This window comes from Labeo rohita, chromosome 20 (genome assembly GCF_022985175.1).
Source record: "Labeo rohita strain BAU-BD-2019 chromosome 20, IGBB_LRoh.1.0, whole genome shotgun sequence".
NCBI classification, from domain to species: domain Eukaryota; kingdom Metazoa; phylum Chordata; class Actinopteri; order Cypriniformes; family Cyprinidae; genus Labeo; species Labeo rohita.
This window is the reverse complement of record NC_066888.1, coordinates 31941839-32002786: the sequence shown is the minus strand read 5'-3', so window position 1 is coordinate 32002786 and position 60948 is coordinate 31941839. Positions and strand designations below refer to the sequence as shown.

General features: G+C 34.9%; 4 protein-coding genes and 1 pseudogene across 8 annotated transcripts in view; all 5 read right to left on the bottom strand.

Annotated features, from left to right (window-relative positions):
• Nucleotides 1–1164: 1164 nt before the first annotated feature.
• eef1db (eukaryotic translation elongation factor 1 delta b (guanine nucleotide exchange protein)) lies at nt 1165–19685 on the bottom strand. Of its 5 annotated transcripts, XM_051138554.1 has the most exons (10): nt 15280–15363; nt 12429–12478; nt 9416–10254; nt 7597–7711; nt 7250–7321; nt 5928–5999; nt 4596–4680; nt 3155–3480; nt 1354–1548; nt 1165–1274 (listed from the first exon to the last, which is right to left on the bottom strand). In XM_051138554.1, the coding sequence occupies exons 3-10, from the start codon at nt 10249–10251 to the stop codon at nt 1236–1238; spliced, it is 1740 nt and encodes a 579-aa protein (XP_050994511.1). In that variant the 5' UTR covers nt 10252–10254; nt 12429–12478; nt 15280–15363; the 3' UTR covers nt 1165–1235. The 5 variants fall into 5 exon arrangements, with proteins under 5 accessions (XP_050994511.1, XP_050994512.1, XP_050994515.1 ...); XM_051138555.1 differs by lacking the exon at nt 5928–5999 and having other exon boundaries at nt 15280–15359; XM_051138558.1 differs by lacking the exon at nt 9416–10254 and having other exon boundaries at nt 15280–15351.
• pycr3 (pyrroline-5-carboxylate reductase 3) lies at nt 15875–23247 on the bottom strand. Its single transcript, XM_051138567.1, has 7 exons — nt 23116–23247; nt 22933–23011; nt 21435–21499; nt 21026–21205; nt 18445–18657; nt 18189–18281; nt 15875–17888 (listed from the first exon to the last, which is right to left on the bottom strand). The coding sequence occupies exons 1-7, from the start codon at nt 23167–23169 to the stop codon at nt 17706–17708; spliced, it is 867 nt and encodes a 288-aa protein (XP_050994524.1). The 5' UTR covers nt 23170–23247; the 3' UTR covers nt 15875–17705.
• Nucleotides 23248–24113: 866 nt separating this feature from the next.
• LOC127182883 (GDP-L-fucose synthase-like) lies at nt 24114–29863 on the bottom strand (annotated as a pseudogene).
• Nucleotides 29864–36920: 7057 nt separating this feature from the next.
• On the bottom strand, nt 36921–43223 carry LOC127182878 (GDP-L-fucose synthase-like). The gene is made up of 10 exons (XM_051138561.1): nt 42811–43223; nt 41775–41923; nt 39469–39583; nt 39234–39362; nt 38944–39017; nt 38605–38738; nt 38384–38515; nt 38094–38173; nt 37866–37965; nt 36921–37788 (listed from the first exon to the last, which is right to left on the bottom strand). The coding sequence occupies exons 2-10, from the start codon at nt 41921–41923 to the stop codon at nt 37733–37735; spliced, it is 969 nt and encodes a 322-aa protein (XP_050994518.1). The 5' UTR covers nt 42811–43223; the 3' UTR covers nt 36921–37732.
• Nucleotides 43224–46827: 3604 nt separating this feature from the next.
• arhgap39 (Rho GTPase activating protein 39) overlaps nt 46828–60948 on the bottom strand; it is a 65026-nt gene continuing 50905 nt past the window's right edge. The window contains exons 5-10 of the mRNA XM_051138544.1: nt 60191–60590; nt 58817–58890; nt 56495–56694; nt 52076–52167; nt 48872–49041; nt 46828–47373 (exon numbers count right to left, since the gene is read on the bottom strand). Of these exons, the coding sequence (XP_050994501.1) occupies nt 47179–47373; nt 48872–49041; nt 52076–52167; nt 56495–56694; nt 58817–58890; nt 60191–60590 (1131 nt within the window). The 3' untranslated portion in view covers nt 46828–47178. The remainder of the gene's footprint in view (nt 47374–48871; nt 49042–52075; nt 52168–56494; nt 56695–58816; nt 58891–60190; nt 60591–60948) is intronic.

Below are 60948 nucleotides of genomic sequence, written 5' to 3'. Positions count from 1 at the left end.
CCAGAGGCTGCAGTTCTAGGACCACATTTATAGGACCCTATTTTTTGGGACAGTGCCATCTAGCAATTATATTCCAACAAAGAAATATCAAACAGACGCAAAGACTAGATCCATTGAAACTACTTATTTTTTTTATCTTGCCATCTTATTTTTAATGTAAAAGCTCACATAAACTTGAGTGTTCAAAGGGGTGTCAGAAATCTCCATTTAGCCCATTTAACTGTAAAAAACAGTTCATTGTGCTGCTGGATGTTGTAAATTAGTATTTGTATTCAGATTATTTTAAATTTATTGAAATACTAATTTTACTAATTTTATTGAAATACTAATAAACACACTAATGAACAGAAATTAGAATATACTGAAATAAATTAGACAAAATATTTGTTTTACCCAGGGGTAAGTTTAGGATTAGGAGCTGGTTAGGACAATAATTTGTATATAATTAAACAACTGCATTGGTATTTTCTTAAAAATAATATACAGATACATGAGTAAATAGTATGAGCTGTTAATGCATACATACGACAAATAAATAAAATAAAATAAATAAATAATTTAAAAAAAAAATTACAGCGTCCTAGAAATGCGGTCCTGAAACTACAGCCTCCTGTATTGTAAGAATACTCTACTCAAAACAACAGGTTTATTAAAAATGCACATTCAATCTCTGCCAGCAGATGGCGCGTTCGGAACTGGAGACATGTGATTCCCCGGTAATGGCAGTACACGAAGCAGCTCAGCACCGGACTTTGAACGTGCAGCGCTCATGTTTATGTAACGAAATCATAGCCTTTTGAAGTTTAATCATGACACTAAGCTGTATCGCAATTCTGGTCTTCCTGTGCCTAAAATTTAAGACCTCTTAATCATAATTAAGACTTTCTTGTACAATTTAAGACTTTTTATGACCTTAAATTTGATAAACTAAATTTAAGACTTTTTAAGGACCCGCGGCAACCCTGATAGATACATTGTCTTTCAATAATTTAAGCACTTTCAAGTACCTCTTCAGAAATATTGCTGTTTTTAAGGGTTTTCCAGGCCTTACATTTCAAAAAGTCAAATTCAAGTACTTCAGGCACCTTGTATGAACTCTGTATCCATCAAAAATCTGAATGAGAGATGTGGTGAGTATAAAAGACAGAAACCAAGACAAAAAAATACATTTGAGCTCTTTTATTAACCGACTTCATCCAGCAGCAGAAACATGTGAGTGTTGACGTATGTTTGTGTTAGATCTTGTTGAACGCTGCGACATCCACACTCTGAACCTGCAACACAAAACAAACACGTCAAGCTTCACATGACATTTGGAGGCTAAAGCGTGCGGTTTATGGGAGCGTTACTCACGTATTCCTCAAACTTGGTGATCTCCTCCTCCAGGAAGTCTGTTCCCACCTTGTCGTCCTCCACCACGCAGTTGATCTGCAGTTTCTTGATGCCGTAACCCACAGGAACCAGTTTGGAGGCGCCCCAGAGCAGCCCGTCCACCTGCACCGACCGCACGCACTCCTCCAGCTTCGCCATGTCCGTCTCGTCGTCCCACTGCGAACGCCAGGAAAAAACAGATTAAAAACCAGGACTTGAGAGGCCTGGCCAGAAGGTGTTCTGTGTTGCTGTTGATTAAGGTGTCCTGGGTGGTTGTTAGGGTGTTGCTAGGGTGTCCTTGGTGGTTGCTAGGGGGTTGTGGAAGGCTGTTAGGGTATTCTAAGTATTTGCGAGGCAATTGCTAAGGTGTTCTGGGTGGTTATTTGGGCATTTCTAGGGTTTTGTGTGGTTGCTAGCATATTCTGGGTGTTACTAGGCATTTACTGGGGGTTGCAGATGGTTGCTGGGGGTTTCAGGTGGTTGCTAGTGTATTCGGTATGTTGCTAGGCAATTACTAAGGAGTTGTAGATGGTTGCTAGGGTATTCTAAATATTTGCGAGGCAGTTGCTAAGGTGTTCTGAGTGGTTGTTAGGGGTTTTGGGTAGTTGCTAACGTATTTGGGATGTTGCTAGGCAATTACTAGAAAGTCATAGATGGTTGCTAGGGTATTCTAAATATTTGCGAGGCAGATGCTAATGTGTTCTGAGTAGTTGTTAGGGGTTTTGGGTGGTTGCTAACATATTTGGAATGTTGCAAGGCAATAACTAAGGAGTTGTAGATGGTTGCTAGGGTATTCTTAATATTTGCAAGCCAGTTGCTAAGGTGTTCTTGGTGGTTGTTAGGGGTTTTGGGTGGTTGCTAACGTACTCAGGATGTTGCTAGGCAATTACTAAGGAGTTGTAAATGGTTGCTAGGGTATTCTTAATATTTGCGAGGCAGTTGCTAAGGTGTTCTTGGTGGTTGTTAGGGGTTTCAGGTGGTTGCTAACGTATTCGGGATGTTGCTAGGCAATTACTAGGAAACTGTAGATGGTTGCTAGGGTATTCTTAATATTTGCGAGCCAGTTGCTAAGGTGTTCTTGGTGGTTGTTAGGGGTTTTAGGTGGTTGCTAGTGTATTCGGGATGTTGCTAGGCAATTACTAGGGAGTTGTAGATGGTTGCTAGGGTATTCTTAATATTTGCGAGCCAGTTGCTAAGGTGTTCTTGGTGGTTGTTAGGGGTTTCAGGTGGTTGCTAGTGTATTCGGGATGTTGCTAGGCAATTACTAAGGAGTTGTAGATGGTTGCTAGGGTATTCTTAATATTTGCGAGCCAATTGCTAAGGTGTTCTTGGTGGTTGTTAGGGGATTTTAGGTGGTTGCTAGTGTATTCGGGATGTTGCTAGGCAATTACTAGGGAGTTGTAGATGGTTGCTAGGGTATTCTTAATATTTGCGAGCCAATTGCTAAGGTGTTCTTGGTGGTTGTTAGGGGATTTTAGGTGGTTGCTAGTGTATTCGGGATGTTGCTAGGCAATTACTAAGGAGTTGTAGATGGTTGCTAGGGTATTCTTAATATTTGCGAGCCAATTGCTAAGGTGTTCTTGGTGGTTGTTAGGGGATTTTAGGTGGTTGCTAGTGTATTCGGGATGTTGCTAGGCAATTACTAGGGAGTTGTAGATGGTTGCTAGGGTATTCTAAAAACTTGCGAGGCAATTGGTAAAGTGTTCTGAGTGGTTGCTAGCGTATTCGGGATGTTATGAAATAGCAATAAAATAAAAGTAAAATCCCCACTCCAGACACTCACAGGTTTGACATCTAACAGGATGGATGATTTTGCAATGAGGGCGGGTTTTTTGGCCTTTTTGGCGGCGTATTCCTGCAGCCGCTGCTCTTTCAGCCTCTCGGCCTCCTCGTCCACCTCTTCATCGCTGCCAAACAGGTCGATGTCGTCATCGTCCTCGTCTTCCTCCTCCTGTTTAGCCGGAGCGGGCGGGGCTTTCTGAGGAGCGGGCGGGGCTTTCTGAGGAGCGGCGGGTCCAGTGCCGTTTACGGTCGGTGCTGTCGACCGCTTCTCCAGCGCTGACATGCGATTCTCCATCTTACTGAGAGCAGAACGCAGCTCCTCCACCACTGAGAAACACAATGAGAACAATTAATGGAGTGCTTGCAGAAGATTTAGGCAAAATGTACATAAATGACAGCTCAAATGCAAATACTATGACATCACTGTTGTTTAGTCTGAATGATGAATATGCTGTTATATGTTCACCTCCGGATGCAAGTAAATAAATAAATAATTTTATTTTAAATGGGGTTTGTTACAACAAAATTCAATGTATGGAATTAAGAGAGATAAAGACACAATAGATGGTTAATGCATGCAAATGAGGTACTGTTAACCAAAACTTTATCATAAAAAAAAAATATATATATATATATATATATATATATATATATATAATAATAATAATAACAATAATAATAATATATATATATATATATATATATATATATATATAATAAAATATATATGCACTATATACATATACATTAAAAGTATATATTTTTAAATAATAAAAAAACATGATATATAAAAAATATAAATATCAAAAAATAAATCATGTATTAAAAAAGTAAACTATATATATAAAACCTAAAAAAAAAAAAAATTGAAATAAAAAAATTAAAACATAAATAGTAATATTTTAAAAGAAAAGCTAACAAAAAAACAAAAAAATAAAATAAAATAACTATAATAGTATATGAAAGAGCATAGTAAAAATGATTACAATTTTAAAATAAATTACATTGAAAAGTGAAAATTCTAACCATTAATTCAAACCATTAATTCAAACTATAACAATATATAAACAAACAATAGTAGTAATACTAAAAACAATAATAAAAAGCATATAAAAGCACACACTAAAACTGCTAAAAACTAAAATGAAAATGAAAACAAAATAATTAGAATAAATATTAAACTAAAATTACAATAAAAAAAAACAGAAAAGTTAATTCAAAATACTAACAAAAAATATAACAGTATAGAATTATTACTAAAATAACACTGCATCCAAACATTTGATGTTATCTAATTTCATAATTTATTTTTATTACAAATAGGATTAGTACTGTCTTATTGAAATTGAAAGAGCGAATAGTTTTTAATATTTTTTTTCAACTTCTATTCTGAAGCAAATGCAAACACACATGCAAAACTATGAGAATCTCATAACACACACCTTTGTGTAGACTCTGGTTCTCCAGCTCCAGGTTCTTCATGCGTGCCGCCAGCTCCCCGTAATCAGCAGCGCTGCCACCGCCGCTCTAAAAACACACATACACCAGAGTTCCCATCAGCCCCTGCTCCGATACACAACTGTGCAGTGAGAAAATCAGGTCTAGTTACAGCTACACACAAACACTACTAACCAAACACACAACTAGAGTCTATTACTACACTAACACTACACTAGTGCATCACATGACACACAACATAAATGTAGCTATTTTGTCAGAACATGCGATGTTTAGACATTTTAATTTTATAATTGGTGTTGGTAAGATTAATTTGTTTGTGAATCATTTTAGAAAGCATACACGATTAAAAAAAAAAAAAAGCTTAAAAAATAATTAATTTTAACCCTTAATCAAATGTTCACAGATGTTTTACATTTTATTCTTTTTTTGGTGATTTATTTTGATTGTTTGTATTTTTAAATTATTTATTTATTTATTTATTTATTTATTTTAATGTTACATTTTTATGATTTAAATATTTACTAGGTAAACAAAATCATATTTTTTATAATATTTCTTAATTATTTAGATGTTTTTTTATTATTTCATTAACTCACAATCTCCAGTTTGAAACTTTATATTGGTGGTTTATACAATAAAAAGTAATGAAGTAATAAATAAATAAATAAATAAATAATGAATGAATGAATAAACAAATTCCTTCTTGTTCTTATTTTTCATGATTATTTTAACTTTATTTTATATTTTTAAATCGTTTGGTTTAGAATGATTACTAACAAACAAATGGGGGAAAAAAACATCATCTTTAAGGTAATTTCAGAGCAAATACCTAAATATAGTACAGTCTTGTACATATAAACCAGTGTTATTATAGTTCAAATAAAACTATAAAATTGTCCGCTACATAAACATTACCTGAAATAAAATAGAAAAAAAAAAAAAAAAAAAATTTTCAGCAAACAATTCTCATTTTAATGTTGTACTAAAAATAAAAATAAAAACATTGAAAAACTAAAACAAACTAAGATTCTAATAAAATATTTTTACAGAAATTCAAAATACAAATTAAAATTATTACAGTATTGCAATAGCACTAAAACAACACTGACACAAACCTCACCACAAAGATGCAAATGTACAAGTGTTTGCTCTCGTTTCACAGCATAAACGTTAACATCAAATCCACACAGAAATGCATGCATCACAGATTTCTTCTGAAACTTTCTACAACAACATGCATGCAGGCATGCACACGCGTCACGCTCTGGCCGACTCTGGCGTGAGCTGCTTTGGTGCGTCACACGCACACTTACAGGAGAGGAGCGGTGGGAGGGGTTTGATATTTTAGGGGCGGAGCCTCTACTTGGCTGCAAGGTTGTCTTCAGCTACAGGAGAGACCATTATGAGGAAAGTGCAGTTGAAGGAAGAGAACAGATGCTTTAAGAGAGAAGAGCTGGGCTCTAGTGGGCTAGTGAGCTGCCTACATAGACAGCAAATCAGAGACACGTTTACAACACAAAGCCGGATTTAAAAGGTAGCTAGATGTCTATGTAGGCAGTAGACAGAAAGACGCTCAACTAGGGTTCAGGAACAGAGTAGAGTTGCACGATTAACCAAAATGAAACTGCTTAAAAATTGTTTTCTGGAAGTCCTGTGTTTTTCTGCCAAAATGAAAAACGTTTGAAAAAAAAAAAAAAAAAATTAAGACTGCGAAAAAAAAAAAAACTGTACTGTGATTGTACAATACAATTAAAAATTATTATTATTATTATTGTGTTTTCTTAAATACTCAATTTTTTATGCTTTTTTATTTATTTTATAAAATTACTATTATATTTCTTATTTTAATATTTTTACTTAGTAATAACAACCACAATAATAATAATAACAATAATAATAATAATAAACAAATGTTTTATTTTATTTATTTATAATTTCATTTTAAATCACAATTATTTAAACATGATTTCATGTCAAAATAAAATCTCAATGGCTTAATGTTTGAAAATGAAAAAACGAAAACAAAAAAACATTTTTACAGTTCATTGATTGATAAATCATTGATTTAAAACTTTTACATGTAAAATTTTAAACATTTTAATTTACTCATTTTATTTCATTTCTTTTTTTTTTTGGTAATAACAACATTATTATTACATTACTAATTATTATTAACATTACATAATTTTATTGTAAGTTTACAGTTGTACGCTAAAAATAAAATCATCATTATATTATTTATTTACATTCTTATTTAGTAATGACAACATTTATTATTATTATTACTACTACTATAATATTTCTAATTAAATATAACTTTGCAATCTTTGCAAAAAAGCTGCCTTGCAATTTTACAGGTGTACTGTAAAATAAAATCATCTCTATACTATTTTTCTTAAATATTTTTTTTATTTTACAGTAAAATAATATTTTTATTTTAACATTTTTAATTTTTAAGAACAACATTATTATATATTATATTGATATATACTTTTATATTTTTTTGTTCAAATTGTGCAAACCTGCAAAAAAAAATAAACCTGTAATTTGATTTTCTCCCAAAAATCGTGCAGCACCAGAAGAGAGCTATATTGCACCGTTCAAAGAGTAATGGCAGGTTTTTTGCTCAACTCACCCCAGCGAGAGATTTCTGGATGTTTTCTCGTGCTCTTGCGATATCTTGAAGGATGCTGTTAGCTCCAGTGTCCTGAGATGACAGACAGAGACAAACCTCAGTGAGTGTGCTGACATAAACAGAATTTCTGCAGAAAAAGTGGAGTATGGTGCTAGCATTGGTAAGCTCATTGGTTTAGTTCTCCGGGAACATAAAAACATTGCATGAAATGCATGACATTAAGTAAATGTACATTTGGAACAGACCTACAGACTGCCTACTTTTAATCAAAAATACAATGTGGGACAGTAGTATTTGCACATATGCTGTACACACTCATTCAACAGTTGCAGTGGTATGTGTATTACTTGTTTGGGCTGCGTGGGTCCGTTCATCCTCTCGTAAAATTGCCGTTCTGCTTCATCGTAACGTGGCTTATCGAACCAGATCCTCTCCTGCGCCAAACACTCTGCTGCAGTCATCCTGCAAAACACACACGAGAGCTGTAACAACCTCACTAAACACTAAACCAACATCTTAAACCTTCACATTTCAGAAATGTGCTACTACAGACCTTCAGTGAAGTGGTAAAGGACTGTATGTGAATTTCTATCTGTATGAAGATGAAGTGTATGAGACTAAAAATACGGCACACAGCAGTTTTGGGGAGCAAATTTAAATGCAAATGGTTCTTATTATAGTTAAAATTAAAAACCTTTTTAAAAAAAAAAAAAAAAAAAAAAAAAAAAAAAAAAAACTGCTAGTTGAAAAAAAAAAAAAGTACTTATTTTATTTCCGCTAATGAGGTACTAAAATAACAAACAAAAAAATAAATAAATTAATTAATTAATTAAAAAATGAATAATAATAAAAACCATATGGGCATATAAAAACCCCAAAACAATAAAAAAAAATATATATACATAAAAATGACAAAACAACCCCACAAAACACAATTGCTAATAATTTCAAATTTAATTTAATTAAAAAAAAAAAAAAAAAAAAAAGGCAAAACTAAAAACTTTTCTGCCAAAATAAAAGTTAAATGGTTTAACATTTAAAATTGTATTTTTTTTGTACTGCAAAATTATTTTTATATTATTATTTTTTAAATACTCTTTTACCCCATTTACAGTGAAATAATATTATTTATTTTAGTATTTCATTTACTAACCTTATTATTATCATCATCATAATTTTTATTAATTTTATTTCAGCTACTTGCCAAAGCAACATTGCTCATTTTCATTTAGTTAAACTTGATGTCCCAATAACAAAAATAAACAATAAAACATTAATAAATAAATAAATTAGTAAAAACTATGCAGACATATATATATATATATATATATATATATATATATATATAAAGAATACAATAATAAAAAAAATAAACAAGTTAATAATAAAATAAATAAAGTAGTAAAAACTATGCAGAAATGTATATATCCTAAAACAATGACAAGAAAAAAACCCAAATAAAATTAAATAAATTTCATTACAATTAAAATGAAAAATGCATAAACATAAAAGCTTGGTGGTTAAATGTTTGATAATAATAGAATAAAATAAATAAATTTTAACTTAATAAAAGCTATAATAGTATCTCAATGACTCTAAAATAACACTGTCACTCCCCAAAACTGGTGCATGTTCATAACACTACAAATAATATATGTATGTTAATGCAACCATGCAAAAATGTCAAACACAATGAAAATGACATCAACCAAACAAATGAAAAACCCAAATGATACAAAACTGAATTCAGACAAATGACTCGTCCAAGCCAAAACAACGAACAAACACAGCAAGAATGAACGCGTAAAAAAAGACCAAAGAAAAACGACGAGAGAAAAATATGCGATGACATGAAGATGGTGAACAAAAGGAGAAAAGGTTGTTAACATCTCGTATGTAAATGGGTGAGACTAATGATTACCTGAGAGTAAAATGTCATTTTAAAGCGACAGTTCACCAATTCTGTCATTTACTGACCTTTAAGTCGTTCCAAACCCATATGACTGACTTTTCGGCATGAAACATATAAAACGGCGCTTCGTATGAACGTAATGCAGGTTTGGAGCAACATGAGGGTTGAAATGACCTTTAATTTGCTGGTGAACAAATGAACTAATAAACTACAATGTGTGAGGAAAGTGTATTTTCTCAACCATCGAGTCATACTTCTTCTGCTTCTGGCTAGAATGGTTTACAGCTGTTTTGACGGATTTCGCCGCAGCTCCTTCATAGAAACGAGTCTCCGCCTCCACATAGCGACCGCGATCTAGCCACACCCTCTCGCTGTCGGCATGCAGGAAATAGCAGAGCTCCGCTCCCTGATTGGTGGTGACTTCATCGGAATCCCGCCGATCGCAAACCACAGGCTTTTTTTGCCCGTTATTCCGTCGTTTGGAGTTTGATTTGTCGCTGCTGGTTTCCGGGTTTCTCGGTGGCGAGCTCCGGCCGTACAGGTTCTGATAGAAAGTCGCCTCGGCTTTATCAAAAAGGGGCTTCTGTAGCCACACCCCCAAAGGAGGCGGCGGCAAGCAAGGGAGGCCGTTGATTGGTCTCGAAGCCGGCGTGGGCGGAGTCGGGGTTTGCGATTGGTAGCCCTCGTCGCAGTTGGCGGGCTGCAGTTGGAGAGATCTCGGCTGGTTGGGAAAACGGCCCACAAACTTGCTCTCGGCTTGGTCAAAATTGGGTTTGTTCACCCACACAGCTTGAACGACATGATGACAAGCCTCTTGCTCTCCATGCCGGCAGGTTTCTTGCTTGTTTCTTGCGGAAGAACTCGCAGGAGCCGTCGTGCCGTTTTGCTGCTGCAACAGTCGTACGTAGTAAAGACTCTCCGCTCTCTCGTACGCGACGCGGTCGAACCACACCGCCGAACACTCCGATCTCAAACCCTCCAGCGCCGCGCCGGACAGACACCCCTCGGCGCCTGCGGTGGTTCGGTCCGGCTGGCGTTCGGAAGAACCGGAATGATTCGAAGAAGAATTCCTGTTTCTTCTGTTGCGCATTTTCTTGTATCCAGAAATACGGAGAAGGGTTGATAAATAAACGGAAAAGAGGAAAAGGAGAGTGACAGGGAACTGGAGAATTAGTCACACAGCAGTAGGTTAACATTAAACATGAAGTGTGTAAACTGTATGTTGCGATGTACAAATCTATTTCCTGTTTAAGCGCAAATTATGGGAATATAAACAGTTTAACATTTTAAATTGACAAGGCATCTTAAAAGTGACGTAAGACCGTGAAAAAAAGACAAAAATATGTTTTGAGATGTATTATTGAGCCCTATGATTTCTGCGACGCGGAAAACACGGACGGAATTGCAGGATGAATTGTTATAATTTTTAAATAATATTTTTTAATGGAATATCTACCAGAAAATTGTAAATACACAAAACAGTATGTCTGAAAAAATAATAATTAATTAATTAATAAACATATTTAAAAAATAAAATAAAATAAATTAATTGTAGGTGTTTTTGATTGTTTAAATTTTATAAAACATTAAAAAGTAATCCAGACAATTTATGGAAATCAGAGAATTTTATAAAAATAAAACTGAATTTGAGAGAGAGAAAAAAAACATTTCAAAGCACCTTAAAAATGCCATTTTTGTTCAACTTTTAATAAATTGCTGTTAAATTGTGTACGTTTCATTTTTGCGATTAATTAGACATGCTTTTTTGATTGATATTTTTTAATTTAACCATTAAAAGAGTCTAGAAAAATTAAAATGGAAAAAACGGAATCCAGAAAAATCGGAATTTTGAAAAAAAAAAAAAAAAAAAAAAAAAAAAAAAAAAAAAAGGTTTTGGGAAAAAATAAAACAGATTTCATAGAGCCCTATATTACTTAAGATGGATTTGTTACAAAAACCACTGCTTTAATGGATGTAGGCTTTTAGCATGCTATATTTATAGTCTAATTATTCAAAAAAGCTAAATAAGACCATATAAAGGCAATATATGGAAGCTTATTTCTTTCACCTAATAAGAATAATAAAGAGGTAATTGCAACTTTTTATCCGACAATCCAGATTTTTTCCCCCTCACAATTGCACTTAATAAATCACAACTACAAGTTTAGATCTTGCGAGTCAGAATTTTCTTTTTTTACATCTCTTAATTAATAATTTACAATTACAAATGTTGCAGTTTCTTTTTAAAAATATTTTTCAGGGCTGCAAAATGATTAATCGCATTCCAAATGAAATAATGTGTGTGTACGGTACATTTATTGTGTATATATATAAATACACACGTACATGTATATATTAAGGGAAAAATGTGTTAGATTTATATATAAAATATTTCTATTTATATATAATATAAATTATATACAAGTATAAATAGACATACATACAAATATGTATATCATAAGATATATACACAGTACACACACATTTAGTCGTTGAACAAACTTTTATATTAAATGTAATTATTCGCAATTAATCGTTTTGCAGCCCTGGTATTTTTATTCTGTGGTGAAAATGCAAACACATATTGAGAAACCTGTTTGGAGACAATCATTATTTGATATCATTTTGAAGGCACTTGCACAACATAATTTTCACCAAAAAACTGAGAACTTTTAATGCACTTCAGCCGTTCACTGAAACACCAGTGCTATTTTGTAAGGCTGAAATCTCAATTTTGAAAACGGGTTTCAAAGTGGAAACATTTGAAAACTATCTTTTTGTCTCCATGTGAACTATAAAAATCACAATTTTGTGAAAAGACGATTATGCGTTCAGTCTATAGGAATACACATGTGCGTAGTGTTATGTGGCATCGCCAACTACATAATACATCGTTTTTAATTGTTTACAAGGATCCATGTGAACGGGGATCATTTTGACCATGTAATCCTTACACAAATTTTTTCCAAAATGCATAGTGCTCTCATTTTTAGTGCCTCGTTGTCATCTAAACGTACCCTTTGTTAAGCAAAAAATTACACACTTCAGCTTTAAAGACAGACACAATCACACATAAAACATTCTATGGTTGCATTAGATTTAAACATGAAATACACTGAGCTTTACAATGACGTCAAGCTCAAACGAATAAAAAAAAAGCACAAACTGAGAGTGTGACGCAGAAAAGAAAGGACAATCAAATTCAGAATGGACAAAACACACATGGGTCGAAAAACATGAAAACGTTCAAAATTTGTCCAAACTCACCTTCAGCAAACAGGGAAAGCAATCAAACAAACAGTATGTAGCTGAACGTTCTTCTCATCCACACGAAAGCAAGCAATAAACCATAAAGTGCAATTAAGAAAAATATTTATGTCTATACTGAATCTCAAAGAATGAAAGGACTCATACCGTGCATGCCCTCATAACGAAGAACTGTGGTGAAAACATTGTACAGTGATGGTATCAGGTATTAATATCAACGTATTTTGATATACCATGGTAGGTATCATGGTGCTGTGCGCATTTTAGCTGGTACTACTTTGTTAGTCTGGCATGATTATACATAATTTAATGATTAAGGTCACTTAATTCATATAAACATTTTCCAATTAAGCTAATATGACGTAGAATCTAAATTAATAATGAGGAAGTGGTATTATAATATTTAATACTAGATGAGTAAAGTTTGAGAACAAACTTTAAGTTGTCTTGAGAAAGCCTAGCCTGAAAGTTTGAAGCAGTTGTAAAAGTATGGAAGCAGCTAGCATGTTACTAGCATGTTGTTATCACGGTTAGCATGTTATTAACTTGTTGTTAGCGTGTTTCTAACATGATTAGCATGTTGCTCCCATGATTAGCAAGTTACCAGCATGTTGCTAACATGATTACCAAGGTAACAGCATGTTGTTAGCATGATTAGCATGTTACTAGCACGTTGTTAGCATGTTTCTATCATGGTTAGCAAGCTACTAGCATGTTTCTAACATGATTAGCATGTTGCTAGCATGTTTTTAGCATGATTAACAAAGTTGTTAGCATGTTTCTAGAATGATTAGCATGTCGCTAACATGGTTCTGGCATTATTAGCAAGTTGCTAGCATGTTTCTAACATGATTAGCATGTTGCTAGCATGTTTCTAACATGATTAGCAAAGTTGTTAACATGTTTCTAGAATGATTAGCATGTCGCTAACATATTTCTGGCATGATTAGCAAGTTGCTAGCATGTTTCTAGCATGATTAACAAAGCTGCTAGCATGTTTCTAACATGATTAGCAAAGCTACTAGCATGTTTCTAGCATGATTAGCATGTCACTAGCATGATTAGCAAAGTTGCTAGCATGTTTCTAGCATGATTTGCTAGTTGCTAGCATGTTTCTAACATGATTAACAAAGTTGCTAGCATGTTTCTAGCATGATTAGCATGTCGCTAGCATGTTTCTGGCATGATTAGCAAGTTGCTAACATGTTTCTAACATGATTAAAGTTGCTAGCATGTTTCTAGCATGATTAACAAAGCTGCTAGCATGTTTCTAACATGATTAGCATGTCACTAGCATGTTTCTAACATGATCAAGTTGCTAGCATGTTTCTAGCATGATTAACAAGCTGCTAACATGTTTCTAGCATGATTAGCAAAGTTGCTAGCATGTTTCTAACATGATTTGCTAGTTGTTAGCATGTTTCTAACATGATTAACAAAGTTGCTAGCATGTTTCTAGCATGATTAACATGTCGCTAACATGCTTCTGGCATGATTAACAAGTTGCTAACATGTTTCTAACATGATTAACAAAGTTGCTAGCATGTTTCTAGCGTGATTAGCATGTTACTAGCATGTTTCTGGCATGATTAGCAAGTTGCTAGTATGTTGTTAGCATGATTAGCATGTCACTAGCACGCTGCTAGCACGTTTCTATCATGATTAGCAAGTTATTAGCATGTTGTTAGCATGATTAGCATGTTAATAGAATTTTGTTAGCATGTTTCTAACATGATTAGCATGTTACTAGCATGTGGTTAGCATGTGGTTAACATGATTAACAAGTTACTAGCATGTTGCTAGCATGATTTAGATAGCTCGATAGATTAGAAATATTAGAAATATTAGAGTGGAAGCTTAAATGAGTGTAAATGGATTAGAAATAGTACATAGAAGGGAAGCTTGATTGAGCCTCAAGGGATTCTGGGAGTTTAGATTTGAATTTTGTCAGTTGGAGTTTGAAGAGTGTTGCTCATTTGAACATTCCGTCAATGTAAGTCTATGGGATTTTTGGTGGTTTTGAAAGTCTGGTTTACGAAAACTGTAAGCCGGATCAGTCTGAAAAGATACAGCACACCGAGTCAGACCAGTCTGAAGATCTGGACCGAGTTTGGTCGTTCTAGCTTGAAAGCTCTAGGAGGAGACAGATACCGAAATTTGGCTCAGAAGAAGAAGAAGAAGAATATTAAATAGTAGATCAGTAAATTGGCTTTCTCAAGATAACTTAATTAACACTTAAAAATAATTCAGTATTACCAATACTTAAAAAAAAAAAAACTTATTTATACAATTCTCTCATTATTTATTCATCACCACGCCAACATTTATTTTATTACTTGTCAGTGTGAGCGTGATTGTCAAGATAAGCATATTTCAGTGTCCAATTAGAAGGAAAGAGTGAATTTTAAAGCCTAATCCCTCATTTTGTTGATTCAGAAAATAAACAGTCTAGATCTAGAGATCATAAAATCAATAAATCTGTATAAATCTCCGGTTTACCACGAGATCATCTGATTTAACAAGAGTATGCGTCATTATATATAATCTGGACTTCCTGCACATGGAGGAGTCAGGCCCATCAAACAACATACTGGATATTTATACAAGTTAAACGTATTTTCATTATGACAACGACTGTAACATCACCACAGGCTTTCTGTCATGTAACGATCACGTACTGATTATTCGTACGTTAATAAATAAACATACAAAAGACGTCTAACCGTCCGTTGAGCACGATAAACACCCCGCACGTTTAAAGCAGAGCATTACATAGTCATTCAACTCTAGAAAAACAATAAATGAGCATGAGCAACTGTAAACCGAATCATTTTTCCACACAAATACTCACTTTAAACGCTTTGGTTGGTGTTGAATGAATCGCTGCTGCTCGCCGCGCGCTCGTGGAACAGAAGGAGAGAGCAAGAACCGCGCAAACCATTCCCGCTCAAGACCGGGGGAGATCACTGCCACCAATCGCCACAAAACTACCAAACATTACAACGATGCGGCTTAAATGTATTCTAGTCAGTTTCGTATTTATATACGTATAGATATAACACACAAATGTGCCACGGAAGAGTGTTTTAAATTATATTTGTCATTAAAAAATTTTCCACATGGTACATTCTGTCACTGTTTCCCAGCGCGACTGCGTATATGACGTCATCAAATGATGGGAAAGGCCCATTTTTATTATTTTGTGGAAACGACAGTGAAAGCATGAATCAACGATTATTCTAGCTGCATCATAACATCTTCTGATGTGAATTGAGACGTTGTTGTTTTAATTCAACTGTAATTGTATTCTTAAAGACAAATATATTATACAAATAAATACGTGTCGATTCTTTTTGTACATTAATATTACGTTAATATTACTTATTTTATCCATATATACAAAGTTTTTCATTCACAAACGTTTTTAAAACATACCTAGATCTGATGTTTTATTGTTAGACTTCACAAATACAGGGAATAATACTACATATATAGCCAATGCATTTCAGCCTGCGTTTATTTATTGCATTTATGCATTTATATTGAAGTACAGCAAAAACAGTAAAATTCTTCAATATGTTTACTATTTAAAATAAATGTTTTCTGTTTGAATATATTTTAAAATGTAATTTATTCCTGTGATCAAAGCTAAATTTTTAGCATCATTACTCCAGTCTTTAGTGTCACCTGATCCTTCAGAAATCATTCTGATATGCTGATTTGCTGTTGAAACATATTATTATTATTATTATTATCAATATTTAAAACAGTTAAGTTAATTTTTTCCAGGATTCTTTTAAGAATAGAAAGATCCAAAGATCAGCATTTATCTGAAATATCTTCAAATATTAAAATATATATATATATATTCAAATATACCCGTGCTGCTATTTATCTGTAACATTATACACTACATCATTCAGAAGCTTGGAATATATATATATATATATATATGTGTGACCCTGGACCACAAATCCAGTCATAAGTGTAAATTTTTCAAAATTGAGATTTATACATCATCTGAAAGCTATGTATGGCTTGTTAGGATAGGATAATATTTGGCCCAGATACAACCATTTGAAAATCTGGAATCTGAGGGTGCAAAAAAAATCTAAATATTGAGAAAATCGCATTTAAAGTTGTCCAAATGAAGTTCATAGCAATGCATATTAATAATCAAAAATTACATTTTAATATACTTACAGTAGGAAATTTACAAAATATCTACATGGAACATGATCTTTACTTAATATCCTGATGATTTTCGGCATAAAAGAAAAATTGATAAATTTGCCCTTTCCGATGTATTTTTGGCTATTGCTACAAATATACCCGTGCAACATAAGACTGGTTTTGTGGTCCAGGGTCACATATATATTTTTGGGGGGAAAGATATGATTGAAATTAATACTTTTATTTAGCAAGGATGCTTTAAATTGATCAAAAATGATGATAAAGACATTTATAATGTTACAACATATTTCTATTTAAGATAAATAATAACAATAACAATAACAACAACAACAATTCTAATAATTTTTTTTGAGCAGCAAATCAGAATATGCGACATGTGACACAGAAGACTGGAGTATTGATGCTGAAAATTCAGGATTGAAATCACAGGAATAAATAACATTTTAAAATATATTCAAATAGAAAACAGTTATTTAAACAGTAAAAATATTTTTTAAAAAAGCTACTGTTTTTGCTGTACTTTGGAACAAATAAATGCAGGCTTGGTGAGCAGAAGAGCCTTCTTTTGACTGGTAGTATATATATATATATATATATATATATATATATATATATACACGTCTAAGAGCTTACAAAACAAAGTAAAGAAAGCAAGGAATCTCAGATTCATTTATTTTAGGCATTCTCTGAATCCATGTGCAGAACATAAACTGAAATCATCTAGCACATTCTCAATGTGTAAAAATGTCCCCATTTCAGAGCTGCTTTGGTTTCTGAATTCAAGTACCTTTAAAAAATATCAAGCACGTAACAGACGTGTAGCTAACAGCCAACATGGGTTTTAGTTGCTGTATGCATATTGGCTCCTTAAGACTATTCCATTTTACAAAGAATACACAAGTTTGAACTTTAAGAAGCACCTTCCAATCTGTTATCAAGGCCTCAGTAATCAACACTCTGAAACAGCGACTACTGGATATGCTTGGTGCATGAAATAAGACTTTATGGTTTTAAGTTAATCATCCCTCCTGCAATCTGATTTACATTCAGGTATCGTAGCATCTCTAAATGTGAATCCTCGCTCTACTTCTTCCCGAGTTCTCTGGCTCTTTCGGTCGCCGCCTCTACGGCTCCTATCGTAGCCGCTCTGAATCCTCCCTTCTCCAGCGCATGGATCCCGTGAATCGTGGTCCCTCCAGGAGTGCAAACCTCGGCCTTCAGCTCCGCAGGAAGCTTCCCGGAATCACGCAGCAACAAACCAGCACCCTGCAATGCCACACGCCAGAATTTTGCATATTCTGTAAATCTGCATTTGACATGCTAAGGTTGACACTTGTAGACATTGTAACAAAAAAGCTAGTTGCAAACAACCTCCAAAATAAATAAATAAAGCACAAACTACAGTTTTATACTGTAGACATAGCAACAAAAAAACTGTTGCACAAATCTCATCATTTCATTTGACATGCTAAGATGGACGAGCAACATTTTCTTAAAGTTAAGCACCTCCACGAAGATTAGAGGGTCGTGTCTTTATGTTTTGTTCATTCATGTACAAACACTTACCACTATTGTCTGTGCTGCGATATGTCGAGCCAGAGTACTGGGCATCCCCATTTTAAGAGCACCGTCCGCCAGCGCCTCCGCAAACACATACACCTACATGAGACATGTATTCATTCATTAGTTTATTTAGTTTAATTATTTATTTACAGTTTTTATTTAATTATTTTGTAGCCCTCAGTTTTAAAACTCCTGGTCTAGGACACTATTTATGTGCATGCATACTTCATTCATCTAATTTTTAGTAATAGTCACTCACAAATGCGACACCGCTGCCACTCAATCCCACGTGGGCATCGATCCAGGTCTCAGGCCCCGCCTCCACCAATCCGCACGGTCTGAGGAGGGTCTTCAGGAGAGTCTCCTCCTCCTGTCCCGCACACGAGCCGCAGGCGAGGAGCAACGCCCCTTCCAGAATCATGCAGGGAAGATTCGGCATTATACGAATCACACGTGTACCAGCAGGCAACAGCTATGAAAACAGACAGCAATACAATCTAATGTTTCACAGAAAAAAAAAATTCAGATATAATTTTGATCATTAAGATATGTGACCCTCGACCACAAAACCACTCATAAGTGTAGATTTCTTTAAAATTAAGATTTATACGTTTGAAAGCTAAATGAATGTATGGTTTGTTAGGATAGGACAATATTTGGCCAAGACAACTATTTAAAAATCTGGAATCTGAGGGTGCAAAAAATCTAAATATTGAGAAAAACACCTTTAAATTTGTCCAAATTAAGTTCTTAGCAAAGCATATTACTAATCAAAAATTAAGTTTACGGTAGGAAATTTAAAATATCTTAATGGAACATGATCTTTACTTAATATCCTAATGATTTTTGGCATAAAAGGAAAATCAATCATTTTGACCCATTGTTGGCTATTGCTACAAATATACCCGTGCTGCTACTTATGACTCGTTTTGTGGTCCAGGGTCACATATAGTTTTGGACTAAGAGTCATAGAGTGATATAAAGTATAACCAAAAAATAACAGAATGTACCCAAATGGTTATTTTTCAAGTTAGTATTTTTATAACCAAACCTTTTAACAAAGTTGCAGGTGTTATTTTTTTATTGTACAGAGCTTAGTTTAATATAGCATTTAATAAAATGTAAAAATTAGATCAATCAAAACGCATTTTAATGATCAGAAAAATCTAACTTTATGGCTAAAATATTAATGCTGGGTTAAGGGCAGCTTGAAAAACATAGAAATCATAAACTCGTAGATTTGTTTTAATTTTCATTTACTGCGCGCCACTGATTTGATCGGACTTCACGCGCTTCTCAGTGTTGCCAGGTCCGTAAATTTACCGCGGAATTGGGCTATTTTACTGTTATTTACTGCTATAATACTGTTGCCGCGGGTTGTTTTTTTCATGTTGAGGCGACCCCACTAACGTGATATTTAGCCCCTGAAATGCTAATGTTTCCAGGGGAACCCCGCCAGAGACCCCAGAACGCGATTTTAACCGGGGAACTCCCACTTTAAACGCTATTGGGCGGGTTTTGTTGTGAAAACCTGGCAACCCTGGCAACCTCTCTTTTCTTCCACCGAACGCCGCGCACCCGCGTAATTTAAAAATTAACGGTCATTTTGGTTTAACGGCTTACTTAACAACATTCATTTATGGATCTATTTATTGCATAAATACTCATAAATATTACAGATATGAGAGCAAATATGATTTTGGAGCCATTTGATAAGCTTATTTTGAAGAGAACATGATGCTAATCGAGAAGTTTTTGTTTACCAACCGACAGAAGCTTGTGCCGCTAAACTGTACAATTCAGGTAAGAAGTTAATGTATTGATATCCTACTATTATAATTATTTACTCATTTTTAATGTCAATGAATAAATGTAATAGTTTAAAAAAAAACAAAAATGAAAAAGGAGGATCTTGCGCTTGGTTTTATTCACATGTAACATGATTTCAAGTCAATAATCCCACCAAAGAGCACTTTTTTTGCACCTTATGAGAATTTTATTTGGATACACAGCAAACAAATGTCAAGAGTTTAGTTTTTTTTTGCTCTTTGGTGGATTCTACAGTTTAAAAAAAACAAAACATTCATTGTTATTTGTGACCCTGGACCACAAAACCAGTTTTAAGTAGCATAGGTATATTTGTGGCAATAGCCAAAAATACATTGTATGGGTCAAAATTATCATTTTTTCTAAAGTAAATATCATGTTCCATGAAGATATTTTGTACATTTTCTACCGTAAATATATCAAAACGTAATTTATTTATTGATTAGTAATATGTATTGCTAACAACTTCATTTGGACAACTTTAAAGGTGATTTTCTCAATATTTTGATTGTTTTGCACCCCAGATTCCAGATTTTCAAATAGCTGTATCTCAGCCAAATATTGTCCTATCCTAATATAGATCAATAGAAAGCTTATTTATCCAGCTTTCAGATGATATATAAATCTCAATTTTAAAAAATTGACATTTATGACTGGTTTTGTGGTCCAGGGTCAAATTTGATGCTGAACAAAAAAAAGTAAACTCCGTGTGCCCCGTAAACTATCTTATTTAATCTTCTATATGATGGTTGATGTGTTCATTATTATATATTGATTAAACAATAAATAACAACACAATATGGGCTGTTATAAGCGTCTATGTAATACCGTTTTATTTATGATTAAAGATGTATGAAGAAAGAAGAAACAAGATGAACTGAGGATAGGGGAACATTATAATAATGTTGTACAAAAACTATTCTTTTTATAGAAAAAAAAACCTTCCCTGGCTAACCAAGAACAAACCTTGGAAAAGATGGGAGTCAAAAATGGTTGGCTGGGTAAATCCTCACCTCTTCAAGTGTTTCTAGAGTGATTCCGGCTGCCATGGAAACGATGACGTGTTCCTGAGTGACATTCTGGGAGATTCCATTCAGCACCTTTGAGACGAGGTGAGGTTTGACAGCCAGGAAGACCAACCGAGAGCGATCGACAACCTCGACATTTGAGTGAGTGACAGAAATTCCTCTTTCCTGTCAGAACATTCATACAAACCTGTCACAGTAATGACGAGTTAAGCTGTCGTCACCTACTCCAGATCGCACAGTGGAAATAAAGGAAAACCTTTTACGCTATCACTACAAATGCATTACATTACTGGCTTATTAAAGGAATCTGAGTGTGTATATACTTAGCAAGCAGAAAATAACAAAGACTTTATATGGATTATAACTGAATTGATAATAAAGCCACGTGGCATACCTGAAAGCGAGGAAGGTTGTTCATGGATGGAGCACTAGCAATTATATTACTAGGTGGAACCTTCCCTACAAAACCACAGTAAAACCACAGAAATTATTATATATTATTACTGAAATGTTCATGCCTCAGTGTGTTTGAATAAAGTTAACTCCTAATGATTAACTAACACTTATTTTACTGCTTATAGTCAGTAAACAGTGTTGGGGAGTAACTAGTTACATGTAACGGAATGACGTAATTTAATTACAAAATAAATGTAACTGTAATTAGTTACAGTTACTGAGAAAAAAATGTGTAATTAAATTATAGCTGTTAAACTATATGATCTTGTTACGACATATAGCGCAACTGTGCTCACGGTGACCCGAGTTCGATTCCCGTCTCGAGGTCCTTTGCCGATCCCACTCCCCTCTCTCCTCCCAGCTCTTTCCTGTTATCTCTCTACTGTCCTATCACAATAAAGGCATAAAAAGCCCTAAGTAAAAAAAAAAAAAGTCTGAATTTGTGGTGGCTGTGCTTTAAATTAAATTATTACATGGTTCTGTGGAATGCTTGATTCTGATTGGTCAGTCATGACGTTCCAAGGTATGTTATTCCCCAGTAACAACTGGTAAAAGCTAATAACACAGACTCATTCGGGGCAACTTAAGTCAGTGCTATATGCTTGATAATTTTTCTTGGTGGAAGCTTTGTGTTTGGTTAGCTAATAAAATATTAAAGCTTAATTCAATAATATGTGGACAATTTCTTAATTCTGTCATCCTGGTATCGTGGACTCGCTCTATTGTTTCATACAAATGCAGCTGCTGCGTTTTTATTTTTTATTTTTTGTACATTGTAATGGATTATAAGATAACTAACAAACTAATACTACTTACTTAATTATTTATGTGGTGAAATGTTGTGTAAGAAAACTGGTATGACTGCACTGTATCCCTAAAATGTCTAGTTTGAACTTGCTGTTTGCTAGCAACTGATTTCTTCATGGAAGCTTTGCGTTCAAATATTTCAACTCAGATCAGTGTTTCGTGTCTAATTATTTTGACACGAAACATCTAAATAATCTATCAAGCAGATGTGTAATAAGTGGGATAATGTTGTTGATAATGTAGCCAGTTGTTATCACAAAATAAAGATGTATGTTATCCCTTATTTATTATAATCAGTAATCAGTGTTGAGTGCTACTGCAAGGTTAACTCTACCTGGTTTAAATGTTTCAAAATGATTGAACAGTTGAAAATATTAGAAATTTAGAAAAGTAATCAAAAAGTAATGTTACATTACTTTTTAAAGTATTTGAAAAGTTACACTACTTATTACATTTTAAATGAAGTAAATTCTATTACATTTCTAAAGTAACCTTCCCAACACTGTCAATAATGTATATATTAAACTAATTAATATTTATCTGTGTAAGCTGACAGTATCTTAAATGCACAGCTGGCAAAATTCACACTGACGTAACGCACATTTAAAGTGACGTAATCGCAAACGCACCTGACGCAATGATGCCCTGCGCTATTCCAAACGCCATGTTTCCTGCTCCAATGAATCCGATCTTAAGCTGAGACACATCCTGAACTCAAAGCAAACATTATTAACATTAATAAAGACGTTATGTGATGCTGCCGACATCTGTTCACCAAACATACAGCTGCCAATTTAACAGGAACTACTCACCTGCTGATTTGCAGGTGAATCGCTGGTTTTCACTGAACTCTCTGAAATATTCATTGTTTATTTAATGCAGCTTCAGCAGCTCCGTGTGAAACACATCAGTGTCTTGACTCGTGTCAAACGCATTACACTTTCTTCTTTACTTACATATACACAACTACAACAGATACACTGACACCTGCTGGACTGGATCAATGAATTTGTAAACATCATGCATAAATCAGACCACAAAATACATTAACTAGCCTACCAGTCTAGACACAACGTTGTAATATATAAAGTTTATTACAGAGCTAAACGTTTATTTGTTTCTTTTTACAGTATAGTGAAAAGCATCATCAAATTCAATGTGGATATTACAAGAAGATATAAAGTAGTAGCTCCAATATATTCGGCTCACTACAATCATTCCCAGACTTACATTTGTGTGATTGCAGAGTTGTGAAGATTTTAACATTAATTCTAAAATTTAGAAAATATTCATGAAAAGAAAAATTAAAAAATTTAAAAATGAGAAAAATTTATTCTGGCTTCAAATTCCGTCTGCTGGATGGATCCAATTCATTTTACACAGTGCACTGTGGCCAAAAATGATCCTGAAATTAAATTCATTTCAAATATATTTAAACATTTTCATATTTTCTTTTTTTTTAGAAGCCTAATGTCTACAATTTGTCATGGAGCATCTGGATTAAAGTTAAATTTAAGTAAAGCTTCTCACCACATAGTTTAAAGTTAACAATTTGCAATTATAAATATATATATATATATATATATATATATATATATATATATATATTATAGAGCTTAAAATAGACATGTAATATGATTTGGCAACCCCATTATATACCCAAAATTCTTTAAAAAGAGGAAATTAAATATTATTTGAAATACAAGTTTATTTTCAAATATACAGTATAGTGTCATTAGGAAATAAACCTAGAAAATAGCTTTGGTGACGGTCCAGTAGAACAGGAAAATTGGAACCATACACTTGAAACAGTTTGACATAAAGCCTTGTTTGCTGAAACCATGTGACTTGGCAAGTTCAATGCAAGAAGCTTCACAATGCTGTGCTCTGCTGATGACACGTATTGCGTCAGACTAGATGACAAGATCTCACAACCATGCATTATTAAAATAAAAATTGTACACATTTTCAAATTCTTTAATTTGACGCTTGGCTAATGTTGCACACCACCGCTAGATGGCGCTGCTAGCTCGTGCAGTGCTGTCTGAAAGAGTTTATGCATCTAATAAATAAATTTGAACGGCATTCATGTACAATGTACAGCTGCATGTACAATTAATATATGTGACTCTGGACCACAAAACCAGTCATAATAATACACTGCATGGGTCAAAATTATTGATTTTTCTTTTATGTCATAAGGATATTAAGCAAAGATTATGTTCCATGAAGGTATTTTATACATTTCCTACTGTAAATATGTCAACATTTAATTTCTAAATAATAATATGCATTGCTAAAAACTTATTTTGGACAACTTTAAAGGCATTTTCTCAGTATTTTGATTTTTTTGCAAATTCAGATTCTAAATTTCAAATAGTTGTATCTTGGCCAAATCTTGCCCTAACCTAACAAACCATACATTAATGCAAAGCTTATTTATTCAGCTTTCAGATGATGTACACTGCCCTCCACAAGTTTGGAAATGCCCTAGAAAAGTGGGGTTTTAGACAATATTGGCATGAATCCTTTTTAATGTGTGATAATTTTGCACTGATAAGGGACAATACATTTTTAATTTATCAAAATATCCACCATTAGCAGCTATTACAGCTCTACATAATCTAGACCTAAATTCATTGCATTCTAAACTTAATTGGCAATCAATTGTTGAAGCTATTAAGGTGTGCTGACCCAAAAATCTTTTAAAAACCTGAGCCAAGTTTAAACCAGTAATCAGGCATCACAGCTGGCAAAGGGGCATGTCTGACTTTGACATGTATATATTGCCATTATTATCTAATCAAAATGAAAATTATTATTGCTGGTCTTCAATGACAATGTCAAGTTACTTTAATGTATTTGCACCAAAAATTAATAAGGATTTATGCTGATATCGTCCAAAACCACACTTTGCCAGGGGTGTTTCCAAACTTTTGAATGGCAGTGTATAAATCTCAATTTCAGTGACTGGTTTTGTGGCCCAGGGTCACATATTTTTAGAATAACGTTAAATAACCATAAAAGGACGGCTTAGACGGCAGTGTTCCACAAGTTTGTCTTTGTAAAAATGATGATGGTCTAGGTGTTTGATCAGTCTTTGTTCAATTTCAAGCATTCGGTTTCAAGCTGCCCACGGCCAGTGAAATGTGCAGATCTTCATTTACAGGCGCTGTCATAATTGGCCACAAACCAATCACACGTCTCCTTGATAGCTGGAAGAAAGAAAAGCTTCTATAAAGATTCTTACTTTTACTACTATTGGAAAAACATTTAGTTAATGAATGATTACCTGCTCTGAACGGTGTGAACTTGAAGTCTGGGAGGTATTTGTGTAGTTTGGCGTTACTGGCGGTTTTCTTGAACTGTCCGTCTGCTTTACTTGTGTCATACTGAGAGTGCTTAGTTAAGGTTCATCTGTTTAGAGTTAGTTCACGCCAAAGGGAAAATTCTGTCATTGCTTATGGTGTTTTTTTTGTTTGTTTGTGTGTAAAAGGATACAATCACATCACCCTCAAACCCCAATGCTTCAACCACAGCATCTGCAGCGAACTTTATGGACACCTCATCCTCCTCCCCGACTAGACAAACAGAAACAAACAAGGTATCTTAGTTTCTCAGGGGCACACATTTAAGTAACTGCAAGTTACTTTGATAGTTGTTTACATACTAATACATCAATACGCACAAATTAAATACTGCTGCTGATATGACAATAATGTGTTTCACACTCCCATAGTAATCACATTAGGCCATCTTGTGATTCTCATTTTTTGTCCTCCAATTTAATACCTCTAAAGTATGATATTTAAGGCTTTTCATATATCATTTAAAAAATGTAAAACTTTTTATGACCTTCAAGTAGATTAAACTGAATATTTTTGGACATGTGGGAACACTGTGTCAAACACGGGTCGAGTACCTGACAGAATGATGGGGTCCACCTCGTCATACTCCCTCAGAACCCACAGAAACAGACGAGCCAGATCCAGAGAATAGATGAACTGCCGCAGGGTGCGACCTGAACCTCAGACATGCAGAGGTTTACCTTCCTCTACACATAAACACACATGAAATATGTTTACCATGTGAACACAATGATTGAACAGCGCTCTCATTCAACTCCAGAAAGTTAAATGTCTCACTCTTTGCCAGGTACGTCTTGTGGATCAACCCTGGCAGGACGTGCCCGTCCTCAATGTTAAAGTTGTCATGTGGTCCAAATACATTTGTGGGGATGACGGCTGTGTATCGCCGACCGTACTGCTGGAAGTATGCCCTATTGACATTTATATCATAATTTTTTTTGTAATAAAAATTCTAATTCATTATATACATTAAAAATGAAACCATTTAAATTGCTAGAAATTATTTATCATTTTTAGGTGTCTGTTGTGCTACATTTGGTTTATGATGATTTAAATGCAACATTATTTCTGTATCACAGTAATAAGAATTAATAGAGGTCATGCAATTGTAAATCAAAATGTTAAAGAAATGTACATATATGAGAGATTAATCTTTCAGAGTTTCAATATCCAATCAGAAAAACTGGATGTTGTAACAGAAACTATGGACTTTGTGTTTTCTAGCAATTTAGACACAGTTGCTCCTTTACACTTTTAGATAATTAAGGAAAACACTGACACTGTGGTATGAGCACATTCTCATGCCTGGAAAATAGAGCATAGCTGGAGGAAAACAAAACTAGAGGTATTTTGTATTGCATGCAGAGAAAGTACTTCTACCTACAGAAAAACATTAAAACTGCTTTATCTGCTTCCTTTTTGTCTCGTTTAGAAGAAAACAAACACAACCTTAGGTATTTACTCAATACAGTGGCTAAATGAACAACAGACATTACCCAACAGCACAGCAGTAATGACTTTATGAACTTAATGTCACTGGCATTAGGATGTCTCAAAAACCTTCAAACTGGCTGTTATTAAGCCTCTCATAACTTGATCCTAGAGAATTCAGACCAATCTCAAATCTCCCTTTTCTGTCAAAGAGCAGTATCCAAAAGGCAGTATCCTCACAGCTACACTGACCAAAATTATAAACGCAACACTTTTGTTTTTGCCCCCATTTTTCATGAGCTGAACTCAAAGATCTCAGACTTTTTATATGTACTGCCTATTTCTCTGAAATATTGTTCACAAATCTGTCTAAATCTGTGTTAGTGAGCACTTCTCCTTTGCCGAGATAATCCATCCACAGGTGTGGCATATCAAGGTGCTGATTAGACAGCATGATTATTGCACAGGTGTGCCTTAGGCTGGCCACAATAAAAGGCCACTCTAAAATGTGCAGTTTTACTGTATTGGAACATGCTGTCGTATACGCCGATCCAGAGCATCCCAAACATGTTCAATGGGTGACATGTCCGGTGAGTATGCTGGCCATGCAAGAACTGGGATGTTTTCATTCCAGGAATTGTGTACAGATCCTTGCAACATGAGGTGATGGTCGTGGATGAATGGCACAACAATGGGCCTCAGGATTTCATCATGGTATCTCTGTGCATTCAAAATGCCATCAATAAAATGCACCTGGACAACGAACTGCCCATACCATAACCCTACCGCCACCATGGGCCACTCGATCCACAACGTTGACATCAGCAAACCGTTCACCCACATGATGCCATACACGCTGTCTACCATCTGCCCTGTACAGCAAAAACCGAGATTCATCCGTGAAGAGAACACTTCTCCAGACGCCACTGAATGTAAGCATTTGCCCACTCAAGTCGGTTACGACGACGAACTGCAGTGAGGTTGAGACCCCAGTGAGGACAACAAGCATGCAGATGAGCTTGCCTGAGACCGTTTCTGACAGTTTATGCAGAAATTCTTTGGTTATGCAAACCGATTGTTGCAGCAGCTGTCCGTGTGGCTGGTCTCAGACGATGCTGGATGTTGAGGTCCTGGGCTGGTGTGGTTACACGTGGTCTGCGGTTGTGAGGCCTGTTGGATGTACTGCCAAATTCTCTGAAACTCCATTGTAGACGGCTTATGGTAGAGAAATGAACATTCAATTCTCGGGCAACAGCTCTGGTGGACATTCCTGCAGTCAGCATGCCAATTGCAGGCTCCCTCAAAACTTGTGGCATTGTGCTGTGTGATAAAACTGCACATTTTAGAGTGGCCTTTCATTGTGGCCACACCTGTGCAATGTCTAATCAGCATCCTGATAAGCCACACCTGGGAGGTGGATGGATTATTTTGGGCAAAGGAGAAGTGCTCACTAACACAGATTTAGACAGATTTGTGAACAGTGTTTGAGAGAAACAGGCCTTTTGTGTACATAGAAAAAGTCTTAGATCTTTGAGTTTAGCTCATGAAAAATGGGGGCAAAAACAAAAGTTGCGTTTATAATTTTGGTCTGTGTATGTTCTTACTTAGAGAAAAATGGTCTGACCTGTTCTGGACGTCAATCATGCGTTTGCCATAGGCATAACCGAAATTAGAGTCATGGGGCGGACCGTTGTGGATCTGAAACAGAGTGAAAGAGGAACACGGCTCATCATTTCTCTCAAACCATGAAACAACTGAAGCTGATGGTCTTGTTAATAAACTTGATCTATTGGCAGAAGTTTTCCCTTTAAAAGAACGCTACACACAAACCATCCCAGAATTTGTGTATTAAAAGTGTGTGTGCGTGAATTTACCATGGTCTCATCTATAGGGTAGGTGGTTTTATCTGGAAAGATGCACGTGGAAAGGCAAGAAACGACCTTTACTACGCCGAACTCATGAGATGCCTGCAGCACGTTGTCATTGATAAATACATTTTTCCTCTGAAAACAGCCAACAAATATGGTTAATATACAGTTTGATTATTCAAGAGTAATGCATGTCCAACATTTTTGTATTTCTATTGTTTTTTAATGATAATAATTATCCAGAAATCCAGGTTTTGTCTCATGTTTCTAAAGAGTCCGCCCACCATGGCGGCCAAATGAATGACGTGTGTCAGACGATGTTTCTGGAAGGCTGCTCGTGTCTCTTCAGTGCTCCTAAAGCAAGCATGTGTAAATATATTTATCACACATGTGACACAAATGAAAATACTTATGTTGGAGCTTCTTCTTTGTCCAAATTCCATTTAAATAGTAGTCAAGAAGAAACATTTAAAATGAGTCAAAGAACTACAATCTCATGAAGCACTGCAAATAATCAAATTAAAATTATGGATGAATATCAAACTATTATGCCATTCTCAGTGCTGCATGGCAGTGGGAAAAGCTCTTTTGGCGAGATTTGCTTATGATTCTCTAAATGGTTGAAAATTTTTATTGCATGCTTACATTACATATAAAGTACATGTTATACAATATACGTGATGGCATATTTTAATGATTGTGTCGTGTGTGACGTCTGATGAGTGTTTGTCCAGAAGCTCTTACGTAAGATTGGCATCTTTGGATGACAGGAATATCCATTCTTCTCCTTCTCTCCCTCCGCCCTCCTGTTTCACCACCCGCTCTATCGCTCGCCCCACCAGCCCACTGCTGCCCGTCACCAACACACGCATCTGCCCAACTTTTCCATCCATCTGACAGAGATAGGGTTTAATGAACATGTCAGGGGTTAAAATACATGTGAAATCAGGAATTACTGTAATAATCAAGCAAACATCTATCTAAACTTCAACAGGGCCTCCCTTCTGACACAATAAATATGTTTGACGGCACCAACCCCATCCAATTTCAATACCATAGCAAAAAGTTTAGGCTGCTGTCACTTTAAGACCCAATCACAGATCCAATATTCAGACACTCATACAAATAACTAATTTAGATCTCAGTGGAGCAGCTTGAGAACAAAGACTGTAGAATACCCAAGACTTGACTTATATTTTTGAATGGGGAAAGATGCAATGCTCATTTTCTTCTGTCAAGCTTTAAACCACACAGTATGTAACAATTATGCAGTTCCTTAAGACCTCAGACTCTTCAAACAGGATGTTCAGCAACATTTAACGTTTCAAAAAATGGTACAAAAATGGTAAAAAACAACAAACTTTATGGCGTGTTCAAATTCAGTAGTAAGTAGCTTTTTGTTTCAGTTGTTTATAGGCGAATAATATTCCCTATACACCAACAGGGTACACTAAGTACATTTGAGACGCGTACTGTTGAAACACCTTAAATAACTTATGTACCCAGGAACCCTGAGCTGCGATTTTTGCTCCACACATGTGCATGAGTGTTCTTTTTGATCGCGGGAAATTTAAAGGGGTGCTATTATGCTTTTTCACTTTTTGAATTTTAGTCAGTGAGTGGTGTGTATCTTTGGGTATAAAAAAGATCTACAAAGTTACAAATCTCAAAGTCCACTCCAAAGGGAGATATTTCGGTTTTAAAAAAATCTCTTTCCAAGGAACAGCTCCTTTGTTCTACAGCCTTTGCTTTCGGCATGCAATGATGTCAGAACATGGTCCATTAGAATACCATTATATTATATCCCGCCTACCCAAATTCAAATTGCTGGGAGGTGTGTAGGGACGAGGTGGGGGATTAGCCTAACTGTAGCGAGGCAGCGTGGAGAGCCGCTTCAACAAGCGCAGTGCGGCAGGTATAAACACAAGCATTACTAGAGTGGCCACTTCAGAGCAGTAACGCGCTGCAGACTTGTGCAGTACAAGGGGTCCAAACCCATGCCAAAGCCGCGATCTACTCCGAGTGCCACGTCGGAGCCATAAGGCGCTGCACATGTGTGCAGTGTGTGGAAAGAGATTTATTCATCATACAGTGTAGATAGCTTCACTTATAACCTGAGTGTTTTTTTTTAAATCCATAAACTTGCACTAGAATAGGCTAGGCTCATCAGTGATTATGTTTTTTTGATAATGTTAGGCTGCTTTTAGCCTTATGCTGGAGCTGGTTTTAGGAAATTTAAGTATGTAAATAATGAAATAAATTAGCACGATCTCGCAGGCTGACGATGGGACCCAACACTACTGTAGCATATTATTTACTCACCCTCCATGCATCTTAGGTGTATATGACTTCCTTCTTTCAGACGAATGCAATCAGAGTCTAATAAAATCTAATAAAGTGCATCCATCCATAATAAAAAGTGCCTCACACGGATCCCAGGGGTCTCCCATCGAATCGATGCATTTTTGTAAGAAATATATCCATATTCAAAACGTAAGATTCTCTTTTAATCTGATTCACTATTAAACTGCTTTGACAAGGGGCGTGGCAGTACTGAAACACTGTCTAAGCTGTTCGCCAATCACAACGCACTGTGATAGTTAACCAATCATAATACATTTCCTTTTTTCGGAAGGCTGGTCTTCATTAAACCCGGAACTAATCAAGCTATTTGTGCAAGGCTGGGGAGAAAGGTATGTAATAATGTAAATTATGTGAAAAATAATGCGTTTTTGAACCACCAATCAAAACGCGTAACTTTTGCTACGATTCGGTCTGTGTTTTCACTACCCTGGTGAAAAAACCAGCATATGCTGGTAGCTATGCTTTGATGCTGGAATGCTGGTTAGGTAGGTTTTGATACTGGTTTAAGCTGGTCCTTTGCTGGTTTATGCTGGTCCTTAGCTGGTTCATGCTGGTCCTTGACCAGCAACATGACCAGCAAAAACCAGCAAAGGACCAGCTTAAACCAGCTAAGGACCAGCATAAACCAGCAAAGGATCAGCTTAAACCAGCATCAAAACCTACCTAACCAGCATTCCAGCATTAAAACATACCTACCAGCATATGCTGTTTTTTTCACCAGGGTACTCCAGTGTTTTCGACCCTCAAAAGCTGAGACTTTTGAAAACGCTGTTTTCAAAACCCCCATTTTAGTTTGAAAACTCCGGGGTTGTGTTTCAGTGTAAACGGACCAAAACGGAGACTTTTGAAAACGATGTGTTCGACTTAATGCAGCACTGCGCACCTCAATCAAATTCTGACTTGAAGCAGTGCATGCCGGTTACAAATTTTGTCCGACTTGAGACGGTGCCGACGCCGCGTGACTGTCACATGTGGAATCAAAGTACCGCGATAGCAGTTCGAAAGCAGCAGGCGCAGTTTCTTCAGAGCGGCTGCAGGAGCTCTGGGCTGCGTTCAACCCCAACAAAATGATGCAAAACGTTTTTTAAACGGAAACGGTGGTGCGTTGAATACCCTGTTCTGATGATGCAAAAGTTGCAACTATGGCAGCTGAGAAGTCCATTCTTTGTGTTCTTTTTGAAGAATTTTCGGAGCCTGATGAAATCGGTATAAATACGTGTTTAATACTGCAAATTGTAAAAAACAATGTGTTGAATCAACTTAAAATAATTTGTAACCTGGCTGCCTTCAAATTTTAAGTTCAGTCAACTCAAAAAAAGTTTATTCAACTTGAAATGTTAAATTATACTAAGTGACAACTTAGATATTTGAGTTGAGTCAACTTAAAATTTTAAGGCAGCTGGGTTACGTGCCCATCTGTTAAGTTTAGCAAACACAAATATCTAAGTTGTTACTTAGTACAACTTAACATTTCAAGTTGACTAAACTTATTTTAGTTGACTGAACTTAAAATTTTAAGGCAGCAGTGTTACAAATTATTTTAAGCTGACTCAACAAATTGTGTTTTTTATCTTTTACAGTGTAGGCTTGATGTTCGCCACTGCCCTTGCCTTCCAGAATAAAAGAGAACATCCCAGTCGAGTGGGAAGGATTTGTGGAAACTGTGGTTCCTAATTATTGTGATCCAACATTTGCCTTGCATTTCAGAATGAAAAGACAAACATTTCAGGTGAAGGATAATCCACTTACCTCCAAGACTGTGTTACGATCTATATGACCTTATTATTTTTATTGTGAGTGTTAGGCTTATCATTATTGCTGATTACTGTTGTCGTGCTATGATACTGTAATATTTACTATTATATAGCCCAATTAGAGTAGTATAGAAAAGTTTATAAAAGTGTCACCCCGCAATACAAGCAAAATATATAAATATGTATAGTATTTTTTATGTTACATTAATCAGTGTCTAGCACACCTTCCCAAGGATACAGACCGGAAGACATTGCAATTACTACATGATATTAGACAGACTTAAATAATAAGTGCTCTTATTATTTTAGCTATTTTGCCTTTAATGTAAATAAGCATGTGCAAACAATATACTTGCTCTTGTGAATTTATTTTGATGTTAATTACATTTACTTACAAATCCCCACTGTATATAGCAGTATGTGCATCAGTGTGTAAACAACAGCCATAGCAAGATTCATGTCAGCTTATTTACAGCAGGAAAATTCTACTATAAATGCATGCATTGTGCCAGCTGTCTCACGTTAATGCCACGTGGTTTGTTACACGTTGCAGCTGACCGGGCTGACATTTTTGACACACCCACCAAATGAGAGAAAACGTATCTCAAACCACGTTGCACACCGTTTTCATTGAACATGTCGTTCAACCCGGAAACCGTAACAAAACGTTGGCCACCGGTTGGAGCTTGAACGTGCCCCAGTTTAAAGTGTTACTCCACCCCAAAATGAAAATTTTGTCATTAAACACTTACCCTCATGTCTTTCCAAACCCGTAAAAGCTTCGTTCGTCTTCGGAACACAATTTAAGATATTTTGGATGAAAACCATAATTTTACAAAAATACTTTTTGTACGCAAAGAAAATAAAAATAACGACTTTATTCAACATAAGGATGAGACGAACTGACGCACCCTGATAAATCAACAAACAGCACATTAGTGATAAGGAACCAACTTCTGGATTATGGCCAAAAAAACATTAGAAATATACAAATAAAAAATTATTCTTATGCTCAAATTATTCACATGCCTTATATTCACTTTCTGCAATGGACCTACAAGTCATACTGAAGGATAGTTCAGCCAAAAATGAAAATTAAATTATCATTTGAAGCCGTTGTTGTTTAAATGCCGTATGCAACATCGTGCCCTAGTCTATATAATGTCAGTGGATAGCAGCACAGAGTTAAAAAAATACAATGAATAAGCTTGTTTATAAACGCTTTTGAAGCTCAAGTTAGAAAAAAAAAAAGTTTATGCGATCAACGGCAATCGCTAGCGTCTAAACCGAACAAGTGGTCACATTAGATTAATACTGGTGTTTTAAATCTGTTAATATTTGATGAAACCATTAAGTTACTGGCTCTGTTTCTGTTCTCTGGCTTGCTCTTCGAGATCAGTGGATTGGAATTGGAACTTGTCTTTCAGGATTACAAATGTCCTCAGCTGACAGGCTAAGTACACACACACACACCTACATTTCATCCGTTCATCAGTTTTTTTTCAAACCGGTCCTGCGAGCATCCACAACAATGCATTTTGTAGGTCTGCCGTATCTGACACCCCCCCCTTGCTGTCTCTACTAATGAGCTGATAAGTTAAATCAGGGGTGCTCAGCCCTGTTCCTGGAGATCTACCTTCCTGCAGAGTTCAGCTCCAACCCTGATCAAACACACCTGAACCAACTAATTAGGATCTGAAGGAGCACTTGATAATTACAGACAGGTGTGTTTGATCAGGGTTGGAACTAAACTCTGCAGGAAGGTAGATCTCCAGGAACAGGGTTGAGCACCCCGAGTTAAATCATCCAGGTGTGATAGATGAGGGAGACAGTGTTGGGGGTGCTCGCAGGACCGGTTTGAAAACCTGATACAAATGTATTTGCATACTTACCTGGAGGGCAAAACAAGAAATATCCGGGTAATATTACACCTTGAAATTCTGATAAGGGTAACTTATAACTGCAACCTGGAGGAGAAGCGCCTCGCTTAATACAAACGTGTATTTCAGATTTTTATAGAAATATGACAACAATCATATATCTCTCACAGAGATCGCACTGGCGTAGTGTTTGGGAATATCAATGCATAATTTAAACATACAACCACATATTTGATTAAAAAAATAATACATTTTAGAAGAGAGCACAATATCACGGTTGTCTGAATCAATGAGTTAGGTGTTAACTTCATTAAAACAAAGGCATGAACATTTCAGTAATAACTAGATGAGTAAAGTTTGAGAACAAACTTTTAAGTTGGCTTGAGAAAGCCTAACCTGAAAGTTTGAAGCAGTTGTAAAAGTATGAAAGCAGCTAGCATGATTTAACACATTGCTTACATGATTTAACATGTTTTAGCATGATTAGCATTTTGTTAGCATAATTTACAAGTTACTAGAATGTTGTTAGCATGATTAGCAAGTGACTAACATGTTTTTAGCCTGATTAGCATTTTTATAGCATGTTTTGTGCATGATTAGCATGTTAGTACCATGTTTCTAACATGGCTAACAAGTTACTAGTTTGTTGTTAGCATTTTTCTGTCATGATTAGCATGTTACTAGCATGTTGCTAGCACGATTAGCATGTTGCTAGCATGTTGTTATCATGTTTCTAACATGACTAGCATGCTGTTAGCATGATTAGCACATTACTAGCATTTTGCTAACATGATTAAAAAGTTACTAGTATGTTTGTAGCATGATTAGCATGTTAATAACATGTTTCTAACATGATTACCATGTTACTAACATGTTGCTAGCATGATTAGCAAATTATTAGCAAGTTGTTAGCATGATTAGCATGTCACTAGAATTTTGTTAGCATGTTTCTAGCATGATTAGCATGCTACTAACATGTTAACATGAATAGCAAGTTACTAGCATGTTGTTAGCATGATTAGCAAGTTACTAGCATGTTAACATGATTAACATGTTACTAGCATGTTGCTAGCATGATTAGCAAATTATTAACAAGTTGTTAGCATGATTAGCATGTCACTAGACTTTTGTTAGCATGTTTCTAGCATGATTGGCATGCTACTAACATGTTAACATGAATAGCAAGTTACTAGCATGTTGTTAGCATGATTAGCATGTTACTAGCACATTGCTAGCATGTTTCTATCATGATTAGCAAGTTACTTGCATGTTGTTAACATGATTTAGATAGCTAGATAGATTAGAAATATCAGAGTTGATAATTGATTAGAAATAGTACACAGAAGGGAAGCTTGATTGAGCCTCAAGGGATTCTGGGAGTTTGAAGAGTGTTGCTCATTTGAACATTCCGTCAATGTAAGTCTATGGGATTTTTGGTGGTTTTGGATCAGTTACAAAAGATATAGCACACCGAGTCAGACCAGTCTGAAGGTCTGGGCCGAGTTTGGTGGTTCTAGCTTGAAAGCTCTAGGAGGAGACAGATACCGAAATTTGGCTCAGAAGAATAATAATCTTAAATAGTAGATCAGTAAGTTGGCTTTCTCAAGCCAACTTAATAATGTGGAATTAAGAATTAAGAAATTAAGAAAAACATTTCTTTCAGGATCACAAATGTCCTCATCTGACTGGCTACGTAAACATACACCTACATTTAATCTGTCCATATATACAAATGTATCTGCATACACTTACCCGAAGGGCAAAAGAAGAAAAATCTGGGTAATATTACACCTCGAAATTCTCGAGAAACTGGACACGACACAGGCTAGCGGCGTCTGCTGGTCAACTGAGGACAATTCAGGCCAAATGTGTTTGACACCTTTGACAAACGAATTGCACGTTTTTATTGAAGTACGCGATCCACAAATAATTCAATACAATTAAATATGAAGGTTCTGTAAAGTTTGTTTTATTGTTTTGTGTGTTATTATTAGGTACCGCTTGGTCAAGCAGAAACAATGAAGTATCATTATCCCTTTTACATTATACACACACCCACACGCACACGTATTACAGTTGATTCAATTAATTAGAAATGAACTTACACCATAAAACTTACTCAAGGTCAACTGTTAGAAACTCCTTCATTGGTTCACGAGATCACCATCTAGTGACGAATTCTGTGATGTTTCGAAACCAAGGTTTGAAAGAGTTCGACAACGAAGCCTCGCTTCGTTTGCTGAAACCACGTGACTTTGTATGATACAAGCTTTTGCTACTACATATATGTTATTTAATTAAACCGCAATTAAATTGCACTATTTATAGTTTTTCATTATTTATAAATGCATTATTAGAATGAAAATTGTACACATTTTCAAATACTCACCAACGCGGATGTTTTCATTCATTTGGGCGCTTAGTGTTTATTTTAAACCTTGGTTGAGATACAAGGGTGTTCGGCGACAAGCTGCTAGATGGCGCCGCTAGCTCATGCGATGCTGTCTGAAGGAGTTTATGCATCTAATCAATGCATTTAAAAAAACAGCATTGTGCAGCCTTAGTAACTGCATTTCTCTAAAATGAATATATTTTAAGAAAAACTTTAAATAAACATAAAAGGAGGGCTTAGACGGCAGTGTTCCTTGAGTTTGTCATCTTCGTAAAAATGATTGTGTTGTTCAAGGTGTTTGATCAATCTTTGTTTGCTTTCAAGTATTGAACAGTGTTCAGACTCCCCACGGCCAGCGAGATGTGCAGATCTTCATTTACGGGCGCTGTCATAATTGGCCACAAACCAATCACACGTCTCCTTGATAGCTGGAAGAAAGAAAAGCTTCTATAAAGCTTCTTACTTTTACTGCTATTGGAAAAACATTTAGTAAATGAATGATTACCTGCTTTGAACGGTGTGAACTTGAAGTCTGGGAGGTATTTGCGTAGTTTGGCGTTACTGGCGGTTTTCTTGAACTGTCCATCTGCTTTACTTGTGTCATACTGAGAGTGCTTAGTTAAGGTTCATCTGTTTAGAGAGTTAGTTCCCTCCAAAGGGAAAATTCTGTCATTCAAGATCTACTGTTATGATGCTTATGTTTTTTTTTGTTTGTTTGTGTGTGAAAGGATACAATCACATCGCTCTCAAAGGCCAACGCTTCAACCACAGCGTCCGCAGCAAACTTTATGGACACCTCATCCTCTTCTCCGACTAGAGAACAAGATACAAAGACAATGAGAAACAAACAAGGTATCTTGCATGTATCTTGCAGGTAACTGCATGTTTAAAATACTCAAGACACGTTTTATTCAATACATACATATGTAATGAAATTGGTTTGCCTTATCATTTAAGACTTATGACCTACACGTAGATTAAAATGAATATTTAAGGACACTGTGTCAAACACGGGTCGAGTACCTGATAGAATGATGGGGTCCACCTCGTCATACTCCCTCAGAACCCACAGAAACAGACGAGCCAGATCCAGAGAATAGATGAACTGCCGCAAGGGTCGACCTGAACCCCAGACCTGCAGAGGTTTACCTTCCTCTACACATAAACACATGAAATATGTTTACCATTTGAACACAACTTGAATGAAGCTCTCATTAAACTCTGGAAAGTTAAATATCTCTCACTCTTTGCCAAGTACGTCTTGTGGATCAACCCTGGCAGGACGTGTCCGTCCTCAATGCTGAAGTTGTCATAGGGTCCAAATACATTTGTGGGGATGACGGCTGTGTATCGCCGACCGTACTGCTGGAAATACGCCCTAGTGGACAAACACACACTCTGATTGGTTTACTAAAGATAAAAACAAACACCCCACCCCTGAATCGAACAATTCTCTGCAAGAGGTTTCTCTACAATAAAAAATATTTAGAATGTTATTTTTTCCTCTTCTGAAATGTGTTTCAGACATGCTTTAATAGGATACACCCAAAAAAAGCTCATGACCAATGAACTTTGACACTGACCTGTTCTGGACATCAATCATCCGTTTGGCGTAGGAATAACCGAAATTAGACTCATGGGGTGGACCGTTGTGGATCTGAAACAGAGTGAGAGCGAAACACGGCTCGTTATCTCTCTCAAATCATAAACCAAATGAAACTGATTGATCTGCTGGTTTCTAAAGTTTCTGCAGAAGTTACTGTATCCTTTCACAAAAGAATGAATTGTAAATGATCAAGGAAAATTTGTCCTTTAAAAAAAACACAAACCATCCCAATATTTGTGTACAAAAACTCTGTGTGCGTGAATTTACCATGGTCTCATCTATAGGGTAGGTGGTTTTATCTGGAAAGATACATGTGGAGAGGCAAGAAACGACCTTCACCACGCCGAACTCATGAGCCGCCTGCAGTACGTTGTCATTGATAAACACATTATTCCTCTGAAAACAACAAACAAATATGGTTAATGTACAGTTTGATTACTCAGCAGTAATATATGTTCAAAATTTTAATATTTTTTTATTGTTTTTTAATGTCAATAATTACCCAGAAGTCCAGGTTCTGTCTCATGTTTTTGAAGAGCCCGCCCACCATGGCGGCCAAATGAATGACGTGTGTCGGACGATGTTTCTTGAAGACTGCCCGCGTCTCTTCAGTGCTCCTAAAGCAGCATGTTTAAATATATTTATCATACATATGTCACAAATGAATAAGCAATAAAATAAAAGGTTTCTGTTATCCTAAGAAACAGAAATTCTGTCAAATGTGTCCAAATTTTGGACTGATGGCTATATTATATGGTATTACATGGTTAGCATGGTGATATGTCGTTGCGATTGTACAAAAAGGCGAATTTTTCTATTTAGTGAATACCGCATATTAAAATACTCAACGGACATTACTGGCAGACAGTGCGAGAAGAAGAAAAACGGAGGAATATAAAAACGCCGGTCAGGTAGGCGAACAGACGCCTACATTTCTAAGTATCTATCGATATATATGTATATTTAATAGCATGCAGGGAAGTTCTGGTACGTTAAAGTGATCGAGAAATGAACGGATGGATAAGAAAAAAATAAAGCCGGGACGTGCGCGATTTGAAAAGGCAATAAGGCGCGAAAAGGAATTCAGTAACGGTCACACCCGAGAGTGCGAACAAAAGCGTTCTGTCAGTCAGTGCGAGGGAAAATAATTGAGTTCTTTTCGCAACTTACTGCACTTGAATGATTATACACACGGAATTATGCCAAAATGTACATCTTGGTGAGTATCCACATAAACAGTTCGGTTATGTCTGGAGTAAAAGAAAATATATCTATATTGGATCCGTGCATGACTTCTGAAATTGACAGTAGCCTAATCTATCTGCTACTGTCTGTGTCCTTAATGTTAATCAAACAGAAGAAAAGGAGAAAATTACTGGCTGCTTTTGACTTAACAGCATTTATAGATATCAGTGTATATATATTTAATTCAGAAGATATGCATTTGATTATTCATCAAACATTTCCTGCTTGAAAGTTAATGTTAAAAATGGAACATGGCAATGATATTGGTGGAATGACTTTGATAACGATTTTTTTTTCCAGCTGATGAATGATAAAAACACTGACAGCCAATCAGAATCCATCCTGCTTTAACCTTTAAATGCATACCTTTGGGTTTTAAGTGACCTGGGACACCATCCCTCAGTCTGTTTATTATCAACAATATGTTAAGGAAAAATGTTAAGTCTGTTTCCTTTGCAATGTATCAGCTGTATCAGATTCCCAAAATGAGTGAGGATGGTGCTTAAGCAATTGCTCAAAACACCCTTCCAAGTTCCAAAATATAACGAAATATGCTTTATTTTATTATTTTGTAAGTGGTATTAAAATATCTGGATTTTATGCTATTGGGGCAGTTTAGAGATTCATCCATATTAGACATAAATTCTGTGATGGTAAAATACCCAAATATGTAATAATGATTGGCATTTAAGGGTTAAAGATCTTGTGGGTTTGATCTGGCAAACAACAAAATGAAATACACTTACAATGAACAGAACGTTGGTGTAAAGTTACAGTTATTATTCTTGGTGTCAACAGTTCATTATTGCTGTTACTCATATAACATCCACTTATAAAATACAAAGTACATGCTTTATAATATGTGACCCTGGACCACAAAACCAGTATTAAGTAGCACGAGAATATTTGTAGCAATAGCCAAAAATACACTGTATGGGATAGATTTTTCTTTTATGCCAAAAATCATGTTCCATGAACACATTTTGTAAATTTCATACCTTAAATAGATCAAAATTGCTATATTGCAAAATTGCTAAGAACTTCATTTGGACAACTCTAAAGGCGATTTTCTCAATATTTAGATTTTTTTTTTTGCACCCTCAGATTCCAAATTTTCAAATACTGTCCTGTCCTAACAAACCATACATAAATGAAAAGCTTATATATATATATATTCAGCTTTCAGGCGATGTATTAAAAAAAAAAAAAATTACCCTTTTGACTGGTTTTGTGGATCAGGGTCACATAAGTGATAATAGTTTAATGACTGTGTTGTATCCACCTTATTTTTGCCGTAAGAGTGGTTGATATTGCAAACTGATGTGTCCATATTATTGTGGTTACCATATTATTTTAATGTACTATCTTATTTATGAACACAATAGTTTGTAGTGCAAACTGTTTTACCGTTTACGGCACTTCAATATTCTTCTCATTATTTCTCTATGGCAGATTGCGAACAGGAAGTCTAACACATTACCAGAAAACAGCTTACTTCCGCATTCAAAAATAAGGTGGATAACTGCTGTGATGTTTGATGAGTGTTTATCCAGGAGCTCTTACATAAGATCGGCATCTTTGGATGACAGGAATATCCATTCTTCTCCTTCTCTCCCTTCGCCCTCCTGTTTCACCACCCGCTCTATCGCTCGCCCAACCAGCCCACTGCCGCCCGTCACCAACACACGCATTGGCCCGACTGACCCGTCCATCTGACAAAGAGATGTGATTTGATGAACATTTCAGGTGTTAACATATGTGCATATATAAATTGATCTATGCATCCATTCATCCATCTATACACTCTTACTGTGGTATTCATATTTACACATTCATATAATACTATCAATGTATAGTCCAGGAAAAACATGGTATTACCACGGTTCTCCATCATATGTTTAATGGCACTTCTTTGAAAATACTCCCAGCGTTACTCGTCGTAATTGCATTTTTACTAGTAACAATTCAATTAGAGAGCTCTACAAATGTCATGTCTCCACTGACTTCCATTCATTTTTAAATATAGAGCTCTACAACAATTTTTAGTTGGAATTGTTACTATTCAGTATTCAATTGTAGAGCTTTGTAATTGTAATTCTTACTAGTAAAAATTATGTTGTAGAGCTCTGTAATTAAAAATGAATGGAAGTGGAGACATACGACTAGTAAAAATTAATTTGTAGAGCTCTCTAACTGAATTGTTACTAGTAAAAATGCAATTACGACGAGTAACGCTGGGAGTATTTTAAGATAAACCGGCTTGCCATAGGTGTCATCTTACGCAGCAGAGTATGACCACAAAACACAAGAAATATACAAACGTTGAATTTGGATATGTACACATCATGTGCATTAGAATCATGTCATTTTCATCAATCAACAATGAGGCCATCGTGCATGAATAAAAAACAGCACAGACTTAATACTTGATAAATTAACTTTAAACTACTTTGGAGCTCAATTAATAGATTATTCTATGTGATAAGCAGTCCTGAATGTCTGAATGTTCAGATGAAGTGTCTGAAACGAGCAGACCATCAAATGAATGAATTAATGTGTATGAATGAAATGAATGTGTATGATGAAATCAGCCATTTACCTGTTCCCTGTTGTCACTGTAGTTGAAGTCCGTTTCTGTTCAACCGAATATTTTCATTACCTCCGGGCGGTTTTGCTCATGCAAAATTAACTCCTGTCTGCTTCAATGTGGAAACACCTAAATGCCAAGAACTGTCCGTTAAGATCATTTAAATTGCATCTCTAATCAGCAATATAATCCGACATACACTGTCCCATATGTTTCCTACACTCAAATAGTGCTAAGTTTCCGGATTGTAGGGTTGCCAGGTTGTCACAAAGAAACGCTCCCAATTGCTACTCAAAAAAATAAAAAATAAAATAAAAAATTGCTACTCAAAACTTAGCCCACTCGGGTTTCGATGTGGAATCCACCGGTAACAATCGCGTTTCGAGGTGGTGAAATACACGTTTTTTGGCGGAATTCCCCCTGGTAAAATTCGCATTTCTTCTTCTTCTTTTGTTTTTATTGACGGTTGGCGAACAGCTTTCAGGTGCATTAAATTCGCATTTCTGGGGATAAATATTACGTTATTAGGGTCGCTTAAACACACAGAAACAGTGTTAAAGTAGCCCAATCACACCGGAAAACCGCGGACATGGCAACCCTGCCGGTTGGCTCGGTTAGTGCGCACGCGCATCGCTAAACGTGATTCTCAGGACGCTGCTGTTTCTTCTTTTTTATTTTACGGCGGTTGGCATCCAGCGTGTTGGTGCATTACCGCCGCCTTGTGGATCAGAAAATAGGTTTACAGACTAAATCACCCACCCTCCTTCTATCTCCCCTATCACCTCCTTCTTTTAACCATCCTCAATCCTCCATATCCTAACAAAACCTTGGTTTCTCTTAAGAAGTTCATAAGAATTCTGGTCTGTGCTAGCTTATGCTCTCATAAATAAATCACACTTTTAACCTCTGCTTTGTTAACACTTGCATTTTAATGTTTCAATTTGTTAACACCCTTTTTTGCAAATTTATCTGCTGTTTCATTTCCCTCCCTACATGTCCTGGAACCCATATAAAATGTGCCTTTCTTGCTAGTACATTGCATAACAGTAGAGAAACAGTGCTTATTAAAATGAACCTAAATTAATCTTATAAAAATGCAAATTAAAAATGCAAATACTGTACTGGTTTTGTTTTATGATTCAAAATATATTATATACTTTAAGTCAAAAGTTTAAATACACCTTGCAAAATCTGCAAAATGTTAATTATTTTACCAAAATAAAGAGGGATCATACAAAATGCATGTTATTTTTTATTTATTACTGACCTGAATAAGATATTTCACATAAAAGACGTTTACATATAGTCCACAAGAGAAAATAATAGTTGAATTGATAAAAAATGACCCCGTTTAAAAGTTTACATACGCTTGATTCTTAATACTGTGTTGTTACTGTCATCCACAGCTGTTTTTTTTTTGTTTTTTTGTTTAGTGATAGTTGTTCACGAGTCCCTTGTTTGTCCTAAACAGTTAAACTGCCTGCTGTTCTTCAGAAAAATTAATCAGATCCCACAGATTATTTGGGTTTTTAGCATTTTTGTGTATTTGAATCCTTTCCAACAATGACTGTATGATTTTGAGTTGCATCTTTTCACACTAAGGACAACTGAGGGACTCATATGCAACTATTACAGAAGGTTCAAACACTCACTGATGCTCCAGAAGGAAAAACCATGCATTTTTCTTATTTTGCCTAAATATGATTTTATTTCCATTTAGTACTACATTTCAGAAGCAACAGAAGATACTTAAATGTTTCCCAGAAGACAAAAAAAGTTACATTTACCCTGGTCTTCAAATTCCAAAAGTTTTCACCCCCCTTAATCCATCATTTTCCTTCTTAAGCATCAGTGAGTGTTTGAATCTTCTGTAATAGTTGCATATGAGTCTCTCAGTTGTCCTTAGTTCAAATACACAAAAACGCTGAAAAACCAAAAAATCTGTGGGACCTGAAGGTTTTTCTGAAGAACAGCAAACAGTTGAACTGTTCAGGACAAACAAGGGACTTATGAACAACTATCACTAAACAAAAAAACAGCTGTGGATCATTCAGGTAACAACACAATATTAAGAATCAAGCGTATGTAAACTTTTGAACTGGGTCATTTTTTTATCAATTCAACTTTTATTTTCTTTTGTGGACTTTTATGTGAAATGTCTTATTCAGGTCAGTACTATATTAAAAAATAACATACATTTTGTATGATCCCTCTTATTTTGGTTAATTAACATTTTGCAGATTCTGCAAGGTGTATGTAAACTTTTGACTTCAACTGTATATATTATTAATAAGTAAAATAATTATGAAAACAAACATTTCTGTAAAACGATTATCCAAATTTAATCTGCTAAGAGATGAAGTGGTAAAGTAATAATATGCATTGTGTTTGTTTGTAGATGACTGCGTGTGTATAAAGAGCATAAGAGAAAAGATCACAGCAGACAATAAATCCTTTGATCTGTTTAATAAACAACGTTCAGCTCGACCGTAACGTCCAGAGTAACCTTTGACCTCAGAACAAAAGGAGGGAGAGGGGGTTTATTAACATGACTCCATAAATACAGTAAAGACCATGAGCGTAAACCTGTGACGAGAAACATCTCTGCATACAGCACAATCTCCCATAATCCTGCCTGTCGTGTGTGTTTGTGTGTGTGTGTGTGTGTGTGTGTGTGTGCTGGTCTCAGGACGCAGGTCACAGTGCCTCTGCTCATGGATTTTCTTCCATTTTCAGCAAACATTTAATCATATTTTATATCATATCTGCTTCATTATTATTATAATAATTTTTTAAATCTAAGTTTTTGCTAATGGATGAGTTTTGAGATCCAAACCTAAACGCTCCTGCTGTCAAATACTGTAGTAACTATTTTGTTATCTTCTTTTCTTTCATTTTAGCTTTTTATTTTTATTTTTTTACACATTGTTCTGTACAGATGAGGACGTGAACGTGTGGCCATGACAGATCAGGGTGTGCAGAAATGTGGAAAAAGCCAAACATACAAACATCTTTGTGTCAAAAGCACGTCCAGCTCATATTTCACCTCAAAACATTTGAATATATATATATATATATATATATATATATATATAATTGGTAATTTTAAGGGCCATGTTTAATTTTGTTTATATGACATTTTGTTCTAAATCCAATTAAAACTATTTTAAATAACATATTTATGGTCATTTTAAGACCACTTTTATTTATTTATTTTATGTTCAGTCAAATTAAAATTAATATTTGACTGATATTACTTATCATATATAAATGGCCCTTTATTTTCTTTATTTTCTTTTTAGGGCAATTTTTAATTTTTTTTTTCATTAATTGAAATTAATTTTATAGCTCAATTTTCTTTATGCTAAATCATTTTCAGGATCCTTTTTTTTTTTTTTTTTTTTATTATTTTTTTTTTTTTTTTTTTTTTGGATTTTGTGGTGAAATATAACCTGGGCATTTCCTCATGAGATTCTCTCCTCTGTTTATCTCTCCCTCCATAATTGTCTGTCTCTCTTCTGTCTCACTTGTTTCTCACCGATACGCCTCCTGGAGGCAGGAATGGGCACCAAGTATCAATATTGTGTGTTTGGCAGTGTGAAATAGATCATTACAAGCACCAAACCAAATCAGTGTGCGTGTAAATGAGGCCGTTTGGATGCTTGTGTGAGTATATGTGAGAATTTAAAGGCGAAGCGCGTAATATTCTGGATGTTAAACACTTTCTGACTCAACAATTAGCTATTAAAGTTCAGTGTGTGCGAGTTCAGAAAGTGTAAAAATCAAGATATTTTGCAAATAAATTACACACTTCACCTTTACCGCAGGTAGTTCACTATGAGGGGCACTTGTGTTGTACCATTTCAGTGAGACATACACAAAAGTGTATAAAACAATTGTGATAAATGAACTCATATACATACACACTTTTTCGCTCACTCACAGACAAACGCACACGCACTCACACACAGATCAATGAATGTGATCAGTGAGGACAGATGTTTTCTATTTCAAAAGGCAGTACAATACTTACAAACCCTTATTCAAATAAATAACAAATAAATTAATCATATAAAATCAGACGGACTGGTCTACAAGTCAGTCGAGTTAGAAAACAGAAACGGACACATTCGGCACGTACATGCACGCTAGAAACCAAAGCAGGACAGTCACTATCGTGTGAGGACGGATGGTTTATCTATTCAGAAACATTCAGAAATCATCGGGGATGGCAGATTTGACCTAAACGTGGAAGGTGAGCATGACTGTGTTTTATGTGTGTTGTGTACAGGAAGAGGCTTGTCGAGGTTGTTTGTCGGGTGATTCATGTGTGGGCGAGCTGCAGATACCGTTAGGTGTGAATGCTAACGTGTGCTTGTGCTATAGCACCCCATCCATGAAGCTGGTATCGAGGTGCTGGATCAGCACGCGGATGAAGCTCATCTCTTTCCGCGTGTTCTCGAAGATGACGCGCGGGTCGTCCGACTGGCAGCGCAGGCAGTTCGGCGCCATCACCATCGCCAGATTACTGACGTCCATCTTAGTCATGGAGACGCTGGAGGCTTGAGCAAATACCTTTGATGGAAAACAGACAGATCTCTTAATGTGTCTTAATATCATTTTGAGATGAACACATGAAAGTGTAGCTTGACAGACTTGACAAACAAACTGCTAACCGACTGAAAAGAGCAACATTTCTATAGATAGATGGACAGAGATAGACAGATAGATAGATAGATGGACAGTGCAAAAGACAGATGGATGGACAGGCAAATAGACGGACGATGGACAGACAGACAGATAGATGGACGGACGGACAGACAGATATAGGGGCGGATGGATGGACAGACATATGGACAGACAGACAGATAGCTAGCTAGACTGATAGAAGGATAGATGGATAGATGGACAGACAGATAGATAGATGGACAGATAGATAGATGGACGGATGGATGGATAGATGGACAATCAGATAGATGGGCAGATGGAGGTACGGACAGACAGACAGACAGGTAGATAGACGGAAAGACAGTCAGATGGGCGGATGGAGGGACAGACACGGACGGATGGACAGACAAACAGATGGATGGATGGATGGACAGATAGACAAATGACAGACAGAAAGATAGATGGACAGACAGATAGACGGACAAACAGATAGATGGAGGGATGGAGGGACAGACACGGATGGATGGACAAACATGGATGGATGGATAGACGATGGATGGATGGAAAGATAGACGTATGATGGACAGACAGAAGAACGGATAGATAGATGGATGAATGGACAGACAAACAGATAGATGGGCGGATGGATGGACGGACAGATAAATGAATGGATGGACAGATAGATAAATGACGGACAGACAGAAAGACAGATGGATGGATGGACAGACGGGCAGACAGATGGATGGATGGATGGATGGATGGATGGATGGATGGACAGATAGATGAATGACAGACAGAAAGACAGACGGACAGAGAGACAGATAGATAGATGGATGGACAGACGGACGTACAGATAAATAGATAGATAGACGGAGTAACAGACAGACAGATAGACAGATAGATAGATAGATAGATAGATAGATAGATAGATGACGGACAAACAGATACATGAGTGGATGGAGGGATAGAGGGACAGACACGGACGGATGGACAGACAAACAGATGGATGGATGGATGGACATAGACAAATGACAGATGGATGGAGATGGATGGATGGATGGATGGATGGATGGATGGATGGAGATAAATGAATGGATGGACATACAGACAGATAGATAGACAGATGGATGAATGGACAGACAAACAGATAGATGGGCGGATGGATGGATGGACAGATAGATGAATGATGGACAGACAGAAAGATGGACAGACAAACAGATGGATGGATGGATGGATAGACAAATGACAGACAGAAAGACAGATGGATGAAGACAGAGAAACAGAGAGATAAGTAGATAGATAGACAGACAGATAGATAGACAGAGAAACAGAGAGACAGACAGATAAATAGATAGATAGATAGACAGATAGAATGATAGATAGATAGACAGACAGTCATTCAGACCTGTAGGAAGCGGATGAGGTAGCAGAGCACCAGTTTGTTGATGTGAGGGAGGTTGAGAACGACATTAACAGCCGCCGCAGGACTGTCGTAGTTCATGATACACTGCTCATAAAACTCATGAGGAATCACTGGCTCCTCCAGCTCCCTGTACCAGAGCTTCAGCAGCGATGCTAGACAGACAGACAGACAAAGACAGATGGCTAAGGTCAGAGGTCACAGGACATCTACATCAGAAACAGCACTCTGTACCACCTTCCGCATGATGCCGTCTGCTCACACGGTAACAAGAAAATCACAAGCTCTGACTGCCTGCTGTCCAACTTGCTCAATCAAAGCACTCGGAGACACACAGGCTGTTTTCATTAGGAAAGTCTTGACTTTATCTGGCATGCTGTTGCTGTAGTTTTAGCACCCAATTCATTCAGCAATTAAACATATCAGGTCATTTCTCAGTTTTTCAGCTAATACACTAAAGTCTCTTCTGCTCACCAAGTCTGCATGTATTTAATTAAAAATACTGTAAAATTGTGAAACATTATTAGAATTTAAAATAACTGTTGTCTGTGTGAATATCTGTTAAAATGTAATTGATTGCTGTGATCAAAGCTGAATTTTCAGCATCATTACTCCAGTCTTCAGTGTGACCCTCACATGACCCTTCAGAAATCATTTTAATATGCTGATTTGCTGCTCAAGAAATATTTCTGATTATTATCAATGTTGGAAACAGTTGTGCTGCACAACATTTTTATGGAAACTGAGACACGACTTCTCAAAAGAACAGCATTTATTTGAAATATATATATTTAAAATGTCAAGTAATTTAAGTTTGGTGTTTCAGGTGGTCAGTTCTTACCTAGAATAAGCTGCAACTTTATTTTCATAGTTTGCTGATGCATCTGTGAAATAATGATTTTATGAACTCACAGTGCTGTAGTTCAGTAGGTCAGTATGATCGGTGAAATCCTGGTCTTTTTAAAACAGATTAAGTGTGTCAGAAGTGTGTTAGCAGCTAATGGCTTCATTATTTCTCACGCTACTAGATTTCCAGAAGCGGGTCCGAGGGGAGACACCTCACGAATATGGGTCAATGAATGAAAGCAGTTTTGTAAATGATAGGCTCCCATTTCTGGGAACTGCAACAACCTGGGAAATCACAGATCTAATGAGGATCGGCCAGAGACACACAGACGAGCCCGAACGTCTGAGACCACCACCACAGGAAATGCAATTTATTTATATTTCACACACAAATAGTGCACATCTGAATCATTTCTTATTCATTTGAGATCTAAGAGACTTCAAATGCATCTAACTGATATGAGATTATGGTTGTGGTCTCATGTGTTTGGATCCTATACTGCTGTAAAAGGAAGCATGGAAACAGAGATGGTGTTGAGGAAAAGGCCTGTAAGAGTTGTTGATCCTCCCACTGTGTGTGGGAAGTTTAAGCTATTTATATTCAGAGAGAAATGGAGCATTGCAGAACGCCTGAGGCTACAGGTGTGTGTCTGTGTGTTTTATATTACAGCATTACACTGGTGGACACTCTTATTTTACTATTATCTATGCACTATTATAGTTTTTGTTAAAATTTTGAATAAGCTTTGTTTTAATTTTTATTGTAGGTCCATTTTTAGTTATTTTGTCTGTTCATGTGAAATTTCTATTAGTTTTTGTTTATTTTAAATTAATATTTATGTTTATTTTTATTTCAGTTTTAGTTTTAGATTCAATTTATTTAATTTGGAAAAATATTTTAGAAATTTATTTCAGAATTTTAGATACTATGTTGCCTTGGCAACTAAATTAAATAAGGTCATTTTTAATTTATTTTATTTAAACTTTATTTTAATTACTACAAATCCCAGATATAATAACTACAGATGAAAAATGAAGAAGTCATGAAATGCTGTGAAAACTTTTATTCTATGTACTTGACCCGACACATGCTTTTTAACATAATAAATATGTTTGGTCATATTCCACCACTAAATTAAAAGCTAGAAATAAGAAATAAAGTAAACCTATTTTAGGATCAATTTTAGAAATGTTTCTTTGCCAAATAATTGAAATAAGTTTAAGCTTGTCATCTAATATTTTTATTTTAATTTCAATTTTATCCCAATTTTTGTAACTACAGTCAAAATATTAATATTATTAAACTTAAAAAGAATTTAACATAATATGTTTGGCCATATTTCACCAGAAATATGGCCAAATCAGAAGCTAGAAATAAGAAATAATATTTTGCATAAAGTAAACCTATTTTAGGACCAATTTTAGAAAAATATTTGCTTTGGCAAATAACTGAAATAAGTTTAAGCTTGTCATCTTATATTTATATTGTATTTCAACTTTATTTCAATTACCAATTTTTTAAAAATAGTTTTATTTAGCAATAATAATCCTGGAGCTGAACTAATCCAAGCTACATTAACTACAGTCAAAATATTAATATTATTAAGCTTAAAAAGAATTTAACATAATATGTTTGGTCATATCTCACCACAAAAATCTAAATAACATTTTGCATAAAGAAAACCTATTTTAGGACTTATTTCAGAAATGTTGCCTTGGAAACTAACTGAAATAAATGTAAAAAATGTCAAATTAAAAATGAACTTAATTTAATTGTAGATTACATTATTTTATTTTAGAATTATAGATGCGTTGCATTTGACAACTAACTGAAAGAAGTTTATGTTTTTCATCTAATAATTCTATTTTATGGTCTTTCAGCTCTTAACAAAAATGTTTTAATAGTTTGTTTTATTTAACGATTGTAACTCTGGAGTTGGACTAAACCCAGCTACAACAGTGAAATGTTTTGAAACATTTTGCTCTCCCTTTTCCTACTAACAAACAATTTTTTCCACCGCCGTCTGACTGCAAAAACAGCTACAAATAAACTTTATCAATAATGCATCGTGAACAACCGCTCAAAACAAACAGCTAGTTAGAGAACGTTCATGTGCTACTTGCCATTTCTCTTGAATTATTTGTGAAATATACTAGCAATTTTTAAGTTTTTAAGTAAATCCTACGTTCATTTTTCAGTCTAGTACGCCAGAATAGACTTAGTGCATCTCAAATTCTAGCATGCACATTATGTCTAAGATGCCTGGGTGGCATAATACTTTTAGTGGATTTTTTTGAACCTATTTGTGCACATGTTTATCAGACTAAAGGATTGTGGGATACCTGGAATATGTGGGTCCTCCAGGCCAGTCGGCACCTTCCATTGGTCCACCTGTAGTTTCAGAGCGTTTACTTCATCGATGTCTCCAGGCACCCTGAGACACACAAACACACGACAGACTTTAGTATAAGACAGTGAACACTGAATGAACATAACTTTCTGTAATATAGACAGAGTTATCTAAATTATATTGTTTAATGTATTGTTTTAATCCAATATACTGTTTTTAATGTGCAAATGAGTTCTCATCTGAATAGCACTCAGGTTTCTATTATTTTTATATATTCATAAACAGCGATTCACTGAAGCCAAAGTTTGGTCCCAATCAAAACTCCGAAGGATGGAGGTCTCGTTTGAGCTCAAAGACTGATTAATGGCGTCCACGTCTTCTTCTGTAATCTCATTATGAGCTGCTGAAGGGTGAATGGCCTACATTTCGTAATTCTCTCAGGTTAATGCAGGTTAATTATGGCTGAAAATTCACAGTATATTTAAAACGACTGTGAACACTGCAGTCATTTTAATGCACTTTTTATTTGGTAATTAAATGCCCTACTGTGTCATTACATTAATTTCAGGAGTATAAGAGATGTTTAAGTAGATCTTTAGTAGCAAAAATTGCTTAGAGTTTAATTCATTTCTGTGAATGAGTTTAGTTTGGGTTGGTTTAATGGTTTTGAGTCTCTTTTGCGCACCAGTGCTGGATTTATTTGATCAAAAATACAGTACAAAATCTGAAATATTATTACAATTTAAAATATCTGTTTTCTATGTGAATATATTGTAAAATATAATTTATTTCTGTCTTTGAAATTGAATTTTCAGCATCATTACTCCAGTCTTTAGTGTCACATGATCCTTCAGAAATCATTATAATATTTCTTATAATATGCTATAATAAGCATAATTTAATATTTTTGTGAAAACCATGATAAGTTTTTCAGGATTATTCAATTCATAGAAATTTAAAATAACAGTATTTAACTGAAATTGAAATCTTTTGTAACATCATAAATGTCTTTACTGTCACTTTTGATCAATTTAATGCATCCTTGCTAATTAAAAATAATTAAAAATTTCCTTCAAAAAAAAAAGAAAAGAAAAAACAAATGTGTTCAAATACTGTAAGCCAATATTACTAAATATATTTTTCTTGTGTGTAAAACTTGTCTTGATATTTTTTAAACCTAAATATTTACTGTCTTTACTACTTAATAAAGAAATCAATACAATAAATGAAAACAATACAACAATGAAATGCAAAAAATAAGTAAATAAATACATAAATAATCACAATAAAATTCAAAACAAAAAAGAAACAAAATAAGACAATAAAATGCAGAAAAGCACAAAAAAATTAAAAATAGAAATAAAAACAAGACAATACATGCCAAAAATATAGAATAAAAACAATAACAATAAAACACAAACATTTAAATAAAAAAGAGAATAAAATAAAATGAATAATAATGAAGCATATATATACACACACACACACACAAGTATATATGGATAGTTGACAAACAGAGGACATGGTTTTTAGAGACAAAATGCATCAAGTTCCTACACTTTCAGAAAGATATGGATGAAATGAAATGATTGCCATTTACTAAAACAGACACTTGTACAATAACGCCAAAGGTATTTATTAACATTTGTATGCTTTAGTTCTTAATTTATAAAAGTTGTAATTTACTGAACCATGCTTGAGACAAGTCACACCATAGGACAATTTTGACATTTGGCTCAAAAAAACCTGCACTGCAGCTCCTTGTAGGACATTTTAAATAACGACAATGTAAACTAGATGAGTAGAGTTTGAGAACAAACTTTAAGTTGTCTTGAGAAAGCCTAGCCTGAAAGTTTGAAGCAGTTGTAAAGGTATGAAAGCAGCTAGCATGATTTAACACATTGCTTACATGATTTAACATGTTGTTAACATGTTTTAGCATGATTAGCTTGTTGCTTGTATTTTTATAGGCTGATTACAATGTTGTTAGCATGATTAACATGTTAACATAATTTGCAAGTTACTAGAATGTTGTTAACACGAATAGCAAGTTTCTAGCATGTTTCTAGCCTGATTAGCAATGTTGATAGCATGTTTCGCACATGATTAGGATGTTACTAGCATGTTTCTAACATGGCTAACATGTTATTAGCTTGTTAACATGTAGCGTGATTAACATATTACTAGCATGTTTCTAACATGATTGGCATGTTGCTAGCTTGATTAGCATGTTACTAGCATATTGCTAGCATGATTAGCAAGCTACTAGCATGTTGTTAACATGTTTCTAACATGATTACCATGCTGCTACTATGATTAACAAGTTACTAGCATTTTTCATAACATGATTAGCATGTTACTAGCATTTTGCTAACACGATTGGCATGTTACCAGCATGTTGTTAGCATGTTGCTAGCATGATTAACAAGTTACTACTATGTTGCTAACATGATTAGCATGTTACTAACATGTTGTTAGCATGTTTCCAGTATGATTAACATGTAACTAGCACGTTGCTAGCATGATTAGCAAGTTATTAACATGTTGTTAGCATGATTAGCATGTTACTAGCACGTTGCTACCATTTTCTATCATGATTAGCATGTTACTGCCATGTTGTTAGCATGTTTCTAACATGGCTAACATGTTACTAGCTTGTTAACATGTAGCGTGATTAACATATTACTAGCATGTTTCTAACATGATTGGCATGTTGCTAGCTTGATTAGCATGTTACTAGCATATTGCTAGCATGATTAGCAAGCTACTAGCATGTTGTTAACATGTTTCTAACATGATTACCATGCTGCTACTATGATTAACAAGTTACTAGCATTTTTCATAACATGATTAGCATGTTACTAGCATTTTGCTAACACGATTGGCATGTTACCAGCATGTTGTTAGCATGTTGCTAGCATGATTAACAAGTTACTACTATGTTGCTAACATGATTAGCATGTTACTAACATGTTGTTAGCATGTTTCCAGTATGATTAACATGTAACTAGCACGTTGCTAGCATGATTAGCAAGTTATTAACATGTTGTTAGCATGATTAGCATGTTACTAGCACGTTGCTACCATTTTCTATCATGATTAGCATGTTACTGCCATGTTGTTAGCATGTTTCTAACATGATTACCATGCTGCTACTATGATTAACAAGTTACTAGCATGTTGGTAGCATGATTAGCATGTTGTTAGCATGTTTCATAACATGATTAGCATGTTTCATAACATGATAAGCATGTTACTAGCATGTTGCTAACACGATTGGCATGTTACCAGCATGTTGTTAGCATGTTGCTAGCATGATTAACAAGTTACTACTATGTTGCTAACATGATTAGCATGTTACTAACATGTTGTTAGCATGTTTCCAGTATGATTAACATGTAACTAGCACGTTGCTAGCATGATTAGCAAGTTACTAACATGTTGTTAGCATGATTAGCATGTTACTAGCATGTTGCGACCATTTTTCTATCATGATTAGCATGTTACTAGCATGTTGTTAGCACGATTAGCATGTTACTACCATGTTGTTAGCATGTTTCCAGTATGATTGTCATGTAGCTAACATGTTGTTAGCATGATTACCAAGTTACTAACATTTTTCTATCATGATTAGCATGTTACTAGCATGTTTCTAACATGATTAGCACGTTATTAGCAAGTTGTTTGCATTATTAGCAAGTTGTTAGCATGCTGTTAGCATGATTAGCATGTTACTAGAATTTTGTTAGCATGTTTCTAACATGATTAGCCTGTTACTAACAAGTTGCTAGCATGATTAGCAAGTTATTAACATGCTGTTAGCATGATTAGCATGTTACTAGAATTTTGTTAGCATGTATCTAACATGATTAGCCTGTTACTAACAAGTTGCTAGCATGATTAGCAAGTTATTAACATGCTGTTAGCATGATTAGCATATTACTAGAATTTTGTTAGCATGTTTCTAACATGATTAGTCTGTTACTAGCATGTTGGTAACATGATTTGCAAGTTACTAGTAGGTTTTAGCATGATTAGCATGTTACTAGCATGTTGTTATCATGTTGCTAGCATGATTTAGATAGGCTCATTTGAACATACCGTCAATGTAAGTCTATGGGATTTTTGGTGGTTTTGATAGTCTGGTTTATAAAAACCGTAAACCGGATCAGTCTGAAAAGATACAGCACACCGAGTCAGACCAGTCTGAAGGTCTGGGCCGAGTTTGGTGGTTTAGGAAGCTTTAGGAGGAGACAAATACCGAAATTTGGCTCCGAAGAAGAAGAATAATTATAAATTTTTCTCAAGCCAACTTAATAATATTCATGTTTATGTTGTGGGACAGTGAAAATGCCGTGTCACATCAACAACCCATATATATACATATATAATGAAACGGCTGCTGTGTGACCTGAAGATGCCCTCGGTCTGGTCTCCGTTCAGGCTCAGCACTTCCTCCGACAGACGCGTCTGAACCCACGGCAGCTGGCGGTCGGGATAACGGTCCTTCTGCATCGCCATCACTTCCTCCAGAGACGAGCCGAACATGGAGGGCCGGAAGATGGCGTTCCGAGCGTGAGCGATCTCCTCGATCGAGGGCTTGTTCAAACCCTGCGCACAGAGAGCACAAAACGACTGAGAAAACAAACGTGTGGCTCTGGATACGCCTCGAACGATGCCTATGTAGGCACCCCACTAGGGTTTGGAGCGGAGCCGTGTTTTGTGGCGTTATCCTGCTGAGCGTCTGGCACAAACACACATTCACACACAAACTCCTGCTTACTGGCTGTTTGCAGTGACCGGAGTCTCCGCAGGTGACTTAAATCACGCAATTCACACACGAACAAACGCACGAGCTCACAGTGATCGTCCCGTCACGTGCGTGCAAAGATGACACCCGTCGCGCATCAGTTCGACTGTCTGAAACGCGCCGCTCGTCGTTATGGCGACGTCTCCAGGGCAATAAGCAAATTCCGGAAACTGAATGTTAATTAAAAGCGTTAAACAGCCGGCCAAACCAGACCCTCACAACACTTCACAGCCAATTAACACATACAGCACATTAGAGCACAAACACAGCAAACAATTCATTCAATATCGAACCAAAAATACTACAAATGATTTTTTTTTGCATTAAAAAAATCATGTTTACTTCAAAGCGTTACACTGCATGCATTTAAAATATTTTTTGTTTTCAAATCTCAAAATAATACAATTATACTGATTCAAATATTTTAATATTTTATAAATACTAAAAATAATGCTGACTGCATTCACATTGTCACTGATTGCAAACATTTTAAATATTTTAAATTCATATTATAAGTTTAAAAATAATATTGTCAGAATAATAAAATAATACTGACAGTTCACATCTTCATACTGTGTATTTTAAATTAATATTAAAACTTTGAAAAGAATACTGTTAAAATAATAAAAAAATGATTTTTTGGGACTGCATATTTAAAATATTTTAAATTCATAATTTCTAAATTAATATTTATAAAATTATAAAATAATATTGATTACTTGGACATTTTGACTGACTGCATACATTGAGAATATTTTAAATATTTTAAATTCATATTATAAGTTTTAAAATATTGTCATTAACAATTTTATAATCCATAACACATGCACATTTTACTGACTGCATACATTTAAAATCTGTAAAAAATAAACTCATGTAAGTTTTAAAATAATACTTTCAAAATAATAAAATAATAGTGATTATATACATATTTTTATCTGACTGCATTTAAAATATTTAAACTTCATTTCTAAAGTTCTAAATTAACATCTTCAAAGTAATAAAAAATAATATTGATTACTTAGACATTTTTTAAGAGAATACCTTTAAAATAATAATAAAAAAATGATCCTTATTACATTTACATTTTCAGTGACTGCATATTTAAAATATTTAAAATTCATAATTTATATTTTCAAAATAATAAAATAATACTGATTACTTGCACATTTTTACTGACTGCATTTAAAATATTTAAAATTAATTTCTGAATTAATATTTTCAAAATCATAAAATAATATTGATTACTTGGACATTTTGATTGACTGCATACATTTAGAATATTTAAATATTTTAAATTCATATTATAAGTTTTAAAATTATATTGTCAAAATAATAAAATAATAGTGACAAAAATCACATTTTCACTGTGTATTTTAAATTTATATTAAAACTGTTAAAATAATAATACAATTATTTTTATTAAATTAACATTTTCAGTGACTGCATATTTTAAATATTTAAAATTTAATTTCCAATAATTTCCAAAAATAATATTTTTAAAATAATAAAATAATATTGATTATGTGCACATTTTTACTGACTGCATACATTTAAAATCTCATGTAAAAAAACTCATGTACATTTTAAAATAATACTTTCAAAATAATAAAATAATAGTGATTATATAGATATATAGATAATATAAATATCTGACTGCATTCAAAAAATTAACATCTAAATTAAAATTTTCAAAATAATAAAATAATATTGATTACTTGCACATTATGATTGACTGCATACATTTAGAATATTTTAAATATTTTAAATTCATATTATAAATTTTAAAAATAATACTGTCAAAATTGAAGTTAAATTGGATGTGTTAATTTGCTGTTCCTGTGTCATGATTTGTGAAAATTACTAGTAGTTTCTGAGTGAATGCTGTTTGAGTTTGCGCTCTGATAGAGTAAAGTCACACACCTTCTTGGCTCCGGTGAGCGCAGCTTTCTGTAGTTTACGGTAACAGTATTTTGCATAGCTGCTAATCGCCACTCCTGCAACACAGAAACACAAACAGACGTCAAATAAAACACACAACACTCTCTCTGAACAAATCAGATTCAGATATTTAATATCTTAAGAGCTTACTAATAATTTTAGGGTCAGTGTGGACTGCACAGCATAAAACTGAGTCTTGATTTCACTTAATATTTATTATTAGTTCAAGTTCATTAACAGTTTTGACCTTGCCTCACCAATTCCAATTTAAAATGACTGCAAACCTGCAAACTATCGAGTATTTATGAGTATTACATGTATTCCAGATACAGATGTTTAGTATAATTAGTGTAATTTATTCTAAGTTCTGAGTTGAAAATAGTAATGAACACCAACATTATAAATATTTTATTTTCTAAGAAGATAGTGAGATTTTTGTGTAAAATGATTTTAAAAAAGCATTTAGTATAAAAGACAAACTTATTGCAAAAACAAAATTTAAAATTTTCTTCATGAGGAAATGTATCTTGTTTTAAGGTGGAAAAAATACAGATATTACAATATTTAATACAATATTTAATAATATTTTTAATTTGCTTTTATTTTTATAGTTTAAAATGTTGTTTTACATTTATTTTTATATTTTTAACATTAGTTTTAGTCATTTTGCTGCATGTTTTTGTCATTTTTATCAGTTTTTGTTAATATTTTGAATTACTTGTTATTTATATATCCACTTTAACTGTAGTTTTAGTCATTTTGTTATTTTTATTTTATTTGATAATTTTAATCCATTTTTATACATTTTAGTTTTACATTTTAATTTAAGTAATTCAAAATATTAAAAATGATAATAGTATATCAGTGATAATGAAATAACATGTACTCTTCCTTTACAATAAAGTGAAAAAAATGTCAAAAAAACACTGTTTTGAATATTTTAAATTCAAATTATAAATAAAAATATATTAAATATTTTAAATTCATATTATAACACTTCAAGTAATACATCTAAGTTTTTATTTCTAAATTTTCCATTGTAATTTTACTAATTTTGTTGTGTTTTTGTGAAAAAATGTAAAAAAAAAAAAAAAAACATTACGTTTTGAATATTTTAAATTCAAATTATAAATAAAAATATATTAAATATTTTAAATTCATATTATAAGATTTAAAGTAACATCATTATTTCAACATATTACTTTCTTTGCCATTATTTGTGAAATTTACTAGTGATTTCTTAGTGAAAATAGTTTTTCCTGCATTAGTTTTGTTTGAGTTTGGATGATCCCAATTTCCTGTTTCAGCAGGAAACGCATGGTTTGTTTGGGAGGATATAGACGAGACGTCCCGTACCCTTGGTGTCGTTGAGCGGGTCCATGTGTCTGTAGATGTAGCCCTCCAGGTAGTTGTGGAAGCGAGGCGTCGGGGGGAAGAAGGCCAGACAGATGGCCATGAGCTCCCAGCCTCTCTGGAGACTGTCGTAGCGGAAGTTCTCGGTGGTCTGTCGGCACAGCTGGATGTAGAGCTCATCCCTCAGGCCCTGGCAGCTCCAGCCCCTCACCGCCACCTCCAGAGCCACCGCCAGCGGCTCCACTTTGCCCCGCCGGTCGCCCATGTAGGTTTGGATGAGTTTGAAGAGCTCTACAGCCTCGCGCTTCACCGTCCGGTCCGTCGTCATGATCATGGGCTTCTTGATGGGCTCGCTGCTCCACGCCAGCATGTTGGCGATCGACACTTTCCTCCTGAACAGACCCTGCAAGACGGAGGAGAAATTGTATTCGTTTTTTATTAATATTTTACATTTGTTTTTATTTTTAGGTTTAGTAATTTTGCTGTTTTTATTAGTTTTATTAATTTCCTTTTATTTTTATAGTTTAAAAATGTATTTTAGTCATTTTGTTGTTATTTTTATTTTATTTGATCATTGTAATCCATTTTTATTTTATCATTTAAATTTTAATTTAAGTAATTTTGTTGTGCTTTGTACTTTTCTATTAGTTTTTATTCATAATTTGAATTTGTTTTTATTTTTATATTTTACATTTTACTTTCGAGAATTTCGTTTTGTGTTTTTTTGTACTTTTTATTACTTGTTATTAATATTTCAACTC

Bases quoted from the DNA above. Each gene is read 5' to 3' on its own strand.
- eef1db (XM_051138554.1), bottom strand. From the start codon at position 10,251: ATGCGCAACAGAAGAAACAGGAATTCTTCTTCGAATCATTCCGGTTCT. The intron at 7,712-9,415 runs GTATGACTCGAT...TGTGTTTTGCAG, and splicing joins TCTAGCCAGAAGCAGAAGAA to GATGACTGCAGCAGAGTGTT. The intron at 1,549-3,154 runs GTGAGTGTCTGG...TGGCGTTCGCAG, and splicing joins TCCTGTTAGATGTCAAACCT to TGGGACGACGAGACGGACAT.
- pycr3 (XM_051138567.1), bottom strand. From the start codon at position 23,169: ATGAATATTTCAGAGAGTTCAGTGAAAACCAGCGATTCACCTGCAAAT. The intron at 23,012-23,115 runs GTGAGTAGTTCC...CTTTGAGTTCAG, and splicing joins ATTCACCTGCAAATCAGCAG to GATGTGTCTCAGCTTAAGAT. The intron at 21,500-22,932 runs GTGCGTTTGCGA...GTGGTTTTGTAG, and splicing joins GCAGGGCATCATTGCGTCAG to GGAAGGTTCCACCTAGTAAT.
- LOC127182878 (XM_051138561.1), bottom strand. From the start codon at position 41,923: ATGGACGGGTCAGTCGGGCCAATGCGTGTGTTGGTGACGGGCGGCAGT. The intron at 39,018-39,233 runs GTAAATTCACGC...ACTCTGTTTCAG, and splicing joins ACCCTATAGATGAGACCATG to ATCCACAACGGTCCACCCCA. The intron at 37,789-37,865 runs GTAATCATTCAT...TCTTTCTTCCAG, and splicing joins GTTCACACCGTTCAAAGCAG to CTATCAAGGAGACGTGTGAT.